This window comes from Lycium ferocissimum, chromosome 3 (genome assembly GCF_029784015.1).
Source record: "Lycium ferocissimum isolate CSIRO_LF1 chromosome 3, AGI_CSIRO_Lferr_CH_V1, whole genome shotgun sequence".
Taxonomy (NCBI): domain Eukaryota; kingdom Viridiplantae; phylum Streptophyta; class Magnoliopsida; order Solanales; family Solanaceae; genus Lycium; species Lycium ferocissimum.
Genome location: NC_081344.1, coordinates 61,137,545 through 61,197,917, shown reverse-complemented (window position 1 = coordinate 61,197,917; position 60,373 = coordinate 61,137,545). Strand labels below are relative to the sequence as shown.

The 60,373-nt window shown below is 36.2% G+C and overlaps 2 protein-coding genes, 1 non-coding gene and 1 pseudogene across 3 annotated transcripts; all 4 read right to left on the bottom strand.

Moving 5' to 3' along the window:
- Window positions 1-17,651: 17,651 nt before the first annotated feature.
- LOC132048960 (uncharacterized) lies at window positions 17,652-18,287 on the bottom strand. Its single transcript, XM_059439641.1, has one exon. The coding sequence runs from the start codon at window positions 18,285-18,287 to the stop codon at window positions 17,652-17,654; it is 636 nt and encodes a 211-aa protein (XP_059295624.1).
- Window positions 18,288-27,090: 8,803 nt separating this feature from the next.
- LOC132050335 (endochitinase EP3-like) lies at window positions 27,091-28,581 on the bottom strand. The gene is made up of 2 exons (XM_059441555.1): window positions 28,246-28,581; window positions 27,091-27,609 (listed from the first exon to the last, which is right to left on the bottom strand). The coding sequence occupies exons 1-2, from the start codon at window positions 28,553-28,555 to the stop codon at window positions 27,197-27,199; spliced, it is 723 nt and encodes a 240-aa protein (XP_059297538.1). The 5' UTR covers window positions 28,556-28,581; the 3' UTR covers window positions 27,091-27,196.
- A 1,155-nt stretch (window positions 28,582-29,736) lies between these two features.
- Window positions 29,737-33,372, bottom strand: LOC132048959 (7-deoxyloganetic acid glucosyltransferase-like; annotated as a pseudogene).
- Window positions 33,373-47,712: 14,340 nt separating this feature from the next.
- On the bottom strand, window positions 47,713-47,817 carry LOC132051300 (small nucleolar RNA R71). Its single transcript, XR_009413672.1, has one exon. It is a non-coding gene; the product is annotated as a small nucleolar RNA R71 (small nucleolar RNA).
- Window positions 47,818-60,373: the final 12,556 nt, after the last annotated feature.

Below are 60,373 nucleotides of genomic sequence, written 5' to 3'. Positions count from 1 at the left end.
CATCCATTTGTTGTTTCTCTTTTGTTGTGGATAGCCCTTTGTGCTCTCTCACGTGTCCACTATGGAATGGCACTAAGTCATAAAATATAAAACTGATTTTGTGTCATGGTGCTCCCCAAATGTTCCCCACTAGTCTCGGCTTCATGGCGAGACTCACTTCCTCACTTCTCAATTTTAATTGTCTATTTTACATTGCATGTGCATTAGATGAACTAATATTTAAGTGTGTGTAATGAGTCTTCCAACATGTAATAGCATGCCTTCTTATAATAAAGAGTTGCCAATATTAAAATGTAGACCACTAGCGAGGCTTTGCCAATATTAAAATGTGTAATACATCTTCCACTAATATTTTTGTACTAAATAAAAATCTATAAACACCTAGTTGTTACTATAGCAATAGATCACGTTGATCCCTTTTCTCTGCAAAATATGGCTACTGCATATATAACAACGTTGCCGCGTGGAAATTCATGGATTTGTCCACTAATAATCTAGTTAATCCCTTTTGTCTTTCACTATACTCCAAAATTCAACCAATTATACATATAATTAATTTTCTATATCCCAATTCGCTTAAACGCGTGCAAACTTGTATCCAACGGAATGATGAATTATACAAAGAAAGATGGATATGTTTTCATCCACTTAGTGGACTGTGGGGACCACATGCTAATTAATCTACAATGCCACCACCAACTCATACATTATTAGTCACACGTTGCTTTTCCCCTTGTGTTTTACACGTAAGTTTTATTTGGCCCACCCACTATCATAAGATGTCACTACACATTTTAATACACATAGTCTTATCCCAAAAGCTATGCCAACATATCCTATTCATGGCATTAAATACTTATATTTTAAAATTTACTCGTCAATTAAATAACCGAATCACCCGTTATCGCAGACTATAGACAGCAAGATTAGATCACGAAAAGGGTGTTTTAGGAATATTAGGCCTAACAGTGCTAAACGACCAAATGGGTTGTTACATCAGATACCAATTAAACAATCGCTCGTCCTCGAGCGACATGAGAGAATGAACGCTGACGGTAACTAAAGAATCTTTAATAGGACAATGCGGGAAACCTCTACGGAATGCATCATAAACATTTCTCTCTCGCCTTACTAGCGGAACTCCCTCTAACTTAGATAAAAGACCTAATTTTCATATTTTCAAATTCAAATTTTCCCCCATCCTCGGTTTTCGAATATAAAGCTTTGCTTTTGTCAAAATGGTCTAATATTATATAACCAAACCTATGAATGTTATACTCCTTGCTTTAGCGGAGCAACCTTAAGCGATCCCAACAAACCGATCCACTCACTAACCGGCCTTGCTAATTCTAAGTCTTACTTACGCACCTCCAAATCACAATGCAACCCGAAAAGCATACCACTTGAACACTCGCAGAGCCAAGTCGTAGGACACCATCGCTAATCACCCTATAACCTCTTGCGACCATAGTACCTCTCTCTCTCTCTCTCTCTAGTACCTTAAAAATCATTACCAACTACTAACGTAACCCATTAATTAAATCATACTTTTACTCAACGGAATCCACAAACCCACTTTTCATGGATAAATCCCAATTTCCTACTTTAGAAATCCTGGATTAAAGTTTAAACTAAGGGATTGAATCAAGGGAAAATTTTGCCATGGCTCTGATTTATTGGGTCATTACTCACGACCCAATTCGCGAGTCGTGGTGGCACCTACACTATCCCTTCGAGTAGGCGAACCACGTTACTAATAACAAGTTAAATAAGCGGAAAATTAATTAAGAATAAGTTATCAAGTCTTAAATACTTATCATAACAAGAAATGTCACGACAACCCCAAAATCTGGTCAAAGGGTACAAGAGCGCTAACATAGGACGGAATAGAAGTACGAAAATACCCGAAGGCTACGTATTGTCCGTCGAATACAAAAACGAGAAATAGATAAGAGGGAGGTCTTCTCGTACCACGGATGACGGATAGCTCACCACGAATAACTAAAAGATGTCACCCTCACGTATCAGCCACGGGGCGTAGAACTGGAGCCTGGATCGTACTCTGCACTCAACAAAAGTGCAGCAAGAGTAGTATCAGTACAACACTTGTACCGGTAAGCATCATAGGCCGACAACGATTAGATAACGCATGAAGAAGTCGAAACCAACAAGTAGCACATAGAGCAAACAGGTATGGTCACGTATCATATACAAGTAAGGTGTAAAGGAATCATGAAATCAACCAAGACAGATATAATTCACCAAATGATCGGTCAAATATATAGGGGATGAATGCAATACAATAGTCACCTCACACACTCTCTCGTACACACGTGCGCTATGGCAATGCCTCATAGTCATGACCCATGGGGGACCGCGAAGTCCATGTACCACTCATGCTCTCCATAGCGAAACCTCGGAGGCTATTAATCACTCTCAATCTCCGGCAAAGACCTCGGAGTCTCTCTGTCACTCTCAATCTCCGGCAAAAACCTCGGAGTCTTTCGATCACTCACCTCACCAATCATCACAACAATAATATAAAAGACATGTCATGCATGATATCAGTCTCAACAATATCACCAATATATAGTCAACCAATACAAGTCATACTAATGTTACCATTCCTTTACACATGGTGAGTGAGCTAGTATGTGACGAGGAGATACGAACGGTGATATTCACGAAAATAACACATATGGCGACAAGCCCACATAGCAACTAACAAAGCCAAACTAACGGAATCCGGCTCTGTTTCACGCCCGAAGGCCTATGTCTTGTCCCGTCACTTTCTACAACTACATACGATTCTCTAATCAGAGTCTAACTAAAGTAGACCGTAACCTACCTCAATGCCGAGCGGGTGCCACGAACAATCAAACTAATGCCTTCCCTTTGCGTAAAGCCTCTGAACGATCAAAATCTATAAAATATGCGGGTCTACGTTAGAATACGCATCTAAGGACACCCATATTGCTATATTTATATTCGAAACCCAAAAACACAACCCAAAATGGCCTTGGGCCCACACGGCAAGATTGAAATTTTATTTGAAGAAAATAATTTCGCCCATCATCTAAGGATTATATATTATTAAAATTGGTCAATTTCATCCATAAATATACTATTAAATCATTAATTCTCCTTTCTTAGGACTAGGACTCGAAACCTTTAATTACTCCAATATCTTTAACTTCGGACAAAATCTGACTTTTTGTAATTCAAATACCATGATTTAAAGGTTTTTATATCATTCAATAATATAATCTTTAATTAGGTAGACCCAATATATAAAGATTGACATTGATACATGCTAAGCATCAAAAAAAAGAAATTGGAACCAGAAGCAAATTTCGAAACAGTGACCTTCAACAAAATAAAATAAAATAAATAAAAACAAAATGAACACCTTTGTATCTGGTTGCCATTTGATTTCTTTATTCCTTTTTCCCTTTTAACGTATATTTAATAGTGACATGTTCAATGCCAGTGAGTTGTAAAATTGGTTTAGAAATATAATACTCTCATCATCAATTTTATAAAACCATAAGCTTTTAATAAATAGCCATATGTATTATTTTGTTTTTATACTCACTTGTATCATCATATCTATTTATAGCATAGGTGAGGACATCATTATGACATCCACTAATTTTCACCTAATTTTAATAACCAAAAACGTGAGATTGGTCTGACTGAAATCAAATTGCATCCCTTGTGCACAAAAAAATGGAATTCTAACGTACATATATATCATCCACGAAATCCAACATCAATACTCAGTTATATTTCACATGATATTAAACAATTTAAATATATAATATGAACTAAACTCAAGTAAAAGAAATGGACCCATAATCATTTCTAATACCATCTCGACATGAACACTATAATCTTAACCACTAAACACATAGAGGATTAATTATATTACACCAAGAATCAATAATTGGAAGAAATCCTTACTTGCACTGGTTGAGTTCCTAGAATTCTTTTTGGAATGTTTTTGCTCTTCCTCTTGATATTTACGGTGTTGTTCAAGTTAAAGTAATTTGTGTCCACTTCCAATAATGAATAGAATGGAGCAAGATCCGTAATAAGATCTTGGACATAGGTGGTGTCTTGATAATTTATAAAAGAAGAAGAATTGGTGTTTGTTGGCGATAAAGGAGCTGGTGGTTATCATTATCATTGACTTGTTGGAAAGGAAACATTGAGTGGAAATTATCCCTACGTACTTCCACTAACTATTTGTCTTTCACTTTCATTCCTGGCAACGTCATGAAAGTGGGCTTGCCCACTTCATTTATTTCTAATTAACTACATATTGATGCCAACTTTTACGTGAGACCACTAAATAGTGGGTTGTCCATTTACATATCAAATGTCTTCCTAACACATCAATTGCCTTTTTCACCGGATGTAATATATCATTAGTCCTCGATTACTTCACTCTCTATTCATCATCTCATATAAACTATAACATGTATTAAAATTATATAAATAAATACAATATAGTCCCATACCCTTTTCGTAGTTTTAAAGTGCTAAACGACAAAACGGGTCGTTACATATCAAACAAACAATTAATTGCGAAAAATTATCGAGCAAGGGACATGCACAATTTATCGATGAAATTTTTAGTAACAGCTGAAAGAATCACCAAAATAGGGAAGACTTTTACATTCGTAGGCCACAATATAGTGATATAATAGTACACTATATTTGAATTGTTTGGATAATAGGCGTTCCAATATCAGAGAATTTCCAATAGCACATGAAAATACAAAAAGCTAAACCAAACTATTAATACAACTCAATCAAATATGAAGAAATAAGAAACACTCACCTATAAACCTTGGTTAAGTATAAACTGATCTTCATATTTTATCAATCATACTAAATGTAGAGGTCTTTCAATATGCATCCCCAAATTATTGTTGAAATAATAAGGCGACAAAATTCTCTGCAATAATTACATTACTCTGTCAAATGTGCGATTTCTATTGATAAAGTGTAATAAAAAAATTTAGACTAAAGAGACACTCAAACATCAAAGAAATCTATGGTCACCCCACATGCCAATGATTTTTGGAATAAAACTTACCATTTTTATTTTCTTCTTTAACTTACAATCTTGATTTATTCTATAAAGTATTTATATTTATTGCAGCGGCATATAATGTGACTAAATGATTGTGAGACAAAATATAGAACATCGTACATGTTGCGTGTGTTTTGGCATTGCGTGAGCCTTGGTGAATTTTCAAGAAAGATTGACTTTGAGGAAGATGATCGGTAAAAAAGCTTTTAAATCCAAAAGAAAGATATACGGGGACTTACAAATAGCAAATGTCCACCTTTAAAAAGACTCACAAGCTTTTATATTTAAGCGCATTATGCTCCCAACCTTAAATTAATCGAGTCAATTATGTTAGGATAGATATAACGAGAATGATAAATTATTCGAAAGATCTATTCATGTTGCAGTTTATTTGAAACTCAAAACGTATATATTTTACTATATATAGGATAAGACAACAATATGACTTCAATTAGAACTCTTTGGCCGTGAGTTTCAGTTTCTCCGGAAAAGAAAAAAAAGTAAAACGGCATAAGGATCACAAGCAACAAACATCATACACCGCGAACAACGTAACACAGTTAAAAAAAAAAAGAGAGTTGAAAGTCAACAGGACGAAGTTCTGTGAATTAAGAAGATAGTTCTCACCTTATTCTTATTAGGACTCTGTTTGTGCTTGTTCCCGCTGTGACATCTTTAAAATAGAACAAACAAATCCCAAAAGTGAAAGAGAAATAGAATTCGAGTAGCAAAAAAGAATACTAAACATAAGGATAGATAAAACAGGAACCAAACATGAAAGAGATAAATAAAACAGGAACCAAACATGAAAGAGATAAATAAAACATGAATCAAACATGAAGAGATAAATAAAATCATCCCAGAGCAAGCCCTTTTTGTTGAGTGGTCATTGATTCTCTTCTAAGTGAGAATCTTGCTTAATCTGAAGGGGGCAATCTCATAATCCATCACCTTGGGTAGCAGAATCTGTGCTATTACCATTACGGAATTGCCATGAGATACATATTCGAGAGAGAAAAATGTTAAAAGAAAAAAAAGCGTAGACAAAACAGGAAAGAGAGAAGAAACCTGAAACAAAGGAAAACTGATTTACTTGGGCAATTGGGAAAAAGAGAAGGAAGAAATAAAGATTTACACGGCAAAAAAAAAAAGAAAGAGAAGGAAACGTTATGGTGCGGTTAAGACGGATGATTACTATAATGATAAATTTTAAGCAAATGAAGAACGGTTATATGTAAAATTCAAAAACTTAAGCCGATTAGGATATTGATTTGGATAGATACAATTTTTAAAAATAAAGTAAAAAAATTTGACAAAATCTTGTTTTTTGTTGCTACAAATAAGGCGCACATTCCCTCCCCCCCCCCCCCCCTATAAATGTGTTTGTGAGTTAGCGGGGAAATTGAGGTAAGGAACGTGCATAGGTTAGTTTTAATCAGTTTAGTCTTTTTTAAAAATAATCTTTTCATCTATTTTTGTGTCTTTTTGTTTTTATTTTTTAAAGATAAAATTTTTTAAAAAAATTGCAAGGATAAAATAGTGTAGTAATTCTCGGTAGTTTTCCCCCCTGAAATTATCTTATATTTTTACTAATTTAGAATGTATTGGGACGTGAGATAAAATGGAAAAGAAATACCATAGTTGATTAGAAATCTGTAAATTTTTACTAAGGAGAGAGCTTTTTCCTCTCAATTTAATAATAGTATATAGACTTTTTATCTGTTTTTGTGTCTTTTTTATTTTATTTTTAAAGATAGAAATAAAATAAATTACAAAGATAAAATAGTGTAGTAATTCTTATTCTTTAATAAATGTGCTATTTTCAAATCAAATTCAAATTTATAAGGAGCACATTCCCCCCCCCCCCCCCACCCCTCTGTATAAATGTGTTTGTGAGTTAGTGGGGTAATTGAGGTAAGGAACGTGTTAGTTTATTGCTTATATTTTTCTGAAAATAAAGTTTGCAATAAAAAAGATCGAAAAAACGTGTTTTTTGGGGCAAGTGACGTGCACTTGGATTAGTTTTTACTTAGTTTATTCTTCTTCTTCTTCTTTTTTGGGTCTTATTATCATTTTGTTTTCTTATCTTTGTTGTTTTTCTTTTTCTTTTTTAAAGATAAAAATAAAAGTAAGTGTAAAGATAAAATAGGGAAGTAATTCTAGTTCATAAAAAAATGTGTTTATTTTTCAAAACAATTCCAGATAATTTATGTTCTAACCTAAATTCTTTATCTTTTAATTTAAATTAAATCAATATATAGATGTATATGTTACTTTTAGAAAATAGATATTTAATTATTTTTAAATTAAAAAACAATAACTAATTATTAACTAATTTTGGTCCTAAAACTACCACTTGTCATACTCCTATGACGCCACTTGTCACAATCCTATTGCAAACTATCCTCTTTTTAATAATATATATAAATATAGCTATAGATAATGTAGAGATTTAAAGAAGGAAAAAGTGAATAAGGAAAGAAGAAAAAAAAAACGAGAAAATAACAAATAAGAATAATTAATTTAAAAACTGAATATAAAATGATACATGCATAGTATTTTTTTGATTAATTTCTAGCAACCACACCAAAGAAAGTGAAATCACTCAGCATGCATATTTGACTCTACCAGGATTTTAGATAGGAAATATTATAATTCAAGAGTGTAACAGCAACACCATATTATTTAACGCAAAACATGAATAGTTTAGGAAGATTTTTAGGTATTAACTCATTTATTTATGATTTAATTAATGTTTTCAAACACTGAAAAATGTGTTATTCAAAACCATAGAACAGTTCAGCTGTTTATTGAAAAGATTTCATCCCTTAGAAAGTATTCAGGATAGTTATTTGTATTGGCTCTGCATGTTTACTTTCTTACTCTTTACTTTTACTGTTTTGCACACCTTTAGACTTGGAAAAACTGATTTACCTAATATAGCAAGGTCGATTTAAAACGCTGAACTAGTAATGCCACAAATGCAACTCATTTTATCTCTTGAGATTTCTGTTTATGCTAAATGGTCTTCTATATTAAGAGTCCCATTTTTTGTTTTAAAGAAGAACATAGTACTACTACTAACTAAATGAAAAAATAGAATCACAATTAATAATTGTTAAATAAATAGTCAGAACTCTTTAAAGTTTCCCTCACACTTGGAAGTGTAATATCCCTACCTTGGGATGGGTTTCGGATCTCCTCCAGTAAAATTTAACTCCAGTATATCTTAATACATTGCGTACATTCTCTCCTCCCTAGACCCCACTTGATGAAATACATTGGTATGCTCTTGTTGTTGTACATTCTTTCCACTTTTCATCCTTCAAAAGAAAGGAAGAAAAAATAGTTTGATACATATATATGGGGAAAAGTTTGAGAAAGAAATGCTAAACTTCACCATCTTCAATTGTTAGGATTTCAGTTTATGAGGGATTGTGGTTCTATGTGAAATGTAGAATTTGGGAACTTTAATATCTCCAGTTATTGATGAAGAAACCAAACTCAGGAGGGGCATTAAAATATTCTCCATTAGTACTCTCCAATGGTGACAGGGTTGATAACGGCGGACGTAAGCGATAAAGAAACAGGGACAGCCTAACAAGCCTTGTGGCCTAAAGCCAAACCTTAAGAAGGGGCTTGTATTTATTTAATATAAATTATAATTTATTTTAATTTAAAACTCATCTCTAGCTTCTTGAGCTGCAAAGTTATAGTTACTTTTATTATATAGCCCGTTTGGATTGGCTTATAAGTTGCTTATAAAAAAATTTGTTTTTTTGAGTGTTTAGGTAGAAATTTAAAGTCATTTTATGCATAAAATAAGCCCAAAAAATAATTGGGCCCGTTTAGCATAGCCTTATCTAAAAAAGCGAATTTATAAAATTTGAACATTTTTTGCGCGGATTGCCCTTCTTTTGGGGTGGTCTTTAAATTTTGCCCCTCAAATTTGTGGTCTTTAAATTTTGCCCCTCATATTTATGGTCTTTGAGTTGTGCCCTTCGCTTGGAAAGGTGGGCGAATACATGAAGTTCTGGGTTCGAACCCCGCTCAAGCATAAAATAAAAAAATAATTTCGCAAGGCGGAGATCAGGGGAGTGTATGCGGATCCGGCATACAATCTTTAAGGAAAAACTAAAGTTATGCCGGATCCGGCATAACTAAAAGTCTGCCTCATAAGGCAAATTTTCCTAAGACATAGTTTAGTTATGCCTTATGGGCGGGAATTTAGTTAAGGCATAACAAAATTATGCCCCATAAAAGGTTAACTTTTCCTTAAGCATAAACTTTGCCTTATAAAGGCAAAGTTTAAGTTATACCTTAAGGAAAAGTTCCGCCTTATGGGTATACTTTTAGTTATGGCTTTGGGGCATACTTTTTAGTTAAGGCATAACTAAAAGTTTACCTCGAAAAGTAAAAAAAAAAAAAAAAAAAAAATATATATATATATATATATATATATATATATATATATATATCCTCAAGGCAGGGGGCATAGCAAAATTTAAACTTTGTCTTATAAGGCAAACTTTTAGTTATGCCTTAAGGAAAACTTACGCCTTATGGGGCATACTTTTAGTTATGTTTTATAGGGCACACTTTTAGTTAAAACATTACTAAAAGTTTACCTTGAAAAGTTAAATATATATATATATATATATATATATATATATATATATATATATATATATATATATATATATATATATATATTCAAGGCAAAGTCTCATTGGAGAGGGCATAGCGAAATTTAAACTCTACTTTATAAATTTTTTTAAAATTTTTGATCGAGGGGGTTCGAACCGGAACCATGGGTTTTAGGCAAGGGCAAAATTTAAAGACCACAATATGAAAAAAAAATTTAAATACCACCCCAAAAGAAGGGTGAATTGCCCTAAAGTGAAAATAGCTTATAAGCCAAAAAAAATAAGTTAGCCTACCCCAACTTTTTTTTTTTTTTTTGCTTTTTTTTTTTTTTTTTTTTTTTTTTTTTTTTTTTTTTTTTTTGCTTAACTTTAGTACCTTTACTTATTTTAAGCCCATCCAAACAGGCTCTAAGTTTTGAATAGCATAATTCATATCTTTTAGTTGACATTTATTTTTTCTTTAAAAAAATTCATAAATTATCTCAAAATGAAATAATTATTTAGTAAATGGTCATCTTTTTATTTGACTTTCTAAAAGGGAGAGAGAGGAGAAAGCTCTTTAATCTACGCTGCTAAATTTTATTAGAGTATACGCGACTTTTTTTTTTGTAAGCGACTTTAATCAAGCAATACATTGAGATACATATTCAAGGAGATCCTGACCCCATTGGGACGCCCTATTAAGGGTAACGTAAAGAAAGATGAATGCAAGTCAACATTATAGTGCCTAGCGGTGATCTTGATCTGGATACATCCCTTCCGTGCATTTAATGTGAGACTTTCTTCTTTTCAGTTTTTTTTTAAAAAAGTTATATTTAAAAAAAAAAAATTATTTCAAATTCTTTATTTTACATCTAATACCATAATTTTTAGTCACAAATATAATGATTTACTTAACATTAAATTAGAAAAATCTGTTATTCCTTAGTATCCGATCTAACAAGTTTTTACTCTCTCCGTCCCAATTAACGTGATACTTTTCACTTATTGAGAGTCAGTTCGACGAATCTTTGAAGCTAAATTGTATTACATCAACTCAATTTTTCAAAACTAAAATCTAAATATTCAAAAACTATACACAAAATACTATAAGTTGCAATTCTTCTCATGTCAACTGATGAAAAAATATATTTTAAAATGTCAGTCAAAGTTTACACAGTTTGAATCTCGAAAAGCTTGAAGTGCCACAAGAGTATACAAAATGAAAGGAGGTAGTAGCATTTACTAAAAACAACCATTGGAATAAAAATCAATACTATAGCAAAACATAGCAAAAATAGCAAGAGAAGAAAAAAGAGGGAATACTCTCTCAGTCTTAAGTTATTTGTCGTGACTATAAAAATGGTTGTCTCAAATTATTTGTCGTTTTACAAATTCAAGGCACAATTAATAATTTTTCCTTATTTTACCCTTAGTAGAATTCTGACATTAATGGAGATGACACAAATAGAGTAAACATTTAATGGAAAGAGATTATAACTTAAATATAAGAAATTAAGGGTATAGTTAGTCAAATACCCCTCTTAATTAATACTAATTTTATCCCAATTTATGTGATACACTTTTCTTTTTAGTCTGTCCCAAAAAGAATAATACATTTCCATATTTAGAAATAATTTTAACTTAAAAATTTCTCTTTTACTTGACTACATCGTCATAATCATCATGGTCAGTCCAAAAATTGAGGAATCTAAAATACCTTATGAACTGAGTAGTTTCCTTGTTAAGCCTCAGCAGGAGTGGAGCATGATCAGAGCATGCATGCTCTAGACAAATGAGTGACAGTGGTGTCCTTAAAAGTATCAAACCAGTTGGAATTATAAACCAATCTGTCCAACCTTTTCCAAATAGTGTAAGGTGGATCTCTATGATCACTCCAGGTATATTTGGATCCAGAGCATCCAGCATCTTGTAATCCACAATCATTAAGGCAGTTGATAAAGTGATAAATCTCTCCCATCTTGTGTTGCCTTCTTCCAGCTTTTTCATCTTGTGAACATATGACATTGAAGTCATCAACTAATCCCCAAGGTTCTGAAAAATTATTAGCAATGCTTCTCAATTCAGTCCATAGGTCCTCCCTTTGACCTTCTGTACATTTGACATAAACTACTGACAGAAAGAAAGCAGGGTCATTGTTGTTGCTAATCCTTAACAGAAAATGTTGTTCTTTATATTGAATAATGTCAACTTGGATTTCATTAGACCAGAAAATCCAAATCTTATTAGTACAGTTGTTGTAAGCATGTTGCATTCCCATTTTCCACCTGAATTTATCCATTTTACCATTATTCACCAATGGTTCTTAAAGGCACATAAGTGGGGTTTGGATACGTTGAATCATGAGTTTGAGTCTTTCTAAGGATCCTTGAGATCCTATCCCTCTAATATTCCATGAAATGATGTTAATCATTAGAAACATTAGCTAAGGGAACTATTTGTTCAGAGTTTTGAATGTTGGCAGTCTCTTCTTCAGAGTTAAAAAACCCCCCAGTGTTTAGACTGTTTCTTGGAGACAGGTTGTTGTAGTAGGAGATATTTTTTTGAACTGTTTTAGGGTCCACATACATGTTCTCCTCATAGTCCTGCTTCCTGATGATTCATCATCTGATTTGTTAAGTTGTCATCATCAGTACATTCCATAAACATTATTATTATTATTGTTGTTGTTGTTGTTGTTGTTGTTGTTGTTGTTGTTGTTGTTGTTGTTGTTGTTGTTGTTGTTGTTGTTGTTGTTGTTGTTGTTGTTGTTGTTATTATTATTATTATTATTATTATTATTATTATTATTATTATTTCGGTGTCGAGGCTTTGTCACTTTCCCCTGGACGTTGTTGTTTCATTTGACTTCTACATTCTCCACCTTCATCAAGTGGGTCAGGATCAATATGAACATTGTTACTTTCTGTTTCACCCCACAGTTGATGTTAACCTTGTAATCCTGGATCAAACTCATGCAACCCAATTTTCTTAAGCCTGTTTGCAGAGGCCTTCAATATCTTCTGAATATCAATCTAGGGTATTTCCTATGGTAAGCTCCTTTTGAGGGTCATAGATTCTCCATTATCAAGTTGATGCTGAAACTCTCCATAAAGAAGAACCTCTTTTGGTAGAGTGACTTTTCCTTGGAATTTCCTTTGTTTTTTTTGCCATTGCTGCTACATCTTCCTGTATAGCAGCACTAACTTCACCATGTCACTTTGCATTTGAGTGTCAACATTTTTAAAAGAGGGGGAACCTGACTTCTATTGCTCTTATTGGTTCTTATGTTCATTTTCCTAATGGAATGATTTACCTTGCTTTTTTCTTATCTTCATGAGATTTGTCCCACTTTGTCTGCTTTGTATTTTACTGCTTGTGTTCAGCTTGTGGTAGCTGGTTCCACATCGTTTTGGCAAGTTAAGTGTCCTGTTTTCCTGCATTATCCTTCTGGTTTTGAAGTTGGTTGAATCTGTTAGTGGATCTCCTCCCATTACTGCTCCATTCATTCTGTCCTTCATTGGTTTTTGCCCATCTGTTGTTATCGTTACCTCCTCTTTCTTTCCTTCTATCAACCTGGTTTAATCCATTTTCATTAGTGCCAGTATTACCATTGGGCTTCTGCTCCTGGTTCCTTGGTCCCATTGCACCATTGTTGTTTCCCCTCTAGATGTTGTTATCTTTGCCTTGCTGGTTGTTGTGCTGCCAATTAGCTTGATTCCCATTATTCTGCTGCTTTTGGTATCCCTTCCTAACAGCTTGAGTAAGTTTCTCTTTCTCTAAGTTGGTGGTTCTTTGGTCTGGTAGATCAGGATTAAGGACTTTGCATGTATCATTGCAATGTCATTTAGCTTTGTAATGGAAGCAGAAAAGGGGGGGTGTCTTCATACTCAATTTTCTGTTCAAATTTTTCCATATCCCCTGCAGCTTCACTGTCACTTCATGGAGAAGTTAGTAAGGTCGATTTCCACTCTTAGCTTAGCTGTGGATGGTCTTGTTTTAGATATTGTGGCTTTGTCCATCACTATGGGATTGCCTCTTGGTTCTACAATTCTACACAATGCATCTCATTTGTAATAGTGCCATGGTAGTTTTGGTAAGTTAATCCAGACAGGGGCTAAAGTGGTTTCTTCACCTGTTCTAAATTTGGTAGTCCATTTCTGGATTTTCATATAGTTTCACCCATAAAAATTATGGCATCTTTCAAATAAACCATGTTGGAATCCTCTTCATTCTCAACATCAATGAATAAATGTTTAAGATCCTTCACTCCAATTTTAACAGTACCTTTTAGGGGGACGATCTTATCAAACTCAGTTATGATTCTTTCAATTGGAGGTCGGGTTTTCGAGAAAATACCAACTATAGTCCATTTGCAGGTTTTCGCTAGTAGGTCATTTTCTTTTTAGGTAAAGACCACGACCGCCTTTCCTTCCACCATTTCATGTTGTCTTGGTTGCAATTTGATTTTTCCTTTGTTAAGTGACTGCGCTTTGAGGTTTAAGCCATTGGCATAGGATGGTGCTCCTTCTTTCATCGTCGCGTCACCGGAATTTAGGGATTTCACAAGTTTTGCAGTGTTAGAGCAATCCGGGTTCATCTTCGGGATGTCTATTGAGTGCTCATGTTGCTGATATTATTGACAAGAAAGCTGGGATGAGGAAGATTCTAGTCGGAAACTAGATTCTATTGGGTTGCTCATGTCTATTGGGTGCTCGATAATTCTATAGAGTGGTTGTTAGACTAACATTATCATATGAGGCAGAGTGTCGGCCAATCAAGAACGCACATATCTCGAAGATGAGATAGCGGAGATAAGGATGCTCAGGTGGATGTGTGCGTATAAATTTTAGCTTTATTATACCTAATCCTAAGACTTGACACTTGTCATTTATTCAACTGATATGGTCCCTTAGCTTCTTTAGGGAGCTAATCACAAGTAAAATGCATCTTGTTACCAGTGGCGGAGGTAGAAAATCCATTAAGGGGGTTCAAAAAAATAGTAACCACGCTAGTGTTGGCAAATGAGCGGGTCGGATCAGGAAAAAAGGGGTCGGACCATAACATAAAAATAGATAATATACAGAATATAAAACAACTAAGACTTTTACTCCATCTGTGAGAGCAGATATAAAACGACTAAGACTTTTACTCCATCTGTGAGAGCAGACCAAATCTATAATCTCAATTGCTTGGTGATAAACTACATATGGAGCTTCAAATCCACAATACAATTGTTCAAATAAAAATCAAAGAAACACAATACTTATGAAAAAACACCAAAACAAAGGCAGAACTCTGCTAGCCAAAGCAATAGGTTATAAGATTTGCTTCTTTGCATAACCAGGAGTCCCTCCTTTATAGGGGCTCAATCTGTTTACATAAGCAGTACAGAAGCCTGCCCAATTAGCCAAGAATTCTCATAGCTTAAGATGAAAGAAAATTAGCAAGGCGGTCAGATGAAAAAGCAGAGGCTCAAACTTCAGAAAGATGTTGCAGTCACAACCTCATATGACCGTGACTAAACATTCACCCAACTATCATCTCGGAAGCTAGAAGCAAGGCCAAAATTTGGAGATGATCAGAAATGGAGTTCCATATTTTGATCAAGGGAACAAATTGAATATATTAATTACTATACCTATCGGGAAGGGAGCAATCTAGCAGTCTATCCTTCAATCTTCTTAACTCCAACATCGAAGCGAGGACTAATAACACCACACTTGTTTAGCCTTTCGTTCAGTTCAAAAACAATCTTTCCAGACCTATGATCATCGACGTACACAAATTCTCCAATGTAACCTACACATGGATACCATGAGTGAGAACTTGAAAGGTTGATGAAACCAGTGCATAAAGTTAAGAAACTAACGTACCGTGCTTCTGTGTGACAATGGTCGATCAAAGAACTTTTTGAAAGAAAGCTAAAAGTTAGTAGAATGAGGGTGTAATCGAACTTTATCACCACTTGTAGTTTCTACAACAGCCCTCTTACCACCTTTCAGAGGCGGGAGCAGTCTTTCGACCATAAAGTACAAACCAGCAACAAGAACAACATTTAATATGCCTGGATCCTATGCGTTAAGGCTACACAAAGACCCATCTCCTGGATTCTGGAAAAAACTCATTCCTCAACAGTTCAGACAAATATACAGAGATAACCTGTATTAGATCAGTCATACTCAGTAAGGGTAAACCATCACAACAAAAGAATTAATGGCTTCACAAATCACAAGTCACAATAAAATGCCACAATAAAGGCTAATAAACTAAGAAAAAGCTAATAAAGTAAGAAGTTTCCATTAACAAAAGGCAACTGGAAGATGCCATATTACAAAAGCAAAAGCTTGGGAGCTTTTGAAGCAAAAACAAAAGCTAGTAAGCTTGGGAGTGGAAACTAAGTTAGACTACATAAGAACGATGGAGTTTTACAATTGTACTCTACGAGGCTTTATAGCTTGAAATGACTTAATAATAGCATCATTAGAAATATTATTTAATAGCATCATTAGAAATATTATCAAATACATCTTTTTCTAGATAAGGCACCAAACAACCACTAAAAAAATTATCATTCATTTGACTCCGCAGGTCATTTTTGATAAACTTCATTGCCGAAAAAGCTCTTTCAACGGATGCAGTGGCAACTGGCAGAAGCAAAGCAAGTTTCACTAAGCGGAATATAGGAGGATAATTTGAATGCTTCTTTGTCTGAATTAATCTTTTCGAAAGATCACAAAGTCCTTTTAGATTGAAGAACTATTCATCAAATCACTAACATCAATAATGTAACTTGCAAGTTGATTCTCAAGAGTACCCATATTGAATTCATTAAAGTCATCAGGATATAATTTAGCCATTTTCATTATCTTTCTGATGTCAAAACTTGAAAATGAGTCAATTGGATTCAAACAAGCAATTTCATAAAGCAAATCAGTCATCGCTTCGCCAAAACGATCTTTAAGTTCTTGAAGTTACCAATCAATAATATTGCAAAATACTTCAACATGATAATGATGTGAGACTTTATTGTCACCAAGTCTCTGTCATGATCTTAAAGAGCTAACATATGGCTCCTCAAAGTTAGGTATCAAAATGTCGTGCTTGATACAAAACAAAGATACATTAGCAATAAGAGAATTTCGTCCATCATCCCTATACGCTTGCAACCTTCTTTTTGCTACTTCAACAAGTAGCATGGCATTTGCCAAATCTTGCTTCTTTTTTTGTAAGCATTTATTAAGCTCATTTGTGATTCCTAAATCATCACTCATCAAATGCAACATGAACGCAACCTCATATGTTTGACAAGCTTCGAGATATCCCATTGCCTTGGCTCTTAGTCGTGCATCAAGAACAAGTGATTCAAGAACATTAAGAATAGAGCCAAACATAAGAATAAAATTGTTAAAAGATTTAAAATGAGATCCCCAACGAGTATCACAAGCTCTGAAAGACCAAGTTCTTGATTCAAGCCCCTACACCCGTGAGCTCACCCAAATCTAATGCCTCTTGAATTCTTTCTTTTTTGAGAATCTCGAAATTCATCCATACGCTTAAAAGAAGATCCCAATACATTCAAAATATTTGAAACCAATACTATAAGTTTTCCCACTTCAATACATTTTTTTGAGACCGCAACCAGAGTTAGTTGAAGTTGATGAGCCAAACAATGAATGGAATGGGCCGATCTACTTTCTTGCCTAATCAACATTTTAAGGCCATTGATCTCAACTTGCATATTGCTTGCCTCGTCGTAACATTGTCCACGCATAGATGATAGACTCAATGAATGTTGAGCAAGTAAATTAACAATTGCCCTCTTTAGAGATAAAGCACTAAAGGGCTTGAACATGAACAATGTCAAGAAGTCGCTCTCTCACAAATCCATTTCTATCAATATACCGTAAGACAATGGACATTTGCTAATTGCGTGACACATCAAAAGACTCATCAACTAGTAAGGAAAAGTAGTCACCATGTAATTCCTCAAGAATAGCTTTAATTGTTTCTATCTTACAAGCACTCACAATATCTTTCTGAATCATTAGAGAAGTCATTTGATCATTTTGAGGATCTAGTTCTAGTACACAATCATGAATTTTACCATACTTTTTCACATACCATGAGAGAATTTGAAGAAAATTACCCTTACTAAGTGATGATTTAGATTCATCATGACCTCGAAATGCCAATCCTTGAGTTATAAGAAGTCTTACTACATCAACTGAAGCACTTAAGCGAATCCAATACGCATGCTTAAATTGATCAAATTGCCTTCCAAGTGCAAATTGAATAGACTGTTGTAGCCGCAATAAATCTTGAGATTTCTTTTTTGACTGGTTATGTGGGTTGTTCGGTAGACCAATATGGTTTCCAAGACTCTTCTTTTTCTTCCAACTCTTAAACCCGATAGTTGAAAATACTTCACCCCCACCTTGATTAGTGTTATGGCCTTTAAATAGATAATAATACAAACAATAGACTGCATCTTTGCTAACATTATACTCCAACCAATCAGGATATCCATCATCAAACCATTCAGAATTAAAACGACGCATTGATCCAGAAATATTTGTTTGAGGATACTCATGTTGTAGCAACCGAGGTTGACAAGGACCATTCTAAAGGTATGCTCTTCTAATAACATCACGATGATTTGGATGATAGTTCAAGATTGGAGTTCTTTCACCCGGATCATACTTTAACGAACTCAAGTCAAATTCTTGAGAAGAATGTAATGGTACTTTTGAATGGTTAGCATTTGCTTCTTAGTAAGGTTGACTATGAGACACCAAAGTTGATTTTGGTACTTTGGTAAAATACTTCTTCACTGAACGTTGAGACTGAATCTTAAAGTAAGAATTCTGTTAGAACTTAAAAGAACTAAACAGGTATGTAGACAAGTTACCAGCAAAATACTTAAGCTCCATGTTTGCCATTAATAAATATATGTATCCAGTTGTTAGATTGGTTAAAGCACATCAATGGACAAAGACAGTTCTATCAAGACAGTTTGAGAATTGGTCTAATTAGGTTTACGATGACTTTGTTTGTCACTTTAATTAGGATTAATCTTCAAAACAAAAATTGAGCAGTGATATGTAGGATTTGTTAGTTTTTCTTTAACATAAAGTTGTATTCCCAATTTTAAACCTCCCTCCCAAAAAAAAAAAAAAAAAAAAAAAAGAGAAAATGTTTATTTTTTTTCTTTCATTCTAGAACTGAGTCACTGACAGAAGAGAATATACAAATTAGCTAACCTATTTTTCTTCATAAATACCTTATAAAGTTGTACCTAGTACAATAGCAATTAGCAAATAGATAAAATTCTGGGAAAAAAATAGTAAAAGAAAGGAACAGGCGCAACTTACCGAGGAAGCCATGAACAGAGACGACCGACGACAAGCGAAGGGCGACGGCGACGATCAACAAGGGAGGGGAGCAGAGCACCAAAAAAAAAAAAAAAACAGCGCGTAAGAGAGGGAAAACTAAAAGTAGAGAGGGTTTTGTTATTATTTGACTTTGAAATTGGGGACTTTGAATTAAATCCCCAATTTCAAAGTCGAATCCCAATCAGATCTGTCCCCTTTTCAAACGATGTCGTTCTATTTAGTTAAAAAGAATTAAAAGCCTGAAACTAAAAAGGTGAGAAAAAGTTGGAAGCAGAGGCTCGAACCCGCGCGCTCTACAGAAATCTGAACCCCCTTTCCGCTGAACCAAGTCTTTAATTTGTACTGAGGAGGTTCAGAGTTAAGTACATATATAGAAAATAAAATTTTGACTCTATATAAACAATGTAATTTTTCGACCGAGGATGAACCCCCTCGGCTCTATGTAGATCCGCCCCTGCTTGTTACATTTCATCTTTTGAAGCTAGTTTTGCTAAAGAATCCGTCACTTGATTTCCTTCTCTGAAATTGTGAAATATGTGCACATTGCTATTTTCAAATGCTTTGATAGTTCTGTAAATAACAAGCTTCATCTTGAGGTTGAAGTAGCCTTTCCAATGAGCATATTGGCTATCATGTGTGAGTCAAGTTCAAGAAAGAAATTAGTGTATTCTTGAAGAGTACATCATTTCCCTCCAAAATTAAGTCGCTAAGGCTTCTACCATATTGTTACTTCTACATTAAACAACTATAGATAAGGCCATGATAATATCTCCATTACAGTCCTTAGCTATAAGTGAGCGGGTTCTGATTAATCGGTGAATCCACTTAAGAACCGATCATGTCCCAGACTGGGTCTAATACACACAGCATGGATAGTGTCTATAAAATGTGACAAGGAGTGTATTACTCTTATTAGATGATACACCTAAATTCACTCATCTTTAGAAGGTAATTTCGTTAAATTAATCTTAATTAAATAGTACCTATTTAATATTAATTTTTAGTTAAGTAAAATTCGTTTATCTAAACAAAAGTAAATTTCGGGGAAAAAAAGATATTTAATACTTACTGGATCATGTAAAAAATATTTATTTTAGATTAAATATAAAAATTTAAATACCTTATATATGAACGGGAGGAATACATGTTACATGTATCATTTAACTTCTAACTAATACTTCGGCAATAGCTCAACATGGACTAGAGCAGACAACAAGCAGGCAACATATCCTCACTATCAACCAAGAACAACCCTCTCAATCAAACTAATCTAGTGAAATGTTGAAAATATCTTGGTGTTTGCAACAAAATTTTGATCCAAATTAATTTATGAATTTAAATCCGACTAAACTTAGTGCCTACACTTGGTAAATAGGCATGTTCACGGACAGAGCCTGCTTGCTAGCTCCCTCTTATATAAGTACTAGATAATGCATGCCCGTGCTGCGCACGGGCCCAACAATAAGTCTTGCAGAATTTGATCGAAGATAACTGCAGTCTGCAGAAACCAATACATCAATACACAACGATGTAAAAGTGCAATGAAAACAATGAGGGTCAGTGACCATCTTTAATAGACTCATCACTAACTGACCCTGTAAATAACTTTTGACATCTCAACACAGGTAGTTGGCCACTCCAGAATAACTTCGTAGACAAGCACAAGTTTTGTTTCAAATGTGAAAGAAATTTGGCTCGAACATTCATTAATAACAAAAGGCCAGAACATAGGATAGTTGAGCAATGATCAACAAATAGATACTTAAAAAAAGTATCGTTGAGTAATGCCAGAATAACCAAGCACAAAAGGAAATTAAAGAAAACCTGGAACTACTGCAGTTTCTATCGTTTTTGAAATAAAAAATCAATGCCACCTTATAAAAAATAATATAAACTCAGATGATCTAGAAAGGTGCACGCTCGTATCAAGTGTTGTGTCAAATGCAAGTAGACAGTAAAGGCCTGCTAATGCGTCCACCAAGAAAGGCTACATAATCTGCACATGCTTGTTCACTCCGGGCTCTACACCATTTAGTTCCCTAATTGCATCTATCTGCTGTCATCAAAGTATATGAAAGCTCAACCAAGGGGCATCTTGCAACTGAAGCAGTGCATATAAATTTTGGTTCGTGAACAGAATTGGGGAAACATTATGTCAAAGAGGGTATAAACACAGCTGTCGAATTTTATAAATAAATTGGCTAATAATGTTAAGTGCAATTGATGCTCCGGATAACTGAAACTTTAAACCTCCCTTTAGTTGGATCGCATAAATTCAACGTCTTTTGACACCCAAAATTAAATAACTTGAATGTTGGAACTTCACTGGCAATTTTACCAGACTAATTTGGCAAATAAAGGAACTTGATGTCGAGATAGATGTACGCGAAACAGATTTTGTTCATCATTTTGTCACACATGCCAAGAAACAATGCACATATACTGAAGTTTACAGTCATTTGGCACTTAGATAATTGTTGATAGGAATTGCACCTATGTTGGAATTCTATGGCCATTTTTATGATAGTTATTTTCCCCACAAAGATTACACTTAAAAGTACTTTCAGCATTAACTTCTTTTATGAAAGTTATTTTTTCTGAAAAATACAGAATCCGCGATTTTTGTAGGACAAAAAAAAAAAAGTTGAACCAAACTAACACAAATAAAAAATAAAAAACATAAGTAGGTTTCACGCACTAATTTAGTGCGTGAAAGGACCAAACTGCAAAAATAAGAGTTTGGCCTTTCATGCACGAAATTTGTGCGTGAATGAGCCCAACAGAATGTTTCTATATTGGTGCAAAAAATTCGTTGATTTGATTTTTTTTTTTCCCCTTCCATATTCCGACTTTAGTGGCCAATAGGGCTCTCATTGGGACAGCATAATTTGACAAAATTTTGGGCCCTATATCATGTGGAAATATAAAGATAAAGTGAACATGCAAAATTCTAACTTGCCCCATAGTACCTTATTCTCAGAGTCCGGAACCAAAATGCCCCCAAAAAAATCATTTTGAACCAAAATACCCCAACAAAAAAAATGTTACCGAACTACATTTTATAAGTAGCAGCTTCACGGAGACCGGAGAGTTAATCGCTTTAGCGCGTATTTTATCAAGCATAGAAAAAAAAAAAAAAAAAATTCTATAACGCAAAAAATATACCGCGTTATAGAAACAAGATGAAAAAAAAAAAAAATTGGCCAACTTTATTTTTTGAAACACTTAGTGTTTTTTTCCATACTTTGACCAATGATTAGTCGTGTGTAAAGACTCAAACATCAATATTTTATATAGAACTCGATTTTTTTCTCGTACATATAATGTAGGATCAATACATCAAGGATACGTAAACGTTCGGATCATCATTTTAGGGGTTGAAAAGGTGCCCGAAGTAAGTTTTATTTGTAAACTTTAGGTTTAAGTGTTCTATATACATAGACGTCCATTTTTGTTTGAAGACTTATTGTCATTAGCGTAAGGTTTTTTATTTTTAGGGTTTAGATTTATTGAAAATAAAGTCGTTGCCAAAAGGTTTTTAACTACTTTAGCGCAGTATTTTACTGCACTAAAGAATTTTTTTTTTTTTTGTTTGTATAGCGCAATAAAATAGTGAGCACTTAAAAAAAAAAAATTGGCAATTTTTTTTTTTGCAACACTTAGTGTGTTTTTCCATACTTTGACCAACAATTAGTCGTGTGTCAAGACTCCGAAACATCAATATTTTATATAGAACCTGATATTTTTTTCTGCGTACAATAATGTAGGCTCAATACATCAAGGATACGTAAACATTCGGATCGTCGTTTTAGGGGTTGAAAAGGCCCGAAGTAAATTTTTTTGTTGGAGTATTTTGGTTCAAAGTGATTTGTTTGGGGGCATTTTGGTTCCGGACTCTGAGGATAAGGTACTATGGGGCAAGTTAGAATTTTGCATATTCACTTTATCTTTATATTTCCACATGATATAGGGCCCAAAATTTTGTCAAATTATGCTGTCCCAATGAGGGCCCTATTGGCCACTAAAGTCAGAATATGGAAGGGGAAAAAAAATTCAAATCAACGAATTTTTTGCACCACTAGAGAAACATTCTGTTGGGCTCATTCACGCACAAATTTCGTGCGTGAAAGGCCAAACTCTTACTTTTGCAGTTTGGTCCTTTCACGCACTAAATTAGTGCGTGACACCTACTTTTTTTTTTTTTTTTTTTTTTTGTGTGTTAGTTTGGTTCAACTTTTTTTTTTTTTTTTTGTCCTACAAAAATCGCGGATTCAAAAATACACTTAGAGGTCCTTTCAACATTAACTTCTTTTATGATTGTTAAACAGATAATGCAAATGAATTGTAGTCCACTTTCATTGGCAGATTTTTAATTTAGGAAGAACTTACACAAGTATTTATTAGACATCTATAACACATTGGCAGTAAATTTACTGCAAAATATAATCACTTTAAGCTACTTTACAGCTTTAACTTGTAACAAATAGATTTATGTTAGAACAATACAGTAACCGAAGTAGTCTTAAATCTTAATAGTTTCAACCATATGGAATTAATTCAAAATGTTACATTCATCTCCTAACTATACCTCACACCTCAACCATACTTCTCTTTTTTTATTTTTTTATATGTCCCACCCAGCATACCTTCTTTTGCTTTTGAAATAGTGTATGGGAGTACAACTTTTTTTCCAAAGGACATATCTGTAAATTATTCATTGATTTGTAAAGAACAATAGCATAGTAAGAATGAACGTCCTGTTTCATTTTAGTCAACTTCATAACTTCTATAGTATCGACCCTAAAGGAACAACTACACAATGTCAAGGATAGCAAAGAACAAATCTTTCAAAATAAATAGAGCAAGAGAAAAAACACAGGAATAGAATTTTAGTTTCCAAACCACCACATGATAAGAAGGCAAACCATTACTCAAAAAGAATTATCAAACTCAAAATTCACCCTCACAAACTGGATTTGGACAATAAATGAACATCACTTAAACGGATTAACGAAGAGAACAAGAACCGAACACCACTGAACATTAAATCATATAATTTGTACTAATAGATAACACTATAGTTCATTACCAATAATTGCGTACGTTGAAGAAGCTTTTTTGTAAAGTTCAATCAAAACTTAATTCAGTTATCACCAAAGCAAAAACGGTTCTGCTGGTCATTCTTTGAATTGTATTTCAAGACATATTATCACATAAATAAAACATATAAAATACTAAAAAAAAGAAAAAGAAAGCTTCTTTAAATCATTCTCTCCCCATTGAACATAAAGTTTCAAAAATTCAAAGATAGAGTCCGATGATCCACTATGCATCTTCCTCACTTTGATTCTCATCAACCTTGTTGCCTCAAATGCAATCCCAATTGTTTCTTGTTTTCAGTTAAATCATCAAAATTATAATAAACTGCTTTGCTGCTGGTCATTAAACAAAAAATTAAAGTAACCGACTTTTTGCCAACTTCAATGAAGAATGTAAGTAAGCCGAAAGGTAACAAAAATAATTGATAGAATATAAGTGCGGAAATTTTGTTGACATAGCCTTTCTGTATTCTCATTGGGTTCTTCTCAATACCATTGACTCTTATGAAATTGACCAAAAAAAAAAAAAACAGTCAATAAGTGCATGCACATACAAAATCAGTTAACAGAGAGCCTCAAGAAATTCAACAATAGCTTCAGTTTGATTCTATGGGAGTTACTCCCTGTCAGTTCCCCCAGCTTTTCACCATCCCAGGCCAACACCAAGACCGTAATTTATAAAATTGAAACAACAACGAACCGATAGGAACCGAACAAAATCGGAGATGAGAACCACAGAAAAGAAGAAAATAGAGAATGACAAAAGAAAAACCTGGAGAAAAAGGAAGGGAGATAATCGGGGAATAGAGAATGAAAAAGCTCGCTGACCCATATCGCCATTTTATATGGAAGGATACAAATGGTATTTTCCTAAAAGCTGAGGGTATAAAAAGTAATGTAAAATTGGTTGGTTTAGTCAAAGTAGCACACAGTACAACCTTTGTTGCATGTGTTCGTATACCAACTCTCATTTCTAGATAGTAGAAAAAAATACTAGGTGAGGTGATGTCTGTAGTGCGTATGTGTGCCAATTTTTTTAGATTACTTTATTTTCCCTTTTTTAGGGTTAAAAATCACAATATTATTGACTGTCAATGAGTAAACATGTCAATTTTTTATAGAGATATTCCTGGGGCATCGTTATTCTCACTGTCAATGAGTAACCATCTACTGCATCACTATGCCGAGACAGCGAAAATAATGATTTGACAATGATAGATCGACAGTGGAAGTGGTATAACAGTCGACAAAAACGCGGATTAGGGTGGGCGTTCGGCTTTTTAGTTCGATTTTATCAAATTTCGGTTTGGCTATTTCAGGTTCGATTTTTTGAAGGTGGACACCAAACACCGAAACCAAACTAGTTCGGTTCGGTTCGGTTCTTTCGGTTTCGGTTTTTTAAAGTTCGGTTCGATTCGGTTTCGGTTTTTTCAACTCGATTTTTTTAATATAATATTAGAAGCGATTCCATTGACACTAATTCATATTCTCAAAAGCAATAAAACATAAAACTGATAAATTGAAATCAAAATCAAACAAACAGGATACACAAGAACAGAAAACTATAATCATGACATAGGATTACTAGGTGTTATATACATATCATAAGAATAATTAAGAAAACACATAAAGATACTTGATTTTTTCAATTGAAGTGGAAAATTAGGGATACAAATGCAAAAGAGGACTTATTACAATTAGAGGTGTCAAAATGGCCAGTCAAATTAACCCAAAAAGGGCCAAATAATTAAATGGGCTAGGACGGCTGGCCCTTTTAGTTGAAGGGCCTGCAAATGGCAGCCCAACCTAGCCCTAAGCGGGCCGCGGGCTAGGACGGGCCAGCCCTTTGAGTTTTTTTGTCTTCCGAAATAATATTTTCTAAGTGATTTTTGGTATAATTTGAACATGAAACCTTTTGCAATATGAAATAGAATCTGCTACCAGCCATTCTTGCGCAAATCCATATCACATATAGAAGAAAAATTCAAGAGAACAAATATAAATTATTATTTTTAATCACTAATTCAGATCACGTTCAAAAGAAATTAAACATAATATAAATTCTAAGACTAAAAAGTATTACTCCAGTTTCTAATTGCTACTTAGTCGTAAGTACATTCTTTTTTCTCATTACTTTTTATCTTTTTGTTTAATTTACTTATTTTTTTTAAAAAAAAATTAATTAATTTATTATTCTTTTACGGCTCGGGCGGCTCACCCAACCCTCGTAGCGGCGGGCCAAGAGAGGCGGGGCACCGAGCCTCACTTCTATATGGGTCAAAGAAATCTTAGCCCAACCCTACTTAAATAAAGGGTTGGGTTGGGCCGGCCTCGCGGGCCAAGCTCATATTGACAGCTCTAATTACAATTGGGTTTTTTTTTGCTTTAAACTTAATGGGCCTGGACTATTTTTTTTTTGGGTAATGTATTAAATTTCGGTGCGTGTTCGGTTTTTCGGTTCGGTTTTATCAAACTTCGGTTCGGCTATTTCGGTTTCGGTTTTTTGACGATGGACGCCAAACACCGAACCAAACTAGTTCGGTTCGGTTTGGTTCGGTTTGTTGAAGTTTCGGTTCAGTTTTTTGGTATTTATGCCCAGCCCTACGCGGATATATATAGAAAAACAAATATTCCTCATGTGCATCTCGTACACTCTATCCCCCAAAAAATGATACCTTTGTATGTTAAGAGATAATTAACTTGAAATTTCTCATTTTTCGTATTTTTAATTAAATAATAATTAAAATCTACTCATATATCTATGATTTATTTGAGGCAACAATTTTTGTGAAGAAAAAATCTGAAACATCATGTTCAGTCAAAATGCATCACATAAAAGAATGGAGCGAGTATATTTTTTGCAAACAAAATCAAGTATAATAAAGTCTTATTCAATTTTCAAAACATATCTATGCAAGCCTGACAATCGTGTAAGTAAAATGTATATTGTTGTATCATGCCAACTTGTTTAGGGTCCTAACACGTGAGATTATCCCCAGTCTCGACACCAAGTTGTTGACAATACTGAGTATAATACTCAATCCTTCTAGCAACAGTCTGAGGGTTGCCACCATCACATTCAATCTGACCGTTAATGGCTCGAATAGTTGGGCCAAAACCTTGGCCAGAAGTAATGAGAGAATGACAATTGTTCATCCAATACCACAAGGCTGTCTTGAAGGAAATAATACCATCTCTTGCCACTATGTCAGGGTCATTTAGGCCATCGAATCCAATGGCTTTTCCTGCAGGTCCATAGTTGAAGTTCCATGATAGTTGAATGGGTCCACGACCATAGTAGTTCTTGCCTGAGACACATGGGTACTCTGTGTTGTTCTCATCACAATAGTCGCCAGAAGGACCATTTATCTCATTTATGTAGCACATGTCTGTGTGTAAAACGAAACACAAAATTAGTCGTACGTTAAATAATTAAACCATGGAAAATGGTTCATAGATACCCTCCCTTCACTTTTTGGTCTAAAAATACTCCCAAGTTTAGGGTGGTCTTTAGGTATTCCGTCTATAAAAAAGGTTCGACTAATTGGCATGAAAGTGCTATTTCGAGAGGTGAAACTCCGTATTAAAAATGATTTTGCAAATGTATGACCGAAAAATACAAGGAGAATGCGCGAAAAATAAACAATAGAGAAGCAGGTTTAAGTCATTTTGTCCCAAATTGATATTTTAACTTTAAGTCTTCCTAGACAAATGAAATTCTCCTAGGAAGGATTTAGACCTCAAACTATGTAAACTTTTTTGTATTGGTGCGGCTTTGGTCTTTTCAAATAAACCGGAGTTATTTGGATTATAAGATATTGTAGGGCTGTTGGGACAAGCAAGAAGATCAAGATATTATTCCGCAAGAGCTTAAAACTCCTTAAAGACAGCGAGATATCTGCGCCTCAGCCTGAATATTTATTTATATATTTATTGTTCATTTTATTTTTTCAACTATAGTTTATTGTACTTTCACCAGCAAATTTTACAACAGGAATTAATGGAAAAGCAAGTATAAAGCTTACGTCCAGTTTCATGGGTGACATGAGCAAAGAAAGCAGCAATCTCACGCTTAGAATTATCAGTAGAACCCACAGTTCCAAAATTAGGATAAGATTTAAGTGCTTCAAAGAACCTAGCCCTTGTATAAAACCCTTTTCCTTCACAATTAGAAGCTGCTTGATCAGCTATTCCATTAAAGAATGCATCAGAGACAATATCAGAAATAGGAGTAATGTTTTGTGCCAAGATTAATCTTGGAACATCAACTACTATAGCTAATGCAAAAAGAAAAAAGAAATATGAGTAATGTTTTCTTGATGAAGAGAAGTTCATCTTAGTATGAATCAGTTGACAAGTGTGGAGGAAAGTCTAATAAGGCAGAGATATTTATAGGTGAGAAATTATTAGTAATTTTAATTATAGGTAAGCCACTATTGTTGAAATGTTCAAAATTATATTGGCCAAACTTTTTTTTATGGGCTGACTTCTGACTTTTTTGAGTCAAAAGGTCATTAATGTTAGGAATAGCTTTTTCTCTAAACCTGCAAGTCAAAAAGGCAAGCGTTCTCACTTTTGAACTTATACATTTCTCCTTCTAGAATTGAACATACCACCAGATAAGATGCATTAGATTCATAAATTGCAATTTTACATATATTCTTATATATGAAATTTCCATGAAAAACTTATTCCTACAAAGGAAAAAAACATGAAGATACGTTATACGTAATTAATTATATTTTGAATTCCTAAAATTAACTTGTTTAATATGTTAGGATAACCTTTAATTTTGTAGAATTGGCTGAATAACACGTTAAACTACTCATTTAGATTAAGGTAAGAGTATTATAGAGACTGTTGGAGTAATGTTGAAGTATTTCAAATGAGTATGTAGCACTAAAATTCACTAGAAAATACGCAATATCCATTTACTATATTTTCGGTGAATATGCATGTTGAAAAAATAAAAATATTCATCAATTATATATAGGAGTGTTAATAGTTAGGTTGAGCCGGTTTCTTAAGAAATTTTGTATCATACAATCGTTTTTATTATTCTACTATGTACGTATAAATAAAATTACACGTATAGCTGAAAAAATTAAAAAAAAAGAAAAAGAAAACAAATAATCACATGATTTCTCTTCTTATAAAATACGATTCGTATATTTCTACTTCAAGAGAGAGAGGGGGGCAGAGAGAGAGAGAGAGAGTGTTTAACCTAAACTATAAAAACATAACTAATAAGGAAACAAAATTAATTAAAAAGATCATACATAGAGAATCAACTAGGAAAATTAAATATTTTATTCATAAATATATATATATATATATATATATATATATATATATAGTACAAGGAAATAAACTAATTATATAAAATCAATTATATCTTCATATGTATCATGCCGACAAGTGCATATATCAATTCTTATAACTTTGGCAAGATGGTTATGACCAATTCTAATTAACAAAATGTTAAAGTAACGAAGAAACGAAAAAACATAAGTTGATCAGCACAAACACATTTCCAAATTCTTTCTGGTTCTAACCAACCGTTTGATGTCATCAATGAGAGTTTCGAGGTTATTGTACGATGAGCCACCTTCTCCAACACTTAATTTCTCAAACTCCAATAATTTCTCAACTGATTTCTTGATGTGTTCCCATAAGATCTTTTACTCCCTCCATTTCATAATAAGTGACTTTTTTAGCTCATGCACACACTTTAAGAAATTACTTACTCCTAAAAAATTATAAGTATTTTTACTAACTTATCCCTAATTAATGCTTAGAAAAAGAAAAGTTACTTAATAATTCTTGATTATAAATAAGGGTAAATTTAGAAAAAGAATATGATTAATTTCTTAAAGCATTGAAATCCTAAAGTATCACTTATTTAATGAAAATAAAATAAAAATAATGGCATAAAATGTCATTAAATAAAAAAAAAGAATAATAAAGTTAAATATATTTTGATAAGCTTAAACAACGAAGAATCTATCAAAATATATATTTCATGTCAATAATAATCTCCCACTTCTATTTATATTATCTTATATAAATTAAAAGAAGAGTTGCGAGGAATTGGATATTAAATCAAGTAAAAGAACTAATGCAATTTTCATATAGGTAATTTCAAAATGAAAAAAAATCTTAAAATTTTATAATGATAACAAAAGAGAGGTAAAAATTCATTTTTATTATTTAATATAAGAAATAATTAAAAAAATATAAATAGATTTTGCAACAAAATATTCAAAGGACTTATATATTTGTTTCTAGATTACTTCAAAATTACAATTTAGGGTAAAATATGATATTATTTGGATTATAGGTAAAAGCTAATTAAAATATAGATAGTAGGCAAATGAATAAAGAGCAAGATAGTTTTACAAATATGGTTAATTTTTTATAATTGAAATTCAAATTTTATATTGATAATAACAAAGAAGAAAATTTTAAGTTCTACACGTAATGAAGAATAACAATCATTGACTAATCTACTTGTGACTCTCTGGTCCACATATTGAGGCCAACAATCTACTATGCTTTCCAATGTTGAGTTCCACCCGCTATGAGTCAAAAACCCACCCAACAGATGAGTGGGATAATACTATCTTTTGTGGAGCCCAACTCACCATGTAACCATTTTCCTTGCTACCCTCTACAAGTTCCTTCATAAATTGATCGTCTAATTCACGTCCCTTTAAAATGTCAGGCCACATGACCCATAAAAATTTAACTTTGCTATTTAGTAGGCCATGCTAAAATTCTAAAATTTCTTCTCTTGAAAGAACCGCTAGACTTCCAAAGCTCACATAAATTACAGACCCCATAGAACGTTGATCAAGCCATTTAACACAATTGTGGTCTTCTTCCCACAAACTATTTGAGGACAACAATAATAAAGTAGTTTCAGCAGCAAGTCTAGTCTTCAAGTGCAAGTGTAATGGGCCGATTGCATATGTTTTAGAAGTGTAAGAACGAATACAAGAAAGAAAAGGCTCATCTAAATCCTCAAATGTGTTCAGTATTACACCATGAGCTTGTGGGATCCTCTCAATGCCCTTTAAAACGGTTTGATAATTTAGATTGGTCTTATAATCCAAGAGACAAAAGTGTGGAAGATCTCGACGTCGGAGAAGACCTTCCATGGCTGGTATATGTGTTACCAATGCATCCAAGTCATTTCCTAGAAGAAAATATAAAGTTGGTTCTGGTTATGAGTATTTACAATTGTAGCTTTCCAAATTTATTGACTTCTTCAAAAGTGGAGCAAATAGTATTCCCTGGAAAATGTAAGTCAAATGAGAGTTTCATGCCAACTTGGGAACAGTGATCGAGGTCACAGAAGACCCGGTGCATGCCTAATATGAATGGGGAACGTGAAAGCTAGTAAAACAAGGAAATCATGAATTCATGATAACTCCTCCTATTTACATATTTCGTAACTACATAAAAATTTTAGAGTCAAATTTTTTTTATTTTGACGATGAATTTAGATACACAATCCTTAAAAAAATTTAAAAATAATTTACATATTTCATAACTAAAGAAAAAGTTTCATAATTAAGTGACAAAATAATTAACAATTTAAAATATTTAAAGCAAGATACGAATAAATTGAGATAAAAAAGTAAACATACGAAGACAGAGGGTTCATCATTTTATATATACTATTTTACTTTTTCCAAGTGAAAGTAAAGAAGACAAGTTTTTTTAATTAAGTGACATCTCATTTTTCCGCTTCTACATCCACTCTCATAGCCCCCACCTCCATCCAGAGGTAGATGTAGAGTACCAAGGATTATGAACCTATACTTTAATGCGGAGTACTATAAATTTATATATAAAAATTCATGAATATTGCAATAAATAGTATACATAAGCACGTAACTTTTAGTTTAATAAAATATAACTTGTTAAATATTAAGATGAGTAAAAGTTGAAACATAGTATTTTAATTCTGACCACCACCCCATCACCATAATATTTGCATGTGTTATATATACATACTTTTTTGGATAATATTTTCTTCTTACTTATTAAACAAAATAAATGAAAAATATACTGAGAGCTAAATGTACGGAACGGAATCCGGACCCCGTTGGTCCGGATTCCCTTCCATGCATTTAATGTGAAAAGAAAGATGAATGCAAGTCAAAGTAGTGCCTAGCCGTGACCTTGATCTTAATATACTCCGTATTCCCTTCCATGCATTTAACGTGAGACTTTTTTCTTTTCTGTTTATTTAAAAAGAAATATTTCCGTATTAAAAAAGTTAATTTCAAATTCTTTATTTCACATTAAGTGTCATATTTTTATAGTCAAAGAAATATAATTACTTATTTAAAATCACACGTTAGAAAAATCTTTTTTTCTTTGGAAATACTCTCTTTATTTCAATTTTTTTGTCTACGTACTTTTCTTTTTAGTCTTTTTTAAAAAGAATGATTCTTTTTCAATTTAACAACTCTTTAGTTTCAACATCACACATGACATGTTTAAGATTACAAAATTAAATAGCTTTTTGTTACATTATTCATATCTTTATTTTAAGATTCAAAATTTTCTTTAATTTCTCAAACTCTAGAGCTAAGTCAAACTAAGACAAATAAATTGAAATAGAGGGAGTAACATTTACTAAAAACAACCATTGGAATAAAAATCAATATTACTGTAGCAAAACAAAGGAGAAAAAGAATACCTTTGAAGGGAAGAACGCCAGCCTCAATGAGTTTTGGTAGACAGAGATAAACCCAGAGGCAAGAAGGGCTAATAGTGTGAAAGGGAATAACAGGAACTACCATTTCATTTCCAATATCAACTGCATAATAAAGCAGCCCATTTGGTACGACACATGTGACTGGTGTTTCAACAACATCACTAAGTATTTCCCTGAGAAAAGGTTCCGCCATGATTTGTAAGGATGTGATGATGTCTCCGAATTGTTCGACGGAGCGTGGGTGGTTGTCGGGGAGGCCATCGGATATTGTGAGGAATCGGAATTCAGGATATTGAGAGAAACGAGATTGCACGTTGGTGTGACGATGGAGACGTTCTTGATTGTGAATTGTGTTGATAAAGGTGACTTTTAGGCCTGCAAGTAGGGGTGACAAAATTAGCCCATAAAACATGATCCGTCCAATCCGCTCATGCTAGTATAATTTAAGGAAAAATTTAACATTTAGACTGTAGTTACGGTACATAGATACAGTTTCAAAAAAGTACAAAATGTAGATACATTTGGGGTTTTGTAGAACTACACAATACAAATGCGTAACCATATAAGTTGGTACAGTATGCGCTAACACAATTGTTTCACGCGATTTCAGCTGGTATAGTATGCACTGATACCCACATGATACCTGCCGCCTAATACAGCTCTTTCGCTGATACAGTTGATCCCCGCCTGATATAGCTCTTCAACCTTACAACTGTACAACTAAGTTTCGTAAATACGAAAAATATAGTTATGTTTGGTAATTACGCTCTAAACTATAACAACTTATGGAATTTCTCATTCCATTTCAGCCCAAGTATTACTATGTTATTTTCCTATTGTAAACCATATGCAATCGGCCCTCCGCACTTGCACTTGCACTTGAAGACTAGACTTGTTGCAGAAACTACTCCACAATTGTTGTCCTCAAAACACTACTAAAAAACTGTCTAAAACCGACAGCCTGCGTCAGTTTTTTCAATGAAACCGACAGGTAACCGACCCCTTACGGTCTGTCGGTTTTGATAGCGTCGCTTTCTGAAAACCAACGGACTGCGTCACTTGCTTACGCGGTCCGTCGATTTTTTATCCAATATTAAAAAAATTTAAAAAATCGACGGACTGCGTCGGTTTTTTTAATTTCTGATTTCTTAAATTTAAATAGAAACAACATAAATTTTATAAAAAACCGACACACTGCGTCGGTTTTTTATTTAATTATTTTTATTTTAAATAAAAAATCGACGCAGTGCGTTGGTTTTTTGGAAATATTACAGAATTAATTTCCAGAAAATCGACGGACTGAGTCGGTTTTCCGTCGATTTTCTGGAAAATTTACAGAATTAATTTCTAGAAAACCAACGGACTGCGTCGGTTTTCTGGAAAATTTCCTGCATGCAATTGCTACATTTTCTGCAGCCACACCTCCACAAAAACCAGCACCAAAAGCTGCTCAAAACCAGCATAATGCTCCAAATCAATTCTAAAAGAGCTACAACATATAAAATCACCCTAATTAACAATAAAACACATCAAACACTATCTAAACACATAAAATACGATCTAAATAGACCTTCAAAGTTCAAAAATATTTAAATGTCCAACCAAAAGTACCATTAACTAGTTCTACATAGTTTTAACATAAGTCCATAAAACATAAGTCCATTATGAAATCCAAACTACTACAATTGATCATCCGATGTTCGGGTTACGTAAACACCGTCATCATCATCTTGCATCGGGGAGGGAGAGGGGGAGGGGGGGGGGGAGGGAGGCACACCAAATGGTCCACATGCAATGTGGCTTTTAACTTATCGAGCGATTCAAGGTTCGATTCATGAAGTTACTTTCCTCAACTCTTTTTGCCTCAGTCTTAGCTAATTTCCCATTAAGTTCTGTGATTTGCTGCGCCATAAATGCGACCTGAACACTACTAACTCCCTCGGCTTGTCGAGAAGACCCTACAGCTCGCAATCCTGACCAAAGGCGACTTAAGTTGTTCCTTGGGCCTAGATCGTACGCTCTACCCTTTTGTACCCCCCCCCAACTTCTCTACACCAAAAATCTACCTCTAATTCCGGTGGAGGGGGGCTTGGATGGTCAGGCTGAGTTTGACTGTACTGGTCCACATCTTGCATAAATTGTATCTGTATATTAAAAAAATGATACTTAGTATATAACGAATTTATCATAATTAGACTTATATATATTACTTAAATAATAAAATTATCACTTACATAGGAATCACGAGCCCTGTCCTCAACCCATACGATCGGATCCGATTCCTACTTCTTCTTTTTTGTGTGGGTCTTTAGGAATAGCTAATCCTGATTCAACGTCTGTCCCGTAGCCTTTTTCTGCCAAAAAAAAAGAGTTAAAGATAGAATTAATAACTCAATAATGATATATTGATCGTAGGTAACTTTAAAAGTATAAAACTACTTACCATTGTCCTAGCCACGTGCCCCTGACTTCTTGCACCCGCAGTGTGCAAAGAGCCACCTTTCTGGGACGCACGGGCAGCCTTTGCCTGCTCAGACTTAGCGATAAACTCAGGAGTTGCCAATATGCCTTAAGTTTCTCCCACTGTTCGTTGGTTAGCCATTGGGGCTTCCTCATATACCTTTTAGCCCTCGAAAACCAATCTGACAACCTTGCACTCCCCTTCCTCTCAAAGCCCGCAAAGAACCCTATCATTGTCCATTGGATCCCATTTATAAAACATCTACAAATCAAATGGCTAATGTTAGATCATTTATATAAAAGGAAATTAAAGTTATGAATTGTATAATAAGATGCATAGGTTAAACTCTCTAAACATAGCCTGTCGAGTATCATATGGGATTTCACCCCATGAAGTATAAAACCGATCGCCATAAAGCCTCATAACAATATCCAGTATGGCTTTTGTAGTTTTGTGATCTGGATAGTACCTGCAGTTAAAAAATTTAACCCATATAAGATTAAGATGAAATTTTTTTTAGGAAAACTTAATAAAAGACAATCTTACCCAGCTCCCTCAGGCACGATGAAAACCCGACCGATCGAATCTGTATCTCTCGGCTGTAGACCATGATATCCCGGTGCCTGTGCAGGTACCGGTGCAGGTGCAGGAGGAGGAGGATGGGTCTGAGACTGGCTAAGAGCTGGTGTAGTATTGCTATCTCAAAATCTCTAAGGCGCAAATTAGATACACTGGGTGGTGTACCACCTGGAGAAGGAGAAGGAGACAAAGTGGCCATTGTGTTAGGAGATCTGCCCCGTGGTGGGCAATACATAGGTGAAGGTATAATCTAGATCTGCCCCACATACATAGGTGTAGGTATAATCAATTCAAGGCGCCTACAATATTCCTTTAGGTCCAATCTAGCTTTTGGGTTATCTTTTGTCTTGCCTTTAACATACATAACAGTGTTAAACAAATTACAAAGTAATTTTTTTCAATATGCATCACATCAAGATTATGCCGTAGAAGATTATCCTTCCAATACGGTAACTCCCAGAATATGCTCTGTTTAGTCCAATTTGACCATGAACACTTGGACACTTATTTTTGAGATATAATAATTTTTTATTTTTTTTGGGTAAAGGAGATATAATAATTATTTTTTTCCACACTTTCATGACAAGATGAAAGATTACCTTGTTATATTTTTGTTTTCACTTGACAAAGCTTGTTGTATCCACTGAAACTGTGTGAAATAGAAAAAGAATAGTGTAAAATAATCCATTACCGAGGAGAACAAATATTGTTGAGAGTAATTTTGTTTCTCAAACCCATTTGCTAGCTTGTATGTATTTTCTCGAAGGTGACGATGCAAGTAAAATTAGAGATTCGTGCTAATAACGTGTTGTAAAATATAAGAAGCAATAACACAAAGAAAATTGATAAGAATATGGAGAGGGAGAGAGAGAGAGCTTTTCTATTTTATCCAATTGTGTCACATATCACATCCTCTATATATATTATTACCTAGATGTTTACAAAAAGGTGGGCTTAAACATGATATTAACATTGAGATCACGGTGGAGGCATTTGTCATTTATTCAACTGATATGGTCTCTTAGCTTCTTTAGGGAGCTAATCAAAAGTAAAATGCATCTGGTTACAATTCATCTTTTGAAGCTAGGTTTGCTAAAGAATCCGTCACTTGATTTCCTTCTCTGAAATTGTGAAATATGTGCACATTGTTATTTTCATAAGCTTTGATAGTTCTATCAATAATAAGCTTCATCTTTAGGTTGTTATAAGTAGCCTTTCCAGTGAGCATATTGGATATCACCTGTGAGTGAAGTTTCAAGAAAGAAATTAGTGTATCCTTGAAGAGTACATCATTTCCCTCCAAACACAGCCGCTAAAGCTTCTGCCATATTGTTACTGCTACATTGCACAACTATACAGAAGGCCATGATCTCCATTACAGTCCCTAGCTATACGTGAGCAGGTTTGGATTAATGGGTGAATCCACCTAATAAGAACTGATCATGTTCCAGACTGGGTCTGAGACACACAACATAATAGTGTCTATAAAACGGGACAAGGAGTGTATTAATCTATTAGGCCCTCTGGTCCATATTATATGATATGTCTTAGTTGTTTGGGCACACCCTTTAAAAATTTCACTCGTCTTTAGAAGGTAATTTTATTAAATTAATCTTAATTAAATAGCATCTATATATTATGATTATTTTTTTAGTTAGATAAAATTCACTTATCTAAACAAAGGTAAATTTTGGGAAAAACGACCTAAAAAAATGGCTATTTCCGACCTCATGCCTCAAAATTAGGTCGGAAAAGAGTGGGTCGGAAATATTACCGACCTCATGAGGTCGCAAAAAACCGACCACGCGAGGACGGTAAATTTTTTTACGTCGGGTATTAATTAGATAAAGTACCGACCACACTAGGTCGGTAAATTATATTAATAATATAATGATACGAGTTTACCGATATGAATATATAATATATTGTTTTAGATTTCCGTCGTCGTGAGATCGGTATTTCACAATTTCTGCAAAATATTTGCAGAAACCCGACCTCATGAGGTCGGTAATTTGTAATTTTTGGGAAAATTTTGCAGACGAGGTCGGTAATTTGCAATTTCTAGAAAATTTTGCAGAAAACCGACATCATGAGGTCGGCAATTTGCAGTTTCTGGGAGAATTTTGCAGCAAACCGACCTCATGAGGTCGATAATTTGCATTTTTACGGGAAAATTTTGCAGAAAACCGACCTCATGAGGTTGGTAATTTGCAGTTTTACGGGTAAATTTTGCAGAAAACCGACCTCATGAGGTCGGTATTCTGCAAAAAATTGGTAGGGTCTAGCTACTATTCCAGCTATCCCCCTGTCAAGATGAAAATAATTTTATATTCAACTAAAACCAGCTCAAATAACTGTCAACAATTCACCAAACTACTAGAAATACATAAAACATTAAGCTACTTCAACAAACACATATATTACAACACATATTACAACCACCAATACATCAAATTCAATTCGAAACTACTTCAAAGTTGAATCAAAACGTCATTCAAACATTCACTAAGCTACTTCAACCTTCGCAAACATCAACACAACATTAAACTACTTCAATCTTTGCAAACATCCACAAAACATTAAAATAGTCTACACTAAGTTAGTCTACAACATTAGACTACTTCACCCACTCGCAAACATCCACAAAACACTTACACAATCCACAAATCCACCACAACATTAACATTCAAACATGCATTTGTGTGTTTGACACGTGAGTCCCATCATCATCTGCACCACTAGATTGAGTTTAGGGGTGGTTACGAGCATCATCAGGACACGAGGGAATCCCTTTCGAAGCAAGTAATGCGTCTAATTGGGCCCTCATACCATCAAACTGCACGTCTCTTCCTCCCCGGGCCTATAGCTGGCTAGATAGCTCAGCAATCTTTTGCTCCGTGGCCATAACACTCACTCTATCGAATGAATCGGTATGGGAAGAATGTAGGCCTTCCAGGGGCGATCGGTATTGACGAAATGCACGATGTGGCATTCCATAAGCTGTGCCAAACCTAGTGGGACCACTAACACTCCCAAACCACCGTTTCTCCATTTGTTCTTCTATCAGCAGTGTGTTGGGTGGCTGAGTACGAAGAAACTCTGCCTTTGAATGTTTATATTGATTCTGAAATTAGAAGGTAAAATTAGCAACCAACTTAAATCTCGAATTCAATAGAAAAAACTATCAAACATTTAGTAAACAACCAAAATAGAACATGGTTGAAATCAATACTACTAACAATTCAACTAAAACAGGGTTGAAATTAATACTACTAAAAGGAAAACAAATCAATACTACTAACAATTTTTTCTTTCCTTCAATATCAACTTGCATTCGAGGAAAGCCAACCTGCATAGTTTTTACTAGATCTTCAAATATGCGATGAACTGCTATAGCTATTTTCTTTAGTTACTTTATGGATACTACCTAATATATTTAGATGTTGAATCTGTAATACCCGAATTGAAAAATCTAGCCAACGAGAAAAGATTACTGAAGGCACCAGGAAAAATCTACTTGCTTGGGACTTCAAGGATTTTATACTTTTTTCCCATTTTGTTCGCCTGAGAGTTCTTTCAACGACTTCTCCCCAAATTGCCATTGAAGTTTCATATTAGCCATGAAATAGTTATCACATTTTCATAAGGTATACCATAGATTTGCAATGCATAATATATGTATCATAATTTGCTTCAGTGGATCTATCATTGAAACATCACTATAACTTGAATGTTACAAAACCAAAAATAAAGATCAAGCATAAAAATGAGATAGGAGCCGGATCGCCGTTTCCTACAGTTTGTTGGCTGCATCTCTAGTTCTTCCTTTCAACATGTTCTAAACTTGGGTGGCACATCCTATATGCCAGCTTAAACCATTATTCAGTTTACTTCAATCCATATACAAACTATTTGAACTTACATCTTGTGTCTGTTGATTGATATAGAGAAGTGACTACACTGATGCAATCAATCAGTGATGCATTAACCAAGCAGTTTTCAAGTAAGCCACTCGCTACAGACAACTTAATCTAACAAACAAAATATGAAAAATAAAAAGAAGCTTACGTAGGTCCGCCTAGCCCGTTCCTCACACCACTTGTCTGGATCATTAGTGTTTGTCTTCTTCTTCACGTGAGTGATCATGAACGCCTTATCTTAAGGCACTGGCATCCCCCGTTTTAGTTCCTGCAAAAAAATAAACTGATAAGACATAAACAAAATAAAGTAAATTCACAATCTTACAAGTACACTTAAGGTAGACTTGCCAGCTTCCACCTCACGGCCTCTTGGCTCATAGCCCCACTAGTGTGTAGGGAGCCACCCTTGGTCGAATTTCTAACTTTCTTCCCTATTTCACTCAGTTGTAAGAATCTTTCATTAGTTGCCTAGTAATGCAGTAGCTTCTCATAGTTTTCAGGAAGGATACACTTAGGCTTCTTGTTAGATTCACGAACCCTTCCTAACATGTCACATAGTAAGCGCTGAGCTTTTTTCTTGAAGTTTTGAAAGTTAGATGTTAGCTTCTCGTAGGCGGCGGACACATTTTTCTGCGCAATGAAAAGTAAATGAGTTTAGTGGTGATAGAAAATTGTGGAGTGACCAGGTTGAAGATGGTGATATTGCAAGAGGGCATGATGTTGAGCAAGACAATCTAGTGATTCTTCAAAGATCAGCAGATCCGGTGGAAATTATGTTTGGCAAGAATTCAAGTGAAGAGATTGAAGGCAAGAACAGTTCTAAGGAACAGACTGTGGTTCCTAATGTGGAATTTACCACTAAGGCACAGATTGGTGCTAATATGCAAGATGCAGATTGGCATATGCAGGAAATGAATCAGGTTGATGCACGTGAACAAGAAATTAGCCAAGAGGTAGATAAGATTCATGTTTCAGCACCAGAAAGATTAGTAAATAAGCGAAAGAAAGAAAAGTACGAAGCAAAACATGCAGAAGATGATCTTCAAAGTGCGGAAAGCGAGAATCCGGTTACAAAGGGCAGAAAAAATATTGGAAAGTTACGGAGTGGTCATGTAATTGGTGAAGCAAAAAAAAAATGATTTTGAAGGGGTAAATTTAGGTGCTCAGGAACAGATGATGCAACATGAAGGAACTTCAAGTAAGAAGAAGCAGAACCAGGTGGTCAATATTCAAAAAAAACACTAGGAATTTGCAAGTTGCTTTAGTAATACTGTTACTGTTTGTACCAATGATCTTAATCATTTTAGAAATGATTTGGTTCAAATATGGGTCAAAGTTGGTTGCTCTTACTGTTCCATTGATCTTATAAGTATAGGAAATGATATGGGATTGGTATGTTCTAATGTTGATACAAAAACCAGAATCATTTTTATGGTACAAGGTTATGTGTCATATTATTTCAGCAGAGTTGGTTTGTGTCAGTGATCCTTTGCACTCAGGACTTGATTTGATACAAAATAGGTCTTTGCTATTCATTCAAGCAGATTTGGTAGGGATCATTTGGGAGCGACAGTGATTCAATTATGGAGGAATTTCCTTTGGAAAATGGCTGGTGTTTTTGTTATACCCCATTTAAACGGGTTAAATTAGAGTACAACATATTGGAGATTCCTATTTTGCTTTATTTTAGGAGTCGCCACCTAATTGATTTTAAGGTGAATTAGGGCACCTAATTATTAACTAAGGCAAAGTCTAACTATACCTCCGTTAATAGTCTGCTTAAATCAGCGTGATTCTAGGTAAGAGTTCTAATTATCCTAAAAGGAAGGGATTAGGCATCCTCTAGGATCCGTTAACTACGGTTTATCGGCCAAACTTAGGTTAATGAATTAAGATTAGATATAGTGCTTGAATTTTAAGAAAATAGCTTATACATATAATTAAGGTTTTAAAGGAGATATAATAATGCCGTCTAAATTAACTTATAGAAAAATATAGTAATTTGCATAAAGGAAATGCTTATAAAATGGAACTTGTAAAACGTGTTATAAGGGGCATAAGCTTTAAATCAAATTTGTTAAAATATATTTTGCTTAAAATGAAAATAGTAATGTCAATTATTCTTAAAGTGAGAAATAATTTAAAATAAACTTATAGAAAATATAATAGTTTATATAATATAAATGATTTTAATATAAGAAACGAGGAATCCCCCCTTGGACTCGTATACTATTTCTCCTATAATTCATCCAAGCTAGAAGATAAAAGTAAGATGAAGTGTTAGTCAAAAATCAAATACACAAAGAAAGAAAAAAAGGATTAATAGGTGAAAGAGAGAATTTACGAAGAAGGGCAATTGGACTCGTATACGATTGCAAAAATGAAAGAAAAAAAAGGATTAATAGGTGAAATTTATGAAGAAGGGCAATTTGGATTGTAAATAAAGAAGGCAGTAGCTATGAGAATACACGTCTATTGAGCATGGCACATTTTATTCGCATGTGAAGATACATCAACTAATCAGAACTATAGGAAAGCATAACCAGTAGCTATTTAAATCGACACATAGCAATCAATAAATGAAGCCACGATTTGGCTTCATGTTCAGCTGCCACAAGTAACACAACAACAGCAGATAGACACAGCAGTTCATGGCAAAATTTCACAGATGAGTGAGTAACAACTAACAGCGAACCAACTGAAATGCAGGCAGCAACATGCCCCAAAAAATAGCATATTTTCAGCGCAAAAGGAGGCAGAAAATACTTCAGACAGTATAAGCATAAACCAACAAAATGTCGTGATCAGATAGCCATCCTAGAATCCCCAAATCACCAAACAGACTCATTCATGTTATAAGATATAGATTTTAGAAATCCCTTTGATTCATTTTAAGACCCGGAATAGTGCCAAATAACAACTTTCATGCTTAGGACAAGACTATATCTGACCCAGCTTTTTAAAAAAAAGAAGAGTGATAATTGTCCTTTTCATTCTTTAGGAAACAGACTTTCAGTCCAGTGAGGTCAGTTCTAACTTCAATCAACATAATGCATCACTTGAGAGTACCATATCAAACATATCATGGGGGGTCCTCCAACAGAAACACAAACTATACAGAACACAATATATCCTTAGACAACCATCATAGACAAAGCATTAAAGAATACTACCACATGCTTGGATCTCATAGGATAAATGAACACATTTTGAGTTGGAAACTGGAAGCAAGCAACCATAGGATGGCTTATATCAACATGTTGGGCAGTTCTAAGTCATGTAAATAACAAGCCAACAAAGATGGTCAAATAAACCAGAACTCCCAATCTCAGTCAAGACACAGGGATTTCTCAGATATTCTATACAATGATTTAGTTCAAACAAACACCAAACATGATACTTCAAAATGCAAAATAAAAATAAGCTATTACAAGGTAAGGTAACAGTTTCGGCCATGGGACAACCTAGTAGGATCAGCAACATGACTCAACAATATTTCACAAGAACTTAAACTAATCCATCATTTAGCAGCCAAATTTGAAACTACACCTAGATGTTATTTGTAAAATGGACACTCGACTACCTCTTAATAGGGCAAGCATACATTCTGGTCACAACACATGTTTGACATGAATTTGAAATAACACAGGCTTAAAGGAACATGCTTAATCACACAAGTTAAGTCAACAACAAAATCATGCTTATCTAAGACTATTTAAACTATAGATAGCACATAAGATATAATCAATTGGTCCATATCTGGTTGATAAGTAGCATATCATTTCACTCTTGATAACATAAAATCAACATATAGGGACCACACTTTATTATTTGAATAGGGTGGAGTCAAACTTGTTCATGAAGCATGCTTAACTAATCATGCCGTTAAGCCCAAGATTTACTCTATGCAAAGATATTTAAACCATATTGAACTAGACTAATTACATATCAAACGGGCTTAGTCATCAAACATAATAGCATTATTGATCTGATTAGCATGCTTAATAACTAGTTAAATTAGTTCACATAATCCTATTCCTTTTAACTAAATCAAACCGAGTACAAATATAACTCACACACAGAACCAGACTATTCTAACACATCTATAGATGTTAAACTACACACAAATCATGTAAAAGCAGCAAAGTGAGCTAACACAGAACGAATAAACCTAAAAATGTAAAAAAAAGGGAAAAGAGAATTACCTTTTTCGGGTACAGTGAACTGGGATTTAGGCCACGAATCCACACTCGAACACGATGAACCCAAATTCGCTCGAATTACCAAGCCTCGGAAAAAAAATGAAGTAATTTGTGGATTGTTTTCTGCTATCTCTTTTTTTTTTGTACAATGCTGCGGCTATTTTTTTTTTATGAGATTACCGCCGTTTCCCCAAAAAAAAAACCCCTCTCCCCTGAAACCAAAACCTCATATTTATAGGACAAGCTTAGGGCTTTCTAGGGTTTTAAAAATTTTTGGGCGGGATTTTAAGTTGACCTCTTTCAAATCTGTCCTATGAAGAAGAGGACAAAACCCATTAAAAATCTGTACTCGAGAATCAATGGAACAGACGAAGGAGATGATTTTAAATTCACAAACAGCCAAAACTTCATTAAATCGATTTTAGATCCAAAAGAGACAACGGAGGAAAATGACGATTCTTACCCTCAGTTGAACACTGATGAACATTAATTCTTTTCCCCAAATGGCCATGCATGGCCTGTAAAATCGAAAGAAGTCCTGCGATTTACTATATATATCGAATGCGAGACAGAGGGGGAGAAGGGGAAAAGATGAACTGGACGATTTTTACACAAAAGGGGAAGGGACAATTTTTTGTCCATGGCTAAAGGGAAGCGGGGTTTTGCCGAAGTGGGGAGGAAGAGAGACAGGGGGAGGAGGAGAGTAGAGAGAGAGAGAAGAGAGAGCGGCGGAAAAGAAAAGGAAACCTAATCGTTTCCTTTAGAAAACGAAATGGGCCGGGGCGGGTTTAATGGGTAATGGGCTGGGTGGATGAAAGAATATGGACTGAGTATTAAATGTGGGCTAATCCGAAAATATGATGATTAATTGGGTTGATGAATTAAAAGATGGGCTAATATAGGGAAATAGCTTGGCTTCTAAATTTAAATAAAAGACCCATGTTAACTAATTATAGGCTAACATGTGTTAAAATATTATCTCATATAAAAGTATGTATTTATTAGTACTCAGATAAAAAAAATGACGTCGTAATAGCCGTGCAATATTATTTTGAAAGCCAATAGTAAATAAACACTATTATTTAATTGCGCAGAAATAAATGCAGTGCGTGTGCATACGATGGTAAAAAATGCTGAAATGATTATAATGCGAATTATAATAATACTAGTAATAATAATAATAATAACGAAAATAATAATAATAATAATAATAATAATAATAATAATAATAATAATAACGATAACAATCATAATAATAATAATAAGTATAATAATAATAATAGTAACAATAAGGATAAGAATAATAAAATAATGACAGCTAGTGACTGCAATGGAATAATGAAACGCCGGTAAAAAATCCAATAATTATAGTAAAATATAAATAATCATTTCTTAAATTGCCAAAAATACTATAAATGTAAATAAATATTTAGGGAAGGCGGGACAAAATTGGGTGTCGACAGTTTTGCCAAGGAAATTGGAAATGTAGATTGCATGCAATAAAAGTGACAATTAAGAGGAAATTTGGAAAGTTTGATACTGTTGGCATCAGGGATTCTATGCAATATTGGCTTATGCATGATGCTGGTGTGCCGATAAGCCTAAAAAACTGCATGAGTTCAATAAAGGCTGCCAGGTTTGTCCACATTCGATACTTTTTGGCTATAAGTTTTACTTGTTTTTGAGCAAGTCTAGGTCGTTTTGATGTGTTTGTGACATGTTGCGTGTGTTTAACGTGATTCGAGAGCAAGTCGTGAAAATGGAGTGAAAAAGATGTTCGAAAAGAGAAATTTACGAAGACGAGTTATACGGAGGAAGATACGGACCGTAGAATATTCACGGTCCGTAAATCCCATCGTGACATGCTCAACGAATGGGTCTTTGGATGAAGCAAATGTCCGAGCGTAAGTACGGACCGTATAATATTTACGGTCCGTAAAATCCACCGTATATTGGTTCCAGAAGAGTTGTTAAGACAAAGAGATTTACGGGCAAGTTATACGGACCGTATAATATTTACGGTCCGTGAAAGTTGATCGTACATTGGACCACTAGAGAGATTTCACGGAAGGCATCCATTGATTCTACGGACCGTATAAAAAGTACGGTCCGTACATTGGTCCGTCAAGGGCAATTTTGTCGATCCAGTTTTGCACGGTTTTGACTCTTATAAATACCGATTTTAGGTTTCTGCATTATTATTCAATACGAACTCGGTTTTTTTTCCCTTAGTATTAGCACTCATATTTTTGAAGTCTTTTGGAGATTACAAACAATTAGAATTCAATTCTCTTCAATTCCAAACAATCAATTGTAAGCATTATGTTTTCTATTACTGCTTATTGTTCTTCTCCTTTTATGAGTAGCTAATTTTCCTTACTAGGGTTGTGAACCCAATTGATGGGTGTTTTGTGATTGGGTTGTGATTGATATACACATAATGGATTATTAGGGTTTGTTTATTCTTCATTCTTCATTCATAATTAATGGTTGCAAACATTGATTAAAGCCAAAAACCTTGATTTATTTGGGAAAATAATTAGGGTTGGTAAGAATAAACAACAAGAACTCAAAGCTTTAAACTTTGTTTAATAAATTCACTTAGGAATAAGAAGAATTTACTTGGCATGATTAATCGTTCTTCATAGTTACTTTCTTATATTTGGGAAAATCATAGAAAGAAATAATCTTTATTTATTGGGAAATAGTAGAGATTCATATAGGGATTAAGTGCATTCATATAATGATCCATTAGAAGTATATCAAGATCAATGCCCATGATCATACACTCTATCTAACGGGGACACAACCTTAGTTTCTTTTACCATAAATTCACAACCAAAGCAATATTTAGCAATTAGTTACTAAAAACCCAACTTTTACCAAAATCATCGGATTAAGACATTAGACCTAAACATAGCATTCTACGAATTTAGTAACCTTTTCACACCCTATTCCCTGTGGGATTCGACCCCAACCTTGTTGGGTTACTATATTTGACAACGTCCGCGTTATACCATTAATAGGTGTAATTTGAGCGTATCAAATTTTGGCGCCGTTGCCGGTACAGTTTTGAAATTACTAAATAGTGTTTGCTTTATTGAAGTCTTTTGCTTATTCCATCACACCTTGTTTGCTACTCTGTGTAAACCAGGTGAACATGAATCGAATCGGCAAAATCAACATGCGGATAACCGGGGAATCGGTTGAACAATCGGGCGAATGATTCAGATGATGAGAATGTTTTCGCTGAGCTCGTTCCAGAGGAGGATTATGCATCTGCTATTGTTCAGCCTCGAGTTGGAGCTGCTTCTGTGAAAATTGATTCCTCTCTATATCAGTTGTTGAAGCTTGAGGGATACTTTCGGAACTCTACCGAGAATGACCCTCAACGTCATTTGCAGAATTTTGTGGATGTGTGTGCTAATCACATCCAGAACAACGTTCCACAAGATGCTATTCGGTTGAGGTTATTCAAATATTCCTTGGCTGGAGAGGCAAGAACATGGTTCGAGAAGCTGCCCCGAAATTCGATTACTTCATGGGCAGAGATGGTGGCTGCGTTTCTCACAAAATGGTACCCCCTAGCAAGAAGGCTGAAATTCGGGACAAGATCTATGAATTTAAGCAGCGACCGGGGAACAATTATATGAAGCATGGGAGAGATTCAAGGATTATTTGCGAAAGAGCCCAAATCATGGTTTTCGGAGAACATATTAATGGAGAAGTTCTACCGAGGGTTAGATCCGGTGTCGCAATCGGTTGCGAATAATGCGGTGATGGTTGTTTCATGAACAAATCTTATCGACGGGTGACCACCATACTTAACAAGCTGACAACTCATAATCAGGCTTGGCACTCAAACAATGCTGATGTGGTACCGTTCGGTAGTGCTATGATCCAAAATATAGTGAAGGAGAATCAAGATACTCAGCAAACCTTGGCAGAACTTGCAACAAATATTTCCTTGTTGACGAAGAAGTTCGATGATTCCCAGATCAAGAAGGTAAATGTTTGTGAGGAGATGCAATTTTACCAAAAGGGATGTACCATGCTCAAGATGGTCCATTCCACGAAGGGCCCCTATGCGGATTGAAGATGCTAATTATGTTAATAACTCTCAAGGGGGTTACCAGAGACGAGAATTACCAAGGTGGTTATCGAGTCGAATCGAATCAATGGAGACCTCAACAAGGTCAAGGTGCTTATAACAACTGCGGGAACTACAACAATAACTATGGTGGTGCGAACCAAGGGAGCTACAACAACAATAACAACTTTGGGAACAAGAGTTCCAACCCTTATATACCACCGAAAGGGCAGTCAACAGAGCAAGGTAGTTCAAAGGTTGAATCAATGCTTGAGAAGATTCTGGCAAATCAGTCTAAGTCTGAGAGAACTTTATCTGGGCTGACAGAGAGAGTGGGTTCCCATACGGCGGCTATTCAGAAGCTCGAGTCACGGATGAGGGATATTTCTAGAGAGCAAGACCCTCCTAAAAGGGAAGACTTCCGAGTGACACTATTCCAAATCCAAAGAATGGGGGAGGCGGTGTAGACCGTGTGTTTGCCATCACTACTAGGAGTGGTAAAATAATCCAAGGGGCTGAAAAGAAGGTGATTGATCTTGAGCCGATAGATGAAGAGGATGAGGTGCAGTCTGAAGCACCCATTATTGTTGATGAGAATGCTACTGACAAGAAGGTTGCTGATATTCCGGAGATTGCGAAGGCAGCTGAGAACACAAGCAAGCAGCCTGTGAAAGGGGCTCTCCGCCCTTTGACTCAGCTTTTCAAATCTACACCACCTTTTCCTCAGAGGTTGGTAAAGAAGAAGGAAGATGCTAAGTTCGAGAAATTTCATGATCAGCTGAAGCAGTTATCTCTTAATTTCCCCTTCTTGGATGCTGTCAAGGAGATGCCCGATTTTGCTAAATATGTGAAGGATTTGCTCACCAAGAAGAAAACGGTTCAACATGAAACCGTAAGTTTGACTCACACTGTGAGTTCCATCATCTCAACTACTACTGTTCAGAAGAAGGGAGATCCTGGGGCGTTCACCATTCCTTGTTCTATTGGGCACCATGATTTTGCTCGCGCTTTGTGTGATAATGGGGCGAGTATTAATTTGATGCCCCTTGCTATATACAAACAATCAGGTTTGGGGATGCCAAGGCCGACTACTATGAGGTTACAAATGGCTGATAGGTCTATCAAAAGACCTGTTGGGGTGGTTGATGATGTACTTGTGCGGGTTGGTGATTTTATGTTGCCCGCTGATTTTGTAATTCTTGACTGTGCTGTTGATAGGGACATTCCTATTATTCTGGGGAGACCTTTCCTTGCTACAGGGAGAGCACTGATGGATTCGGAAAAAAATGAAATCAAGTTCCGAGTCAACAATGAAGAAGTAACTTTTCAAGCCAGCAAAGGGATGAAGTTACCAAGTGCTTATGAGAGCATTTCGGTAATTGATTCGGTTGACGTTATTGATGAAGCAGTGGAGTTCAAGATGGAAGAAGAAAGTTTGGGTGAAGCTCTAGCTGGTATTCTAGTTAATTTTGATGCTGAAGATATGGAAGGTTATGTGGAGACGGTAAATTCACTTGCTGGGTTGGGATCATATTCTTACCAACCAAAGAAGCTGAATCTTGATCTGGAAAATAGAACAACTCCTCCAGAAAAGCCTTCGATCATTGAGCCACCTAAATTGGAGCTTAAACAGCTTCCCTCACATCTGAAATATGAGTTCCTTGGTCCAGACAATACATTGCCAGTAATTGTGTCAGCTGCGACCGAGGAGCGGATTTTACAGCTTTTGGAGGTGTTGAGGGAGTACAGGCGTGCTATTGGGTGGACCATAGCAGACATTCGGGGTATTCCATCTGGGATCTGTGAGCACAAAATTCAGTTGGAGGAAGGTAGCAAACCAAGTGTAGAGCATCAGAGGCGACTGAACGAGAACATGCAAGAGGTAGTCAAGAAGGAGATCATCAAATGGTTAGATGCTGGAGTGGTTTACCCGATTGCTGATAGTAAATGGGTGAGCCCAGTCCAATGTGTTCCTAAAAAGGGCGGCATCACTGTGGTGCCAAATGCAAAGAATGAGTTGATCCCAACGAGAACCGTGACCGGATGGAGAGTTTGCATGGATTATCGCAAGCTCAACACAGCCACATGCAAGGACCATTTCCCCATGCCTTTTATTGATCAGATGCTTGATAGGCTAGCGGGGCGTTCCTACTATTGTTTCCTTGATGGTTATTCGGGCTACAATCAGATCAATATTGCTTTGGAAGATCAGGAGAAGACTACTTTTACATGTCCTTATGGGACGTTTGCATTTAGCCGGATGCCGTTTGGGTTGTGTAATGCACCGACCACTTTTCGAGGTGCATGATGTCAATTTTCTCGATATGGTAGAGGATTACTTAGAGGTGTTCATGGATGATTTCTCTCGTGTAGGGGATTCGTTTGAAGAGTGTCTTGGCCATCTGGGTCAAGTGCTGAAAAGGTGTGAGGAGACCAATCTCGTTCTAAATTGGGAGAAGTGCCATTTTATGGTAAAGGAAGGGATCGTCCTTGGTCACAAAATCTCTGAAAAGGGAATTGAGGTAGATCAAGCAAAAATTGATGTGATTGCAAAACTTCCACCACCTATCTCAGTCAAAGGTGTCCGGTTTCTTGGGACATGCTGGGTTCTACAGGCGCTTCATCAAAGATTTCTCCAAGATTGCTAACCCCATGTGCAAGCTTCTTGAAAAAGAGGCTAAGTTTGCTTTTGATGATAAGTGCCGAAAGGCGTTTGATGAGTTGAAAGAGCGTCTTACCACTGCTCCTATTATTGTTGCTCCTGACTGGTCCTTGCCATTTGAACTGATGTGTGATGCTAGTGGTTTTGCAATAGGTGCTTGTGCTTGGGCGAGGCACAATAAAATTATGCACCCGATCTATTATGCAAGCGAACACCGAATGCGCCCGATGATGAATTACACAGTGACGGAGCAAGAGCTGCTTGCCATTGTGTTTGCTTTTGAGAAGTTTCGGGCCTACTTGTTGGGGTCCAAAGTCGTGGTTTACACTGATCATGCAGCCTTGAGATATCTCATGGCAAAGAAGGAAGCAAAGCCGCGACTGATCAGATGGGTGCTGTTCTGCAAGAGTTTGATTTTGAGGTAAAAGATCGCAAGGGGCACCGAAAATCAAGTTGCGTGACCATCTCTCTCGCCTTGAAGAGGCCGGGGAGACCTTCTGATGAGCTTGACATAGATGATGCTTTTCCGGATGAGAGGGTGTTGGTTGTGCACATGGAGGTGGCACCATGGTATGCTGATATTGCAAATTATTTGGTCATAGGTATAATTCCAAAAGATATCAAAGCCTACCAAAAGAAGAAATTCTTGCGGGATGCTCGGCAGTACTACTGGGACGAGCCTTATCTGTTCCGAACATGCGCTGACAACATCATTCGGCGATGTGTTCCGGAAAGTGAAGTGATGGCGATTCTAAAGGCATGCCATGACTCTCCTGTTGGGGGTCATCATAGTGGAACTCGGACGCAGCTAAGGTACTTGAATGCGGGTATTATTGGCCGACCATATTTCATGATGCTAATTTATTGGTGCGGTCTTGTGACCAATGTCAAAGGCAAGGGAACATAGGCAGAAGGCAAGAGATGCCTATGAATTTTGTTATGGAGGTGGAAGTGTTCGATGTCTGGGGGATTGACTTCATGGGACCCTTTGTGAGTTCAGGTGGCATGAAATACATTCGGTTCTTGTGGATTATGTGTCAAAATGGGTAGAAGCGGTGGCTTTACCTAATAACGAGGCCAAGAGTGTCATGGGGTTCCTCAAGAAGAACATATTTACTCGCTTCGGTACTCCGAGAGCTATAATCAGCGATGGTGGATCCCACTTTTGCAATAAAGCTTTCGCTGGATTGATGGAGAAATATGGAGTGTGAAACATAGGGTGGCAACACCTTATCATCCTCAGACGAGTGGGCAAGTTGAAGTGTCCAATAGGGAGATCAAGAGTATTCTAGCAAAAACAGTCAATGCAAATAGAACTGATTGGGCCCGCAAGCTCGATGATGCTCTATGGGCATACCGGACTGCTTTCAAGACTCCGATTGGGACTTCACCCTTCAAGCTTGTATTCGGAAAAGCTTGTCACTTGCCGGTTGAACTTGAGCACAAGGCTATGTGGGCTTTGAAGATGCTGAATATGGATTGGGAGGAAGCAACCAAGCTCCGGTTGTTCCAACTAAATGAGATGGATGAGTTTCGGTACCGGGCATATGAGAGTGCGGCCTTTTATAAAGAAAGAATGAAGCATTACCATGATAAGAAGATCTTGAAGCGAGAGTTTTACAAGGGTGATCTGTATTCTTTGTTTAACTCTCGTTTGAAGCTGCTGCCTGGTAAGCTTAAATCGAGGTGGTCTGGTCCATTTGAGGTGGTAGGTGTTTCACCCCATGGAGCGATTGAGTTAAAGTCCGGAGATGGAACTCGGACATTCAAGGTGAATGGGCAGAGATTGAAGCACTACCACGGGATGGTTTCGGAGGATAGGATTATTGATCGATACAGGCTAAAGCACCTCAGAACGAATGATGATCCGGTGCACACTGAGAAGGAGTGAATGGTCACCACCGTCGTGCCGCGACGTTAAATCAAGCGCTTCTTGGGAGGCAACCCAAGTGTAATGTTTATTTTTCATTCTGGTTTTCTTTGTTTTCAAAGTATAGTGTAATGTTTGTTTTGGTGCAGGATGCAAAGGATAGGCACTGGAGTTGATTTACGCCAGAATATACGGTTCGTATACTATTTACGATCCGTATATGGAAGCGTAAATTGAAGGAGAAAATTGATGAGTCACTGTTAATGATCTACGCCAGAATCTACGGTCCGTATATATTATACGGTCCGTAGATGGACGCGTAGAACATGAGTCAGGCAACAGCCCTTTCTGTCCTCGATTCACGCCAATACATACGGACCGTAAAATTTATACGGAACGTATGTTCCAGCGTGAACCAAGGACAGAAAGATTGAATCACCGTCGCAGATCTACGGCAAAATATACGGCCCGTATAAATTATACGGTCGTATATTTGTCCCGTAAAAGGGCAGGTAAGTGTTAAGCGATTAAATTCGCGGAACTGAAAAAGAAAAGAGGCGAAGGGTTTATATAAAAAAAGGCGGTTTCCTTATTTGATTCAACTTCCCACAAACATCCGTTTCTCCACCATCTCCCATTCAAATTCCCTACATTTACTCCCTATAATTCTTCCACTACCAAACCATATCCCTAACATCACTCCCCACATAAATCACAAAATCTCCCCTACACCACCATATCCACTAAACTGAACCATCTTCACCAACCCCAGTTGAAGCAAGCAACGATCAGGCAGTGTTTACCCTTTCGTACTAATTCTCATCAGTATAGTTACTCATCTCCGTCCTATCAGGTTTGTTAATCCCCTTATACCCTAGTATTGATCTCATATGTATCGTGAACACCTTTATGGGTGATGTCGAAAATTTTCTGGGTTAAGGTAAAGATTTTGAAATATGACGGGGCGGGGATTTGGTAGTGTTGCTTAACATAGGCCTCATGGGAAACGAGAAGTTCGAAAATCCCATTGGGTCGGTGGGCATTGCGAGTGTGTAGGTCTGTAAAGGATACACCCATTTGTGATGCCCACCAACTGTCCGATAAAATGCTTGAATGAGAAAATAGAGTAGATTGGGGTGAAGTCTGAGTAACCCCGACATGATACGAGCAAAATAATATGGTTCCATGTCTAAAATCAAGTTTTGAATGCATAGGGTCGGGGAGAAACATGGGTGACTGATTACAGAGAAAGGGTATATATACGGATGGATTTACGAACCGTATAAATTATACGGACCGTAAATCTGTATCGTATATATGTGTGTTGTTCAGTGAATCTCTCTGTTTCTGTTTTACGGCATAACTTACGGACCGTATAAAATATACGGACCGTAACTTTTGTCGTAAAACAGTTGCCTCGATCCCTCCCATGTTTTACGTTCCAAAACTTACGACGAGTTTTACGGACCGTAAAAATTATACGGCCCGTTTAATTTCATCGTAGATTCTCTATGATAAACATGTCTTTCTGTTCCAAATCTACGGTCTGTTTTACGGACCGTATGTTTTTCACGACCCGTACATATAAAAAAAAAAAAAAAAAAAAATTCTTGTCTTCTTTGTCCGCTTTACGAGTACTAACATGTCGTCCACAGGAATGGCTAAAACAAGAGGTCGTGTTCAGGGCCGAGGCCGTGGCCAAACCCAAGTTCAATCGAGGCTCCGTGATGAAGACGAGGCTCCTGTCACCCGAACCACTCGGTTGCGAAAAGCTGCCCAGACTTCAGATCATCCACCGTCTGATAAAGAGAATAGCAGTGATGGGGAGCACTCATCCAGCTCTCCTGATTTGCCGAGTCGAGAAGAGGCGACTAATGCCCCGGATGAATCTGATGCTGAAGAGGCGGCACGCCTGAATGAGAACAGAATGAAGGAGCGCTCTGAGCATGCTATTAGGTTCTCGGTCCCAGGTTCAAAAGAAATATATGATAAGGGACTAGAACCAAAGGAAGGAGGACAGGGTTTCCGCCGGAACATCTATGAGGAGCGGCGGATTAGTTTCGACGGGTTGGAACACTTCCCCGCCATCCAAGCCATCATTGATCACCATGGATGGGGATTCCTTAGTCAACCACTTGGCTCTTATGAATCCACCATTGTGAGAGAATTCTACGCTAACTATGCAGCGGAGATCAATAACAGGTACAGGCCAGCCCAACAAGCAAAGACAGTGGTCCGGCTCCAAAAGGTGACTATTCGAGGTGAACGAGTTGATTTCTCTAGCAAAGCCATCAACAGATTCTACTTCGGGGACGCCTATGAACCACCGGCGAACACTGATGAGTTAGACTACCGGTTGGCAGGGAACAGGGCTGACCAGGTGAGAGAATTACCATGGGTAGCCTCGGTGATTGCTAGAGGAAATCCAGTGTGGCGCACAAATTCTAGTGCCCCGATAAAAAAGAAAGATCTTTCGGTGGAGGCACAGTTCTGGTGGAGTGTCCTGATGCACAGGCTACAACCCACTCAGACAGATAATCAGCTCACCATCACCCAGGCGATTATAGTGGCGGCCATCATGTCCCGGTATGCAGTGGATATAGGGAAGTTGATAGCGGATGAGGTTCGGGTGCGGGCAACTCAGCCTGGCCTTTCGTTGGTTTTCCCATGCTTGATTACCGCTCTTTGCTTGAAGCTTGACATCCAGAAGTTCCCCTACTGGGACCATAAGTTCGAGGCTAAGCACATCTACAGTTTGATAAAGAGCAAGGATCAAGAAGTGAAGGATAGATTAGGCGCAACGGCCCGAGGGGGTGTGACAGCCCCAGCATTTGTGCCATGCCATCGAGTATGATCGGACCGAGGACGAGGGCACGACATTAGAGGAGATCACCGAGGGTGTTGAGATTGCTTTGCCACGACGATGCCGGTCCCGACGGCGGTTCCGAGTCATCGTCGGGCCCCACCTCTTCCACGGCCCTGCCGCGGTTGCTACCGAGCGGTTCCCACGCGCCGCACCACCGCCACTAGAGTCACCTGGACCTCTACGGCACTTCCTGGGGGTATAATGATTCCATTTAACAGACAGAACTTCCACGACTCCTATGTAAAGGCGGACAGAGCCGATCGACAGATCACTAGCCTATTGGGGGAGTTGGAGGAAGTTATAGCACGGGCAGTTCGTAAGGAAATGGAGTCCCTTACCCAGTCTCACCGTCAAATACACTCACGGATTGATGGTGTCGAGAGGCGAGTTTTAGAGTTGGAGAAGGTTTCGTCTTCGACGGACACGAATGCGAACAAGAAAAAGAGATTTCTCAGCTGAAAAATGACATCCTTGCGATTCAGGTAAAGGAGGGGGCATGTTTGAGACTCCCCCTCAATCAGCTATGCCGATAGACTTGGCAGCTTTGGTGCCTGTGGTGCGATTATCTAGGGAGGAGCCCTCGGCCCAAGACAGAGGCAAAAGGCCGCGGTCCGAGGATGATGATGACGAGGTCGACGTTGTGGAGTTAGAGGAGCGCCGGCTAAGGCATGCCACGCGGAATCTTTGGTTGACTTCCACTACACGGGGCATCGAGCGGTGTGGATCCCCCCGTCGAGCGAGGCGGTACCTAGCATTGAGGTGCCGAGAGGAGGCCGGGACTTCGTTCCACCGCGGACCCACTTCCGCGGACTCGGACCGAGCCTCCCGGCGGCACGGTTGACCCGGCACCCACCGAGATCGGGTGCGGTGGAGGCTCCGCGGGGGGAGCATCGCACATAGTGTGCCTCGGTAGTCCTATCCCTTGTCTTGTTTATGCTTACGCCGATGCACCGAGGGCGATGCATGATTCTTTAGTTGGGGGTGGGACTATTCTATTTTAGTATAGTGTAAATACGTGTTTAGGAACCCCCTCGCTTTTCTTTGCCGCAGTTCTTTTCCGAGGGGGATTTTATTTTGTTGAAACCGGCATGTTTAGGATGTTGCTTAGGTTGAGTAGAGTAATTTTGACTTATTTGGTGTTATTCTGTAACTGATGGCATGTGTTATGATTTGTTTGAAATTTTAGAACCCCTCGAAATTTGAAAAATGCATACTTAGAACAGTTATTGGTTGACATGATTGATTCTTTATATGACATTATGATTATTGGGGTATTGTGTGTGATGAATGACTACTTGGGAGGTCACAAGTGTAAAAATGATTGTCCTTATGCCAATGTGTGTGTGAGTTGTTAGTTGGATTCTGTTTATGCATGTATAATCTAGAACTTGCCCGGTTGGTCTTGTTTGAAATCCGAAAACGAGTTTGGTTGTGAAATGATCTTAGGCTTTCCTTGTGTAAATAGTCACTTTGCCAAAATACGCCTTACCAAAAGTAAAAGTATCCCTAGTTTCCCCTTTTGAGCCTGTTGACCTTTTTCTTGACTAGCCGACGGTGAAACCGTTCCCTTTGTGTAATAATTCCATTTTCGCACCCGTTCCCTCCTTGATGCTACGAGATAGATGAGGCAGAATGCCTAAGTTGGGGGTGAATTAAATGTGAAATAGATGTTAAAAACATAAGTTGGGGGTGGTGGAGGTTGCTAGTGGAGACTCGATGTGATAGTTGTATATATATAAAAAAAAATAAAAAAAAAAAAAAAAAAAAAAAAAAAAAGCAGAAAATTGTAACACAAAAAGATTTGCGAAGTGGTTAGGAATAAAATCACATCGAGGTCGAAAACTTGAAAGAAAATAAAGGGGGTGGAAAGAAAAGAGGTGAATTACGGTGAAGAGATGTTGTAGTGTTCAAGGAGGGTGAGTCACTAATATCCAAAAAGTATCCTACCCGTCCCTAAGCCTACATTACAAGCCAAAACAAGCCCTAATGTGATCACAACCGAACGAGCCTAGGATGAAAACATAGAAAATAAGGGCAAGCCTATGGTATTTGCATGTGTAGATATGAAGTTCTTTGTGAGTGTGAGTGTTTTTCTTCTCTCTTTCGTCTTCGTCCCCTTCTCATGGTATATATGTGTGTTGGGACATTCGTTGGTCTTTGTGAGGGCATAAGGATGAAAATTGAGCAAATGAAGTGACCGCCTAAAGTAGCGTTTGTGTGCATCATAATATACTTGATAAGGTAATGTCATGCATTGAAGCTTCATTGTTAGTCATAGCGTTCTTGTGTATGCTGCTTTAAAAGAGAAAATTGGGGTGGTCCTTGTAAGAAAAACATGCGTGCCGGTAGTTCAGAGTTAAAACCAATGTAGACATTGTTATTCTATGATATCTAGGTGTTAGATTGAGTCATTGTTTGGGATGACTTGCTTGAGGACAAGCAAAGACTTTAAGTTGGGGGTGTTGATGTGCCGTGAAATTATGGCACATTCGATACTTTTTGGCTATAAGTTTTACTTGTTTTTGAGCAAGTCTAGGTCGTTTTGATGTGTTTGTGACATGTTGCAGGTGTTTAACGTGATTCGAGAGCAAGTCGTGAAAATGGAGTGAAAAAGATGTTCAGAAAGAGAAATTTACTGAAGACAGAGTTATACGGAGGAAGATACGGACCGTAGAATATTCACGGTCCGTAAATCCCATCGTACATGCTCAACGGAATGAGTCTTTGGATGAAGCAAATGTCCGAGCGAAGTACGGACCGTATAATATTTACGGTCCGTAAAATCCACCGTATATTGGTTCCGGAAAGAGTTGTTAAGACAAAGAGATTTACGGGCAAGTTATACGGACCGTATAATATTTACGGTCCGTGAAAGTTGATCGTACATTGGACCACTGGAGAGATTTCACGGAAGGCATCCATTGATTCTACGGACCGTATAAAAAGTACGGTCCGTACATTGGTCCGTCGAGGGCAATTTTGTCAGTCCAGTTTTGCACGGTTTTGACTCTTATAAATACCTAATTTTAGGTTTCCTGCATTATCATTCATTACAGAACTCAGTTTTCTTTTCCCTTAGTATTAGCACTCATATTTTTGAAGTCTTTTGGAGATTACAAACAATTAGAATTCAATTCTCTTCAATTCCAAACAATCAATTGTAAGCATTATGTTTTCTATTACTGCTTATTGTTCTTCTCCTTTTATGAGTAGCTAATTTTCCTTACTAGGGTTGTGAACCCAATTGATGGGTGTTTTGTGATTGGGTTGTGATTGATATACACATAATGGATTATTAGGGTTTGTTTATTCTTCATTCTTCATTCATAATTAATGGTTGCAAACATTGATTAAAGCCATAAACCTTGATTTATTTGGGAAAATAATTAGGGTTGGTAAGAATAAACAACAAGAACTCAAAGCTTTAAACTTTGTTTAATAAATTCACTTAGGAATAAGAAGAATTTACTTGGCATGATTAATCGTTCTTCATAGTTACTTTCTTATATTTGGGAAAATCATAGAAAGAAATAATCTTTATTTATTGGGAAATAGTAGAGATTCATATAGGGATTAAGTGCATTCATATAATGATCCATTAGAAGTATATCAAGATCAATGCCCATGATCATACACTCTATCTAACGGGGACACAACCTTAGTTTCTTTTACCATAAATTCACAACCAAAGCAATATTTAGCAATTAGTTACTAAAAACCCAACTTTTACCAAAATCATCGATTAAGACATTAGACCTAAACATAGGCAAATCACATTGAAATCCTTCTCGAATCAATTATGACTAATGTGTGATCAGAATGTGACATGCTCACAAAGGGATAGAAAATAGGGAGCCAGTATGTCGATAGGTCCTAGGGATGACCCATTAACATTTTAAGCTGTTGTTGCCTCTTATGTGTGTGACGAGTAACCACTGACTGTCCTTATCTCAACGAGTTTATGTTTGTTTTTTAAGTAAAGCAAGGTAATTCATTGATTTCAGGCCAAGTGGTATTATTTTTACAAATGAGTTCTGAAACAATCAATTAGACCTCTCAAGGTCTAACCAACTTTCTGTACAAGTATGTCCACTTCCATGTAAAATGCAAAAGAAACCCAAAGGTATGTGTGTCGGGCGTGTTGGCTGTGGAACTTCTAACGACATGTGACAGCACATTTATTGGTGATTCTAGACAAGTATTGATGATCATTTCATCCTATCAAGACCAAACTCTTGACGTGATCAAATAAATTATTTGAGTATTGGATTAAGCCCAAAAAAAAGTATTAGATTGAACACGAATGATGAGATAACAAGTTCACCATGACCTGGACAATGGCGATAATGTTTTATAGTGAAAACAATGACCTAACCAGTACGTTGTTTGTATATACAACTAACAACTATGATGTCAAGAGCAAAGGGGAGAAAGAAGAGAGAATATTGATTTGAATTTATGAATAAGTACATCCAAGATGGTTCCCTAATTATTACACAACTATTAGATGTATTTTTAAAAATGAAACCAAATATGCAAAATGAATCTTGGCACATTTCAACATCAAAACATGTCACACAAATCCCCTTTAGAGCTAAACTAAAACCACAAAAGAATCTAGCAAAGTCAACATGTTATAGATCAACAGTCAGACCTACAAACTCCAATAAATCCAGCTACTTATAGGAGTAAATAACCTGAAGATTATAGCAATTAATTTCAAGATAAAGCCTGATTTGTTGAGAAATTGAAATCAATATCATTTACTAGCA

What these genes read in the sequence shown, in the direction of transcription:
- LOC132050335 (XM_059441555.1), bottom strand. Translation starts at nt 28,555, where the DNA reads ATGAACTTCTCTTCATCAAGAAAACATTACTCATATTTCTTTTTTCTT. An exon ending in TGTCACCCATGAAACTGGAC is followed by an intron (nt 27,610 to 28,245) that starts GTAAGCTTTATA and finishes TTTTACACACAG; the next exon opens with ACATGTGCTACATAAATGAG.
- LOC132048960 (XM_059439641.1), bottom strand. Translation starts at nt 18,287, where the DNA reads ATGCGTCGTTTTAATTCTGAATGGTTTGATGATGGATATCCTGATTGG.